Source organism: Myxocyprinus asiaticus, chromosome 28, assembly GCF_019703515.2.
Source record: "Myxocyprinus asiaticus isolate MX2 ecotype Aquarium Trade chromosome 28, UBuf_Myxa_2, whole genome shotgun sequence".
Taxonomy (NCBI): Eukaryota; Metazoa; Chordata; class Actinopteri; order Cypriniformes; family Catostomidae; genus Myxocyprinus; species Myxocyprinus asiaticus.
The window spans coordinates 9502820-9561585 of record NC_059371.1 but is presented as its reverse complement, the minus strand read 5'-3'; the positions used below and the strand labels follow the sequence as shown (position 1 = coordinate 9561585).

Sequence of the window (58766 nt, the reverse complement as noted above, 5' to 3'; positions counted from 1 at the left end):
TTTATGTTTCCTTTATGTATTCCTATATTTTTGGAGCTACAAAGGTCTGAACACTATTCACTTGTATTGTATGGACCTACAGAGCTGAGATATTCTTCTAAAAATCTTCATTTGTGTTCTGCTATAGAAAGAAAGTCAGACGCATCTGGGATGACATGAGGGTGAGTAAATGATGAGAGAATTGTCATTTTTGGGTTAACTATCCCTTTAATTTCTCTAACATCTCAGCATTGTTTTGTTTTTAGTGTCAAAATGGTCACAGTGGTCTTATAAGCATCTGAACAAATTATATTACAGTATTTTAGTATTTGTGTGCCAGCTATGCACAGTATTTAAATATCCAAGTTCCATGAAATATCACATTTTTATCAGACCTCTATACAGTTTTTGAGCCACTAATCTGTATGAGCTGCTTCTGAAACAAAAAATGCCCTGTATTAATTGTAAGCCAAAATCTGGCAATGAAGAGGGAAATTAATTGAGCAATTCTGCTTAATTTCCTAAAATAAATATAGAGCAAAATGACATTTAAAAAAACTTACTATAGAACATAATAATAATAAAAGAATATTATTATCATCATCATTGTTATTATAATTTGATTATTATAAAGAACAAATAAAATCATAATAATGGAAATACAATTAAATATTAATAGAATTATTGGTAACATAATATACACAAGAACTGTTTCTTCCTATGTTAAATCCCATGGTGGAATATGTGTTAATTATATTACTCAACAACACACCAGTGAGACAGAAATAAGTATAATTAAAAGGCCTTTATTTTTACCATTTGTTTCAGAACAGAGCTGGTAACACATATGATAAATCTGTAGAGCTATTTGGTTCCCTTTATGTCTTTACAAGGATTGCCGATGCTTATATACTGTCCACTAGGAAGTCGTGGGAAAAGAGCAACGTTTTGTCAAAGTGTCCCATCAAGGGCTAAAGCATGCGATTGATCCACACTAGGCACGACATTACGGACATGAACACACACACACACGCACACACAAGAACACTGGAAGGTACAAACAGGCCTGAGGGCCAAACCCTTGCAATCTTCCACTGACTAAAAGAACAGAACACCACAAATAGAAAATAAATAAATAAATACAATTCCATAAAAGCAGAGTGAAAAGTGCAAGAGAAAAGAAAGAATAGAAAATGAGATCCAGTGGCAAGCTTTTGTTAATTTCCCCCCCAAAGCACTTGCTTAGATATGTGACTATGCAAAAGCAGACATAAAGACATCAGCTCTTTTGCGGTAACACTTTATAAAAAGGTTCTGCATGTTAATATTAGTAAATACATTTGGTATCATGAACTACAATGAACAATTATTTGTATACAGCATTCATTAATATTGGTTATTGTTAATTTATAAAAGCACTATTGTGCATATTTGATGTTTGTTCATACAGTAATGCATTAACCAATGTTAATATACAACTTCAAATGTTGTTTTACATGTTTGAATGTAAATTTTAGTAGTAAATGTAGAAATTCACATTAACCAAGATTATTAAATGCTGTAAAATTCAGCTATTGTTCATGGTTAGTTTATGTTAACTATTGTGTTAACTAAAGTTAACGTATACAACCTTATTGCACAGTGCTACCTTTGGATGCTAGCCAACAAACAAAATAGCAAAAAAGAAATCAACAGAAATCACGAAAATGTCTCTGCTGTGGGTGTCAGAGCAGTCTTTCATTCAGTTGTACAACATAAAACACTCAAACTGACTGAGCACACTGAATTGAAACTTTTGCAACTCATTGCAACCCTTTTTTGTGTTGTTCTCAAATATCTTTGCTTGCAAGCAACAACTCTGTGGTTGACAAATAGGAATGTATTGTGCATTGTGCATGCTGCCATATAGGCAGAATGGCAGTGCTTGATTAAATAACAACAAATGATTATTTATTAAAGGGCCTATGCATTATTATTGAACACAGTTACACACACTCAAACCCCAAACATTTTCTGGTAATTCTGATTGAAATTACTTGATCACTACTTTATTGATTACTTAATTTCCATTCATTTGAAATAAATAAATAAATAAATAAATAAATAAATAAATATCCATTTGAAAGCATCTACATTTTTAAGTAACATTTTCCTATATCAATTATTTATTTTTATTGTTAAATTTCTTCTTATTGTATTATTACATTAATAATTAAAAAATAATTATAAAATTGTTAATAATATTTGCATTAAAAGGCTTAAAACATCTGGAACTTTGTACGTTAAATGTTTCCATGGTTACACAACCCTTTTAAACCACCCTTTTTAATTGTCCTTTGCCCATAAATGCATGTGTGTACATACATAGTGGAATAGCAACAACTACACCAACCAGTGTACAAACAAACTTCCCTAACACACTTTGTGTTAAATCAAGGCATTTACAAAACTGAATAAAGAAATACATAATACAAATAAAATAAAAAAAGTGTAATAAAAAAACATTGAAAAAGCATTATTTAGAGACTGACTATTGCAAGTTAAACTGCCAATAATGTTCAGATCAGCACACTTTTAGGAAACAGTGCAGCCCCAAAGCTTCACAGACTAAATGGAACGTGAGGAGACACACAGGCCTATGAAAGGAGGAGACATTTTTAGAATCATCTTAAGTACATCAATATAGCTGAGCTCCAAAGATTTAGCTCAAGTCTTATGGCTTTATCTTATCCACACTCTCTCTCTCACACACACACTTACTGTTTATTGGCTAGTTAAATGCTGTTATCATGTAACATTCCCATAAATAAAAGCTTTTAGAAAGCAATGGGGACTCCAAGTTTTCTATAACACGATTAATACAATTGTGCTAATGCAACTTTGTTGCCAAAGGTATAAATCAGTTGGTCTGAAAAAATCACGTAAGAATGACATAAAGTCAGATAAAATGGCAGTAAACGTGACTTCTCTTATTGGCACTGATTGTGAAAAAGACAAAAATGATAATAAAGTCTTAAATGAGAAAAGAAAACTTTATCTACTTCATAATAATTTTGTATGATCCAAAACTTTGCATCATTGTTCTTATAAGATGGGGGAAAATATTCAGACTTGGAGCCCCCTACGGAAGTTTTTACTTCCCAGAAACATATTTTAACAAAGATACTTACAAATATTATAAAATTAAGATAAATAATCATTTTGAATAAATCAAGTAATACATATGTTAATAAATTAATAAAAAATAAAAAACATCCGCTTTAACAACATTAGTAGACGGCAAGCATGCGGCTACGTTTTCATTCTATATTAGTCCACACAAAGCACTTAACATATTTGCTCATGATGTTCAGGCATGGATTGAATCTGAAAATGAAAATTTGTGTAGTATAGTTCATATTCTCTCCAGTACCCACTCACGGAAAATAAATACATATTTGATTTCATTAGAAAATATACACAATATCGTATCCCCCTCCTTTATGTTATTAAAATGACAAAGAACACCTACTTAGGTACACAACATATTTTTGCTTCATCTTTGAAACATGCGCATCTTTTTATTGTAACATGCAGTATCATAAAGTAGGAACTATGCATATATAGGTAAAACTACACTATGGTTTTGGGGAGAGGGTTATTAATTGTAAGATTGCGATTTCTTTGTGTACGCTTTTCGTAATATGGGACATTTGTGTTAGAGAGTAACCTCAAAAATAACTTACAATAACAGAGTAAACATAGACATTGATCCCTAAATGAAGTGTGTTTCAATATAACTAGAAAACCATGAAATTGTATAAACAAGTAATAAATGATAAATAAATGATAAATAACCACACATTCATTAGGCTTGCAAAGAGACATAAAAATATCAAACTGCACTTTGAATGTGAACGGAAGAACTTGCAATTTCACAATCAACAGAGCTATTGCAACCGAACATGGCCTGTCAGAAAAGCTGCTTCTTTGAATTCGAGTAACTGCATGGTAAGTACAATCAAATTCACTCTTGGCTCTCTAAATGTAGCATTTTGTCTGATTTAAAAGTCTATACGCACCAGTGGCATAGCCACGGGTGTGCCAAGGTGTGCAACTGCCACCCAAATTGTAAGCTTGCACACCTAAATCAAATGGCAGGGTTTTTTTGTTTTTTTTACACTTTACTGTTTGCATCATGTCAGACATGGTATTATCCTTTATTTATATTGGCTTAATAATTTACATAATAACAGTATATATATATATATATATATATATATATATATATATATATATATATATATATATATTATTATTATTATTATTATTATGAACCAAACCTCCCTATACTCCATAAATACAAAGAATGTCCAAAAAAGGTTTTGAATCTTCTTACAGTTGTGCATTCTTCTGTTCAACACAATGCATAACTGATTTATTTCTTATCCACAATTTTTAACCAATTAATTTAACTAAAACCTGGTGTATTTTTATCTTCCTCTTCTTTTTTTTTTTTCTGTACTGTGCACATTTTACCATCATTTATATTTGTATCTTTAGTATTTTTTGGAAAATAAGAATGAATCATTCCAAATTATTATTACTATTATTTTTGATGAATTATGAAGCCTCATATTTTTATATATTAACAGAGCTACTTACGCCACTGATTTTTTTCCAGTCATTTTAACTACACAGAGCTTTAAAAAATTATAACCAAAAAAAAAATTATAAAAATTGATGGAATGGTTGTTAATGTTCATTTTATTATATTTCACTTAATTGTGCTTTAGTTCTTGCACACCCAGTTTTCTCTTTGCACACCCGAAGTCTTATTTCTGGCTATGCCACTGATACGCACTAAATTATGCACTAAAAATAAATTTAGATCAGTTTCAGGCTTGCAATTTGCTAAATTTCCCAACTAGTTAACAACTTAAGAAGATATCATCATTGCCAAAGAGGTTCTCCAGGCAATACGAGGATCAAACGCCAGAAAATGAATCTATATCATTTAATCTTAGTTCGTCAGTGAAATCATATTCTGAGATTTGCATTGTCAAAACGATGAATCACCCACTGTAAGCACTAAAGCAACATTCAGATTATAGAAGTTCCTTGTTTTTTTAACAAATGCAAATTTGAAAACTCGCATCAAGAATGCACCATCACTAAAGTACAGATTGCAGTCGATAAAGCAACATACATGTAGTGTCAGTAGTGCAAATAATTTCAGCAGTTTGGTAAAATGTGCAGTAAATAAATACACATAAGTACACAACAATGCCCTCTGCCAAACTCTCACTCCTTGTAAGAACTTCAGGTTAAATCAAAATTAATAAACCATACAAACTAATTCTGGAATAAATTCTTAATGAGCGGGTCCAGAACATCAAAAACATGAATCAAAGCAACAAACTCCCAAATGCAGGTAAAAATACTGATAAAAACAAAGTTATCAACTAGAACAGAAACACACTTTCATTTAAAGTGCTCAGGCAGAATACATTTAATACAACAAATCAAAGTGAAGAAACAAATACACAAATGCTAACAGGGAGATGTCCCTGGCAGCTAAGAATTGCTTATTTTGTGATGTTTGAAGGCTTGTCTCCTTTTTGTCAGGGTTAGGACGTTGGGCAGTGGAAGAAGAATGGAAGAAGAGGTTGTTTGCAGGCAGTGTAATCGATGACACCTGAAAAATTCCTTCTTGTTGGGTCAGGAGCATCTAGTCCAACTATCTGTCCATTCCCCTTTATTATTATTATTTTTATTTTATTATTTTTTTCATTTTCATATTTATAAGCCATTTTTAATTGTCCTTTCAGACTCAACAAAAGTAACAGAACAGGATTTGATCTAGATGACCAGAGAATCTAGAAGGAATGTGTTAAAATTAGGCAGTGGAAGAGGCAGTGTGTTTCTATCCCTGGTCCCCGATGCAAAATTTTGGAATGCTGTGGATCTCTTGGACTTTTGGGTGAAAATGTCCATAACTCCAAGCTGTGCCAAAGAATACTCTTGAAAGGACATACTGACCTATGAGATCGGCTGGTCTTGACGAACCTGATCTCATTTTGTGTTGGGTTGTGCAGTCGATGAGACCCAGTCGTCTACTTTTGAAACCTCTAGTGTCTAGTCTGGTGGCCCATGGCTGTAATTCAGTGCTGATTGGTTGTTGAAGATGCTGTGCATGTTGAAAAGTGGAAGAAAGAAAGAAAGAAAGAAAGGAAGGAAGGTAGGGAAGTGGGGGAGGAAGTAGAAGGGAAGTGGCAGGATTACTTCTTGGCATTGAGGGCTGCTAGCGAAGCATCCACCTCCTCCTCAGGTTTGAGTGGATGCCACTGAGCGATGGGCCGCCGTGGATTTGCCAGCATGTCGGACCAGTGCCTCAGCTCAGTGCCCTGCGCTTTGCTGCCCACCCAGATCTTGCCGATGGCATCGTTCTTGCCAATCTTGTCGTAGTCCAGCACTGTGATCACAGCTTGGATTTTCTATAAAAATCAGATATTGTGATTAACTCTACAATTGGACAAACACACTGCAAGGTAAGCAATAATCTCTATATTTGATTGCCAATTCTCATTTTCAAAATAAGAAGACCCCATGAAATCAAAATTGAAATTGTGTGGCTTTATATTCTTGTTAGCTTTGACTATATGTAGTGTACTCATACACTGTAAAAATAAATAAATACATAAATACATAAATAAATAAAAATATTCTTTAAAAAAGATACATTTACATGAGAAGCAAAATTACATATTTTGCCTTGTTTTCAGAGAAATCTAACACAATTTTTGATTCAAAGTGAAAACAGGGTTGTTTTTCTTATGCCACTGGCAAATAGTTCTTGTTTTAGGCATAAACTCCACTAAATATTGTACAATTTTTTGTGAAACGAAGATTTAAACATATAGTTCACCTAAAAATGAAAATTCTCTCATCATTTGCTCACCCTCATGCCATCTCAAATGTGTATGACCTTTCTTCTGCAGAACAAAAATTAAGATTTTTAGAAGAATATTTCAGCTCTGTTGGTCCATACAATGCAAGTGAATGGGTGCCAAAATTGTGACTCAAAATGCATTCCAAATCCATTACTTCAGAAGTGATATGATAAGTGTGGGTGAGGAACAGAACAATATTTAAGTACTTTTTTCTTTAAATTCTTCTCCCTTCCCAAGTTGGGGGCGATATGCCTGTAAAATGTGAATCACTAAAAACGCAAGAAAAAGTATGTGAAAGTGATCTGTTTCTTACCCACACCTATCATATCACTTCTGAAGACATTGATTTAACCACTGGAATCATATGGATTACTTTTATGCTGACTTTATATGCCTTTTGGGACCAAAAGTGCTGAGAAATTCTTCTACACAATCTTCATTTGTGTTCAGCAGATTAAAGAAAGTCATACACATCTGGGATGGCATAAGGGTGAGTAAATGATGAGGGAATTTACATTTTTGGGTGAACTACTTCTTTAATATCCTGTGTCTTTCTGCTTTTCAAGTAATTTTTCTTGTTTTAAGAATCTTTTGATATTTTTACTGTAAAATATGACTTTTACAGTGTAAAGGTTGATAAAAAATATATTTTAGCAGATATAGTCTTTTTTTTCCCAGGAAAAATATTGATGACTTACCTTGAACTCAAGCGCATATACAGTTTTTAGTGAAATCAAATGTTCTCTAGAATGAGAATGTCTCTCCCCCTTAATAAAACCTGCCATTGACTAGCAAGTTGCAAATCATGCACACAAAAATTAATTTTCTTAATCAGTGCTTTTGTCACTTTCCAGTAAAAATATCTGATATTTGATTACGAAGCAAAATGTCAGTGAAATGTGATGTAAACTGAAGGCTATTTAAAGGGACAAGCCCTTCGATTTGTAAACAAAAGAAAGAAAACTTTACTCGACGAGCCATTTTCAGGGGTTCTTTAAGTAGGCTATATGGACGGCATTATATAGATTGAATGATTCTAGAATAAAAAAACACTGACAGGTGAGCATGGCTGAACACTAAGAAGGAAACCCTTTGTATTGAGTCCCGCAAACTCTACCTGCATTTGGTCCTGTGGAATCTCGAAACTGAAGGACTCGTTGTAGTACGGGTTCAGTGTGTTCTTCTTCACTGTTGTCTTCTTCTTTTTCAGTCTCTTTCCATTTTGTAGAAGATGAATCTTCACATAAGGATCTGTAGAGACAGAGCATGTTCAAACATACATTTATAAACATGTTTCACTTGGCAATCTGTTATGTATTTTGCTTACATTAATGCCAATGAAAGAATCGACACAGAAGCTTTAGTACCGTGTATTCCACAGAAAGACTCATAATTCGCAACTAAATCCAGTAACTCAAGCAAAGTTTTCCATGCAGAGATTAAGCACTTTTTCAGCCAGATCAATCAAATTGAATACATTTTCAAGCAAAATTCAAATATCCTGCTGAAAAACCAGCTAAAACCAGCCTAAGCTGGTTGGCTGCTCGGTGGTTGGTTTTAGAGGGGTTTGGGGCACTTTTAGCTGGTCAGGCTGGGGGACACCAGGCCAGTTAAACCATATATTTATTTTATAAGTAATACAAAATTAATTTTCCTAATCACTTCCCTATCTTCCATTGGTCGAAAAACAGCTGTCCCACACCAAACTCACACTTTTGGTTGAGTCCATGTTGTTATGTTTGGCTGGTCACTCAAAAAACAGGAATGTCTGATAGTGCCAAAGTGCCACAGTGTTACAGCTTTTGGGGAAATCAATCAACAAATGGCTTACTTCTATTTGTCTCTGCTGGGATATGAGAACATATTTTAACATCCACAATTTTACACACGTCAACTTAGTCTAAGTTGTCTAAGTACATTCCTAGACTAAGTACATTCCTTTGTGACTTTCATTTTCACTCAATACTTGAATGTTCAAACTTAAATCTTGAATGACTGTTTTGGACCCATGTTTGTTCTAATCCATGATTAGCCTATTTTGTCTGCAACGTGTTTTGTGCAGCTGCTGTTCTCAGAGCCGCCAGCAGAAAGCAGCAGTGAGGCCTGGCTGAGAGAGACGCATGGCACAGCGCGAGCAGAGGACTGCAGAGTCGGCACGTGAGCGCTATCTGTTCTGCGTGGCTAACGCTGATATTAAAGCACAGGCGTGACACAAATACACTCCGGCAGCACTGGAGCCTTCTGTGCATGTCTGCCAGAAACATGATGTATTTTTATCAAAACAAATAATGAGTTAAATATGCACATATACTGTATCTTTAGTGCAGTTCTTTTATTACAATTTAAAACAGAAATCTAAATATAATTGTAATGCATGCATATCCATGCTACTGCAGGGAGAAATAAGATGGAGTTCATTATCTCCACCCACTCTCTAGAGAGACATGCATTGTGTGTAAGTGTGTGTGTGTGTGTATGTGTGTGTACCTGAGAGTCCTCCAACATCCATCTTTTTCAGGTTCTTAGCCTCCAGGATACATATGGTGAGTTTTCCAGCTGTAGGTACGTAGCGCAGGGAGATGCAGATGTCACCAAGCTTTTCAGGCTGTGTGTGTTGGGAGAAAATAAAGTAGATTCTTAAAACATGTTTTTATTAGGGCTGTCAATTTAACAAGTCAGTTTAGTACAGTTAGTTATAAACCATTATGCAATAAAATATAGTTTTCCCTGAGCCACCAAACCATACTTGAGAGCAGGCAGTACAGAATGAGTAAGGATCTGTTCATTTAATCCTGTATTCAGAAACAGCAAAACAATAGAATGGAACAGAGTGCAGTGGTGTCGAGAAATGTTTGTTGTTGTTCTCCCAGACTTGACATCATGACGTTTGATCATGCAACACACATGAATCAATAAGGTTTGATGTTATCAAAGTCTCCACCATATTGGGTTCAGCCAATGACTGCCCGAGACGGAGCACTTGTCTTAAAATAAATGGGAGAAATCGGAACACTCGGTATGGCGGATGTAGAAAGAAAGTCCCACCATAAAGATAAAAGAGCCAATCACCTTTCAGATACAGACATCGATTGTCAATCAGTTTGCACATTTTGCACAAGCGCATTAGCTGAACCAGCTTGAAAAATAGCATTTTTTTTTTTTTTTGCAGGATCTCAGCTAAAGAATCACATTTATGAAACTATTGTTGTCAGATTTAACAGCTCATTTGAAATATGTTCTTTGATTGTAATCGACCAACCATTTTTGAGATTTCGATGTTTCCCCTTTCAGGTAGATAGTACTTGGAGCGTTACTTTCATGCCACTTGTATCCATAGAAAATTGTTGCCCAGAAGCATTCCAAAGATGGCCGCCAAGTGAACTGCCATGCCTTGAAAGGAACCTTTGGTTCAGCGCCGTTTACATTTATCAAACCAGTTTATCAGTGTTTTGATTTGATTTGAGAGTGAAAAACAGCTTATTAAGATCTGTTCATCATACAAAGTGATCTTATGTCTTCAGAAGATGTAGAATATGACACGAAGACTACTTTAATGACACTTTTGGGTGCTTTATTAAGTGTTAAAGTGAGTCCCAATGTACTGATGTTATACAGAATTTAGCCAACGGGACTGCATTAAATTATCATTAAATGATCTCCTTTGGTGTTTTTGCAGAGAAAATAGAGTCATATGGGTTTGGAACAACATGGGGGTGAGTAGATGATGACAGAATTGTCATTTTATTCTCGCAGTGATTTTGGGGTAAGAAAAAAATTACTGAATGAAAGAATGCATTTGGCAATTATGTGTACTATGTCTACTATTATGTAAAGTTTAATGATTTGGAAATAAAACAAACCAACTGGTTTTAAAAGCAACTTTTTGTAATGCCTATTCAATGATTTTCACATCGGACAATATAATGTGATGTCTTCATTTGGGGCTTTTCTTAGCAAGCATTAAAATATGTGATTATCTGCAATTAATTGATTAGAATATGTTATTAATTCACAAAAAAATTTAATCGATTGACAGCACTAGTTTTTATGATTATTACATCAATATTGTTTCACTTTACTATGGGAATCCTGTGAATTCTACCATGTACATATATTTAGATCAGTGGCATAGATTTGGCTTGAACATTGGGGGGGTTGCTGCGTCTATACCACGTGATACCGCCTGCCTGATGGTAGCAGTGAGAGCAGCCCATGGCTTGGATGGCTGGAGTCTCTGATGATCCTCCGAGCTTTTTTCACACACTGCCTGGTATATATGTCCTGGAGGGAGGGAAGCTCACATCCGATGATGTGTCTGGCAGTTCGCACCACACTTTGCAGTGCTTTGCAGTTGTGGGCAGTGCTATTGCCGTACCAGGCAGTGATGCAGCCAGTCAGGATGCTCTCTACAGTGCTGGTGTAGAACCGTGTGAGGATGTGGTGGTTCATTCCAAACTTCCTCAGCCATCTCAGGAAGAAGAGGTGCTGATGAGCCTTCTTCACAATGGCCTCAGTGTGGATGGACCATGTGAGTTCCTCAGTGATGTGGACACCGAGGAACTTGAAGCTGCTGACTCTCTCCACCGGTGCTCCATTGATGGTGATGAGGCTGTGTTCTCTATCTTTTCTCCTGAAGTCCACCACAAGCTCCTTTGTCTTGTTGACGTTGACGGAGAGGTTGTGCTCCTGACACCAGCGTGTCAGAGTGTGCACCTCCTCTCTGTAGGCTGTTTCATCATCGTCAGTGATCAGACCTACCACCATCGTATCATCAGCAAACTTAATGATGGCATTGGAGCTGTGTGTTGCCACACAGTCATGTGTGTACAGGGAATACAGGAGTGGGCTGAGAACACAGCCCTGCAGGGCTCCAGTGTTGAGGGTCAGTGATGAGGAGATGTTGCTGCCCAATCTAACCACCTGGTGTTTGCTTGACAGGAAGTCCAGGATCCAGCTGCACAGCAAGCTGTTTAAGCCCAGAGCCCGGAGTTTCACATCAAGCTTGGAGGGCACTATGGTGTTGAATGCTGAGCTGTAGACTACAAACAGCATTCTCACATAATTGTTCCTTTTTTCCAGGTGGGAGAGAGCAGTGTGTAGTGTAGATGCAATGGCATCATCAGTGGAGCGGTTGTTGCGGTAAGCAAACTGCAATGGGTCCAGTGAGGGAGGCAGCACAGAGCAGATGTAATCTCTGATTAGTCTCTCAAAGCATTTGCTGATGATGGGGGTCAGAGCAACAGGACGGCAGTCATTTAAGCAAGTGATTTTGGATTGCTTTGGTACAGGCACAATGGTGGACATTTTAAAGCATGTGGGGACCACAGACAAAGAGAGGGAAAGGTTGAAAATGTCCATAAAAACACCAGCCAGTTGGTTCACGCACACTCTGATGACGTGGCCTGGAATGCCGTCTGGACCCGCGGCTTTACGGATATTCACCCGTCGGAAGGATTGGGTTACATCCACTACAGAGACTGAGAGTGAACTAACCTCTGTAGCTTCGGCTGCAAGAACTCTCTCCACGAGGGCGGTGTTATTTCCCTCAAAACGAGCATAAAAAGTATTTAGCTCATCCGGGAGAGAGGCAGCGGTGTTCACGGCAGAGTTTTTATTCCCTTTAAAGTCTGTGATGATATTAATTCCCTGCCACATGCTTCTAGAGTTGGTGGTGTTAAACTGTCCTTCAATCTTGTCCCTGTACTGGCGTTTTGCTGCTCTGATAGTTTGCGGAGGGCATAACTGGCTTGTTTATGCTCTCCGCGTTCCCGGAATTAAAAGCGAAGGTCCGCGCATCAAGTGCCGCGCGAACATCGTTATTTATCCATGGCTTCTGGTTGGGGTAGATCCTTATTGTTTTGGTTGGAACAACATCCTCTACGCACTTTCTGATGAAACACGTTACGCTATCAGCATATACCTCGATGTCATCATCAGAGGCGGACCGGAACATCTCCCAGTCCGCGTGATCAAAACAGTCTTGTAGTGTAGAATCTGATTGGTCCGACCAGCACTGGATTGTTCTGAGGGTGGGTTCTTCCTGTTTCAGTTTCTGCCTGTAAGTGGGCAGAAGCAGATTGGAAGAGTGGTCCGATTTGCCAAATGGTGGGTGGGAGAGGGATTTGTAGCCATCCCGGAAGGGAGAGTAGCAATGGTCCAAAACTCGGTCCCCTCGTGTGTTGAAACTGATGTGTTGGTGGTATTTTGGTGCAATTGATTTGAAATTGGCTTTGTTAAAGTCCCCGGTCACAATGAACGCGGCCTCAGGGTGCACGGTTTCCTGTTCACTTATACTCCCATACAGTTCCTTGAGTGCCCGGTCTGTGTTGGCTTCTGGTGGGATGTACACAGCAGTGATAATGACTGCTGTGAATTCCCTCGGTAGCCAGAATGGTCGACACAGAAGCATGAGACATTCCAGATCAGGAGAGCAGAAAGACTTGATAGAATGTACGTTCCTCTGATCACACCAGGATTTGTTGATCATAAAACCTACACCACCACCTCTGCTTTTACCTGAGAGGTCTTTCGCTCTGTCCGCTCGTTGCACGGAGAACCCCGCGGGTTCATGGCTGAATCTGGAATCTCAGCAGACATCCAAGTTTCTGTAAGGCAGATAATGCAGCAGTCCCTCATCTCTCATTGGAAAGAGATCCACGCTCTCAGCTCGCAGAGCTTGTTGTCCAGAGACTGAACATTTGCCAGTAGAATACCGGGTAGCGGGGGTCGATTTGCGCGGTGTCTTACTCTGATGAGAATGCCGGCTCTCCTTCCCTTATTCCTTATGCGTTTCCGCGGCCAGGCTGCCCAGACAAATGGCTCTGCTGGCGTGTTTGTAAACAGTGGCTCGGCATTGAGGAATTTGAAGTCCGGTTTACGGTGTGCAATTGCAGAACCAATGTCCAAAAGTGTTTGTCTGTCATAGACAACAAGGCAGACAACATCCAAGACAAAAAACATAAGAATTGTAAACAAAACAAACAAAGAACTGCAATGTTGTGTCGGAGCTCGCAACGCAGCAGCCATATTCGCTGCCATCTTGAGTCGACACTTATATAACATTATGGCCATAAAAGCATGCTTGGCAGTGCCAGTTCATTAACTCTCATTATTTTTGTTGCTCAACAGCTGCTCACTCTAGATAACGTGCTGGAAGTGATGTGTGAAGTGAAGAGGTTTACCTCTTCTTTCTCTGCACTGTCCAGGTCTCTCCACTGCTCAATGGGCTGTGCCAGATCCAGGGTGTTCATGGGAATCTTCACCTCACCTATCACATCGTGCTTCGAGAAACGGTCGAAGTCGTACACAGACATGACCAGGGTCTTTCCTCCCATTTCAGTGAATGGAATCTACAAATAACATCAGGTTATAAGTATTGTTGTGAATAAAATTAGATGTAACTAGTAATCTAGGCATATTTTTAGACTAAGGTGATACAAGTTACTAATTACTGGTGGTATTTGGTATGGGATGCATCAAAATGATTATTGCTCAAATTTTCGTTTTGGAATTTAAACAAACTCCTAACATTAAGTGTTAAATGTAAGTCCATAATAAATGATCAAATCTTGCGGCTTGTTGAGGAGAGGTGTGCTATTACTTTTCTAAATGAAAAAATGTACAACTTTCGCCTGGTGGACGATACAAATTTTGACATGCATGAGTCAATGAAAAAGGTAGTGTACCTTAAAGTGGAAAGTCTCATTGAAGACAGGGTTTAGGGTTTTCTTATGCACCTTGGTGTCAAACTTCTTCTTCTTATCTGGGAGAATGAAAACTTTGACGTACGGGTCAGAGGTGCCACCACTGTCCATGGAGAGAAGATCTGCAGCTTGCAGGATGCCCACTGTCAGCTATATAATAAAAGATAAGCATGTCAATCTTTTAAGGATTTTAAAGGCCTTAAAAAATTCACTTTACATTGAAATTCTTCATAGACTTTATTGATTCAATGAATTGAATGAGTTTTTACATGGTAAGACTTCTGACTGGTGTATAAACTGTTATACAATAGTTCAATCATCCCATTTTGTATTTATTTTATTGCATTTTCTACAATGTCTTTTCGCTGGGGTCAAATTAACACCAAACAGAAGCAACATTACTATTGCAGATAACATCACAATTTAAAAAAAAAAAAAGAAAGAAAAAGAAAATTGGTAAAACAGAGAGATAAAGCTTAAATGGTAACACTTTACATTAATGTTCCTTTGTTAAGGCCTTATAAAGGGGTTCATTGATGATTAATAAGTCATTTACAAGTGCATTATAAATCACTGATGCAGTTATAGCAACATGAGTAAAAAGGACAAATTTCATGCAATACTTGCCAAATAGTGAACATTTTAACTTACATGTTATAAATGCTTAATAAATACACTTATTCATTAAACATAAAATGCCTTGATTCATAATTTACATTACAATGCAACACAAATAGACTGTTATAGTGAGATTAAAAGGAGGTGTTACATTATGTCATTTTGCTACAATCAGCTTTGTGTCCATTACTGTAATGTCTTGACTCACTTGTGTTGTCACTTTCCTTGTCACGTTAATGTCAAAATAATGGTGCTACTCCCGACTTAAATAGTCCTAGTTACCTAAAGACTAACTATCTAAAAAAACACCTTTCAGGTCTTCATGCTTATTCACAGCATATATCATATAATGACCACTAATCCAAACTGAACTTCATGTAAATAGGTTTCTAATGTTGGGAGCTCCTTTATTAATCTTTCGTAAGTGCCCACTTTACATCAAGGTGCATTTTCATAGGTTACTAATGTTCAATAAGTGTAATTTCGCATTTATAACATGAGGTAAAATGGCTTACTATTTGCCAGGTATTGTATGAAAGTCAACTTTTTATATATGTTGCTATAACCATATATCAATGATTTATAATGCATTTGTAAATGTATTAATAGTAATTAATGAACCCCTTTATAAACACTTAACAAAGAGAATATTAATGTAAAGTGTCATCACTTCAATAACATCAGCCTACTGGGTTTTGATTAGGTCAGAAAACATATTAAACAACTTTTTAATAGGGAAAAAGAATAGGTTAATTTTAGAAATACTTTCATTATTAAAACACATACAGTTCAACATTGTGGTCTCTGAGACCAAAAAGAATTCCAGAATGTAAAGTCGGTCTCAACAGAACAGAACAGAAGGCTTAAAATATTGGGAGAAAACAAACTGATCAACAGAAACAGAAAACTAAATTTTTTGCAGAATTTCCTCACTCAATGCGGATTTGTTTTAACGCAAGGGTAAGGTGAGTTTACCTTGTTGTCAGAGAAGTCGTAATCCAAGGAGAATTGTAGTTTTCCAAGCTTCTCCTTTTCTTTGGGTTCCTCCTCTTTCTCTTCAGTTATTCCCATGTCTATATCTTCTTCATCATCATCCTCTTCCTGTTTCTGGAGAGACAAAAGAACAGATAGGCATTAAAGGAGGAAGCAGAGCAAAGGTGATGAAAGTAAAAGTTCTCCAATCCTGGTTCATTGGGCCAGTTCTCATCTTACCTGAAATTTGCCAGGTGTTAAACCACCTGGGTGTTACTGTATGTAACTAGGTCAGCAATGACCTTGGTAGTAACCTGACTTGATTTCACTTTTCCTTTCAAGACACCATTTGCATCCAAAATTTTGTATATATATATATATATATATATATATATATATATATATATATATATATATATATATATATATATATAATTAAATAATTCGGAAGAAATGTTATTACTCACAGTAATGGAGCAGAACAAGTGTTAGACAGATCATAACTTTTCCACTTTCACCTTAGCACACAAAACACATAAGACAAAATTATCCTCCATGCTGCTATTCGAAATGACAATGGAATTAAAATAGAAATTAATGTTAATTAATTATTAATTATGTAATTGAATATAGTGATGTTATCTTACAAGGCTGTCTATTTTGTGTGTGAACTAAAACAGAACCCAACTTGTTGATGTCATTGTTATCATACACTATATTGCCAAAAGTATTCGCTCATCTGCCTTTAGACGCATATGAACTTAAGTGACATCCCATTCTTAATCCATAGGGTTTAATATGACGTAGGCCCACCCTTTGCAGCTATAACAGCTTCAACTCTTCTGGGAAGGCTTTCCACAAGGTTTAGGAGTGTGTTTATGGGAATTTTTGACCATTCTTCCAGAAGCGCATTTGTGAGGTCAGACACTGATGTTGGACGAGAAGGCCATCCCAAAGGTGCTCTATCAGGTTGAGGTCAGGACTCTGTGCAGGCCAGTCAAGTTCTTCCACACCAAACTTGCTCATCCATGTCTTTATGGACCTTGCTTTGTGCACTGGTGCGCATTCATGTTGGAACAGGAAGGGGCCATCCCCAAACTGTTCCCACAAAGTTGGGAGCATGGAATTGTCCAAAATCTCTTGGTATGCTGAAGCATTCAGAGTTCCTTTCACTGGAACTAAGGGGCCAAGCCCAGCTCCTGAAAAACAACCCCACACCATAATCCCCCCTCCACCAAACTTCACAGTTGGCACAATGCAGTCAGACAAGTACCATTCTCCTGGCAACCGCCAAACCCAGACTTGTCCATCAGATTGCCAGATGGAGAAGCGTGATTCGTCACTCCAGAGAATGCGTCTCCGCTGCTCTAGAGTCCAGTGGCGGCGTGCTTTACACCACTGCATCCGACGCTTTGCATTGCACTTGGTGATGTATGGCTTGGATGCAGCTGCTCGGCCATGGAAACCCATTCCATGAAGCTCTTTACGCACTGTTCTTGAGCTAATCTGAAGGCCACATGAACTTTGGAGGTCTGTAGCGTTTGACTCTGCAGAAAGTTGGCGACCTCTGCGCACTATGCGCCTCAGCATCCGCTGACACCGCTCTGTCATTTTACGTGGCCTACTACTTCGTGGCTGAGTTGCTGTCATTCCCAATCGCTTCCACTTTGTTATAATACCACTGACAGTTGACTGTGGAATATTTAGTAGCGAGGAAATTTCACGACTGGACTTGTTGCACAGGTGGCATCCTATCACAGTACCACACTCAAATTCACTGAGCTCCTGAGAGCGGCCCATTCTTTCACAAATGTTTGTAGAAGCAGTCTGCATGCCTAGGTGCTTCATTTTATACACCTGTGGCCATGGAAGTGATTGGAACACCTGAATTCAATTATTTGGATGGGTGAGCGAATACTTTTGGCAATATAGTGTATGTTATTTGCTGTTACAGTGGTCGGTTCTTCATCAGAAAAGCTGACCAGACTACATGCTGATAGTTAAAAGTCTGGCTTTGCAAAACTAGTTAAAGCTTGGTATCAGTGTGATCTAAAATACAAACTATTAGTGTTGTACATATTAAAGCTCCTGCAAACAGGCAGCGCTTTAGAGGCCAGCGGTGTGATCAAGCAGTAGTTAGTAGTTACACCTGGCAAGCTCATCCATGTGGGATGCCCAACTGCAGCACTACTAGAGCCCTACTGTGTCTGTTTCATGAAATCAAGGTCTTCTGAGATTTTTTATGTGCTTTGTAGAATTTATGCAGCTTCAAAAGCAAAGCTAGTGAAACAGCATGTATTAGCTTACATAGATGAAGCTGTCTGGTTCAGCTTTGAAAAAAAAAAAGCAAAATATATAAATACAAGAATACAAGAAGAATGGAATAGTTGAATCAGGATGACTCTAAATAGAGGAGGAGATTTGTGCTTTCTGGTCACTCACCTCTAAAAACACTCATGTAAGATTACTTATCTATTTAAATGAGGACATGCAATAGACTTCTTTTGATTTTACATACAGGCAATTATAATTACTATATACTAAACATAACCCAATCCTATGGTGCCTTGATCCTGCCACAAATATATATATATATATATATATATATATATATATATATATATATATATATATATATATATAGTTCTGAGATATAAAGTTAAAATTGCGAGATATACAGTAATATTGAGCTATAAAGATATAGGACTCTATTTTTGTGTGTGTGCAAAGCGGAGCACTACGTGCTACAACTGTAATTGGATAACGTCTTATCCAATTTTCATGACAGCATTAATTCGAAGTGCAATTTTCGTGCCAGCACAAAACCCAAGTGGGCATAGGTGGGAATGTTTGCGCAATCTGTAGGTGTACGCGTACAGTCTGTGGGTGTATTGTGTGGTAATGAAGTGGCACAAAGCTGAGAAATAGGCCTTTGCGCTAAGACGTTTCAAAACCACGTCTTTTCTCAGTGCAAATTTTAAACTTAGTTCCTGCATTTGCAGTTTGGAGATTCCACCAGCAGGTGATAAAGTTCATGTCCAAACTCTGAAAATATAATGGAACATGAAATGATGTCCCTGACAATCACTGTTGTAGCTATTTTATGAAACAAAAAATTATGAGATTTGTGTTAAACTATCGATAGGTCATAGTTTATTTTCAATTATGATTATTATTATGTTTATATTTACAATTGTATTTATGATCTAATTTATATTGCCCACTGCAGCCTCAGCCTTCTGTTCTTGGCTGACAGAAGTGGAATCCGACGTGGTCTTCTGCTGTTGTAGCCCATTCGCCTCAAGGTTTGACGTGTTGTGCATTCTGAGATGATATTCTGCTCACTACAATTGTACAGAGGGGTTGTCTTGAGTTACCGTAACCTTTCTGACAGATTGAACCAGTCTGGCCATTCTCCATTGACTTGTGTCATCAATAAGGTGCTGCCGCCTATTCTGAGTAAACTCTAGAGACTGCTGTGTGTGAAAGTCCCAGGAAATCAGCAGTTACAGAAAAAATTAAACCAGCCTGTCTGGCACCAACAATCATACCATGGTTGAAATCACTGAGATAAAAAAATGTTCCCCATTCTGATGGTTGATGTGAACACTAACTGAAGCTCCTGACCCGTATCTGCATGATTTTATCCATTGCACTGCTGCCACACGATTGGCTGATTAGGTAATTGTATCAATAATAGGTGTACAGGTGTTCCTAATAAAGTGCTTGTTGAGTATATAAAGTGGCTATTGCAAAATAGAAAGTCATAATTCTAAAATATAAAGTTGTACTTGTGAGATATAAAGTCACAGTTGTGAAATATAAATTTGCAGTTGTGAGATATAGTCAGAATTGTGAGATATAAAGTCACAACTGTCAGATATAAAGTCACAATTGTGTGATATAAAGTCGAGAAATAAAGAAATTAAGTTGAAATCGTGAGATAATGTCGCTATTGCGAGATATAAAGTCACAATTCTGCGATATAAAGTTGCAATTCTAAGATATAAAGTTGCGCAATTACAAGAAATACAAACTCACAATTATGACAAATTGTGTGAGACTAAAAGTCAGAATTACATATTTTATTTTGAGGTGGGATCCGGCTTCCACATAAACACAAATCCTGCCTTTTACGACGACATAAAAATTTAGTTAACTAAAATAAATAAAACCTTATTTATTTTATTTATTGAACTTTAAGACAATTTAAGACATCCCCAAAAAATCCTCAAAGCGAGGTTTCAATGGATTTAACTCACTTCTGGGAACATTTTGTCCCCAGATTATAATTTAAGTAAATCCACGCACACTCAACAACACACATACTGTACTCATTCCCTCTCTCTCACAGAGACAAAAAAGTATAATTTCTTATATTTTAACGGGCATGATAGAATGTGTTCATGCATGTCGAGCCACAAAATGCAACCTCTGAAAATATTCCTTACTGACTGTATAATTAATAGAGCCATACCAAAGAAAACCCTTAGAATTCTGGCATTATATGATTATGAAGATTAGTAATGTAACAGACTAATGCAATATTCCTAATATGAAAAGTGTGGTTGTCTTACATAACTAAAGAAGAGACTTTCATTGGACATTCAGAGGCAGTCATGCTAAGTTACAGTGCATTCATCTTAGTAAAGGTGGCAGATGGAATAAGAAATGGTGGAGAAATCAAACACCCAAAATACATTCTGTGTGTGTTTTTTTTTTTTTAGGTTACAAACTGGTAATTACAGGGGTATTATGCTATAAATGTGGTTTATAAGGACATTTCTAGTGTCCCCATAATTCAAATTGCTTAAAAAACATACTAAACTATGTTTTTTTTAAATTGTAAAAATGCAGAAAGTTTTTTGTGAGGGTTAGGTTTAGTGGTAGGGTTAGGGGATACAATCAATCAATCAATCAATCAATCAGTCTATCTATCTATCTATCTATCTATCTATCTATCTATCTATCTATCTATACTGTATATAAAGTATTAGAACCAACTGCAATTTGATCAAATCAGCATGTAATCACTAATGGTTTTCATCATATTATGATTTAAATTCATTATTAAAACTACTTATTTAGCCTAGCTTCTTTGGGTGCTCTTCACTACCACAAGAAAAAATACTGGCTTGTAAAATCTACAATATGTATGATGTGCCTTAGTTGTGAATAACCAGACAAATGCAGGCACATTAGCTGGAACTGTTAGTCTATTAATCACAAAGACATTTGGAAAAGGTTATTACTGTACATAATATACAGAAACCTTAGTGGAGAAAAAACAGCTTAACCAGCCTTGAAGCAGGTCCAATTCTCGGGGTAGCGAATATAAAGTATATTTCAAACTGAACCACATGAAACTTACACTCACACACACTATCAAGCACATACAAATAATAATAATAATAATTAAAAAAAACTCACTAAATGCACACAAACACACACACACCATTGCAATTTGGCTCTTGGTTTCTCTATTTTCTTCCATACCTACATAATTCCATGGCTCATCTCTACATTTTAAGAAAAAAAGGAAAAAAAATATTTGTTGTTTCTTTCATCACAATGGTTCGTCCAGGAAAGTTACTCTCAAGTCAAGTTGTGGTCATTCACTGGCGCCCTTATGAAGGGCATGCATTGAGCTTTGTCTCAAATGCTGCTTCACCTTATCTGGACATTTCTACTGGTTCCTTTTCCTGACAATAAACTGCTTTAAGAAAGATTTGAAATAATGTCCTCTACTAATACAAACAATATAGAACAAATTATCGTGGACTAAAATTAGGGAAAATACAGGTTTTACAGGTATATATAGGCTTGGATATGTTTAGATAGGTGGAGCAGCTTTTAGAAGACAAATCGCCAAAACCATACCCTTTCGACATGCATTTTAGAGGGGATTGGTGTTTTGGTTTCTCTCAGTAAGCTCAAATGAAGTTTAAGTTCATAACCAAATGCACATACATTCCTAAAGGGGCATCCCTTATGTTCATTTGGCTTTCAGTCGCCCATACTGCTTGTGTTTATGTGGCATGTCAAACCGGTGGAATGCGAGCCCTCCCCAACCCACCCCAAACTAGTTCCTCAAGCAACCTCAGCACCCCTGTAGCTTGCAAGACTCAAGTAGAAGCCATAAATGTCATTCCCAGCCAGTCGGGTCAGAGCCCAGGTGGTCAGAGAGAGGCGCTGCAAGCCATGTCACACCTACCGTAAGTAGACAGGTCCACCACAGTCAAGACACACGGAGCACATATCAGACACAAAGCGGGAAGGATAGAGAGATGAAGAGATGGAGAGAGAGAGGGAGAGATTGAACTCACAGAAGACAGAATCAAGTTGAGATAATCAAGTAAACACTTAATGGACATGTATCAAAAAATGACATTTTTTTTTTTTAATAAACATCTGTTATTCATCATTCTAATAACCATTACTTATTACACGTCTCTCTTGAATACTTGATTCTGTCATTGACAAAAAAAGGAGGTGATAAAAATTATAAATCTAGTTTAAAACACACATGTAAAAGTTCCTAAAAAATGAAATCTTTGTGCCCATGTTGGTTTCATAAATTTTTGAAAACATTTATAGCATTTTCTAAAAAAATAAAGAATAAATAAATAAAAAATAAAAATGATGGCTTTAAAAATGTCCAGTGGTGTAACCGTCAAATAAAAGGTGCTGAAATATTTTCCTTGCTCCTTCAATATACATAAGTGAACACAGCTTAATCAATAATTTAAACACAAAGTTTTCAAACATATTTTTGAAAGAGCATCATGTCATTGACCCATACATTAATTTTGTTGCAGTTTTAACCTTTTTTCTATGCTGTAATGCACTATTATTTCTTGGTGGAACATTTAAGATCATCTACAAGTAAGATAGTAAAATAATTTCAACTCAAGTATTTATGTATTTGGTAAGTAGCCGTGTAATAAGCTAGATGTACAGTCAGTCTGTATTTATTTCAAAATAAACCCCTTACTTCTACAACCAATTTTTTTAAAGTGCAGAAATAATAAGTCTATCTGGCTGGTGTTTATGCACAAAAAAGTTTTTGAGATATTTATACAGCATAGCAACTGATATATTGGGATGTGATAGGGTAGAAATTTATTGATTCCCAAGTAGAAATTAGCTTGTCACAATAACAAAAATACAGCACACAGCAGGGCACAACACAACACGGCAAACATAGCAAAACTCTTTAGCTTATATTTTATATTATATTTCCTACACAGAGATAAAAAAGATTTAGTGCCGCTGTGCATCTGCTGAAAAATGTGTCATTTTTACACAAAAGCACAAGAGATTAACAGCACACACATTCTATTGGAAACCAAATTATATGAACACAGCAAATGAAATGACAAGGTGGAAAATCTTTCATGTAGCTTTCCTGCTTTACAGGCTGCAAATATCGTACAACACTGAATATTTTATATTCCATGAATATTAAATTGGCAAAAAAAAAAAAAAAAAAAAAAAATCTTTCCAGAATACCAACCATCCATTTGCTTGACCTAGAAGCTATATTGGGGATATGTGAGGCAGTAACATGACCATTTTTAAAACAGAGGAGCTTATGTTTTAAGATTGCTGAGTTTATAAAATATATTGAATGAGCAAAAGCCTAGAGCATTAGCAAAAACAAATAAAAAAGATGGCACAGTATCCATCAATATTAAACTCATTAGTATTAGGCAGAAATTAGTTAATCTTTTTATCTCTTTTTTTCACTACCCTTGGCTGAAATTTTAAAGGGATGGTTCACCCTAAAATGAAAATGCTGTTCTTTATATACTCATCCTCATTTCATTCTGTCATTTATGATTTTCTTTCATGCATGAAAGGAGAAGATTAGCAGAATGTTGACACTGCTGTTTTCCTTTCAATAAAAGTGAATTATGACCATGGACTATCAAGCTCCAAAAAAAAAAAAAAAAAAAAAAAAAAAAACATAAGAGCCATAAAAGAAGGAAGCTGCTGTAGGGGAGAAGATAATCAGTGAATAACAACTTTTACTCTGGTCTTTTCCTCACACAAAGCTATTGTATGACTTTAGAAGACTTGGAATATAGTGCATTAGTCATATATGGACTGCTGTTATGGTGTTTCTGGAGCTTGACAGCCTCCACCATTCACTTACATTGTATGGAAAAGAGTAGTGTGAGCATTCTGCCTAACATCTCCTTTGGTTGTCTATAGACAAAGTCATGTGTGTTTGGAAAGACCCCAGGGTGAGTAAAAAGTGACAAAATTGTAATTTTCTGGTGAACCATCCCTTTAAGGCTGAAGAGCTGTGTGGGTGGTGTTAGGTGGTCGTACCTCTCCTCCCTTCATGCTCTTCATTCCCATGTCTTCCTTCCCTTTCTTTCCCTTCTTGCCTTTTTTCTTCTTAAGGCAGGTCTTTTTAACAATGCAAAAACAGCAAGTGAGTATGAGGACCACAGCTACGATAGCGATGGCAATGATGGCCCAGGGAGGCACTAAAAGTGAAAGACAGAGAAAGATGGAATAGGGGCTGGGTAAAAAACAGTGCTATTAACATAGCCAAGTGTTTCTTCACCATTACCCCTTGACGAATAAATAACAGGGCCATAACTTAAATGTCACCGCCTGTGGCGGAAAGAATATGCAATTGCAAAGCTGTAGCTTCTGGGATATTCAAGGATAACTTGAAAATAAAAATTTGCCTTACCTGAATGTTTACAGTAAAATAGTTTCAAAAGATAGATAGATAGACAGACAAGCAGGCAGACAGACAGACAGACAGACAGACAGATAGATAGATAGATAGATAGATAGATAGATAGATAGATAGATAGATAGATGACAGACAGACAGACAAACAGACAGACAGACAGACAGACAGATAGATAGACAGACAGATGATAGACAGACAGACAGACAGACATACAGTTAGATAGACTGACAGACAGATGATAGACAGACAGACAGACAGACAGACATACAGATAGATAGACAGACAGACAGATGATAGACAGACAGACAGATAGATGACAGACAGACAGACAGACAGACAGACAGATAGATAGACAGACATACAGATGATAGACAGACAGACAGACAGGTAGATGACAGACAGACAGACAGACAGACAGATAGATAGATAGATAGATAGATAGATAGACAGACAGATAGATAGACAGACAGACATACAGATAGATAGACAGACAGACAGATGATAGACAGACAGACAGATAGATGACAGACAGACAGATAGATAGATAGATAGATTGATAGATAGATAGATAGATAGATAGATAGATAGATAGATAGATAGATAGACAGACAGACAGACAGATAGATGACAGACAGACAGACATACAGATAGATAGACAGACAGACAGATGATAGACAGACAGACAGACAGATGACAGACAGACAGACATACAGATAGATAGATAGATAGATAGATAGATAGATAGATAGACAGACAGACAGACAGACAGACAGACAGACAGACAGACATACAGATAGATAGACAGAAAGACAGATGATAGACAGACAGACAGATAGATGACAGACAGACAGACAGACAGACAGATAGATAGATAGATAGATAGATAGATAGATAGATAGATAGATAGATAGATAGATAGATAGATAAGGCAGAAAACACTCACGTGGTAGCTTGTCCATCTCATTGAGGAACTTGTTCTTGATGTCACCAAAGACGTCATTCTTGCTGACTGGGCCCTGATGCTCAGTGGAGTTGTCTGCCGGTGTAGATACAGCAGGGGCCATCGTCAGGGCACTGGCATCAGTGGGCCCGGGGGCCACCATGGCCTCAGGGTTCTTCTTAAACAAATTCTCCTTCATGTTTGATGGCTACACCAACAGAAACCTTAATGGAGAAAAAAGATGTGTTAACATGGGTGTCATGAGATCATGCTAAATCACTGAAGGTTGCTAAATCATCGCCAAAAGAAAACTGAATGAAATGACCTATCTGCTCCATAAAACATGCAAATGTTGCCAGCATATAGTTACTGTAGGAGTGACTGTCAGCATTATGTGACACACTGTCTGATCTCTTGATTATCAAAACATGCCCAATAATGTGAACAACAATGTTAGCAAGTGGGATTTGGAATGGAAAATTAATCCAAATAGTAAGCATTCATATACTAACAAGTACAAATGTACTTCTCAAATACGATTTTACTGAATTGAAATATTTTTTTCTTAAAGGGGTTGAAGTCACATCGTACATTTTATTTAAGTCCGCTTGTAATGTTAAAAATAAAAATAAGAAGTAATACCTCTTGAAATTATCCTTTTAAATGCAAGACTGAGCATGAAATATAAGACAGTGGATGTTTTGATCTAAAGTGTTTACTTTAGCCCTTTTTCTTTTACATAGAAAATGTCAAATAGAGCCCTGCAGTTTTGCATTAATTACTGAAAATATAAAACTCTCACATCAAAGTTCTAAATGATTCAACTGAAGCAGGACCACCCGTGCTGAAAAGAATGATACACGTAATGAAAGGAGACTTACCCTCTGATTTCATTAAAAAAAACACTGGGATGTAGGCAAACAAAAAGGATTTCTCATTTCTCAAACGTCAATTTCCCGCTCCAATGTTGCAGAGTCTGTCTGTACCCATTGCCTTGCATAAATAATTTAATGAAGTTGACAATTCACGGGATAAGCCGTTTTATTATTCAAGGGCCCATTTCTTCACTGAGAATGTATGAAGGAATGCACTATGCTGCCGTTATGCAATCTGACATTGCACAAGTCAAGTGGCCCACAGACAGACTGCAGGAGCAGCTAACAAAAGAAAAGATGGAGAGATGGATACAATACAGACACAGAGAGGCAGAGTTGCACCCACCAGTCTCTCTTTTTGACACCAACCAGGTTGATTAATGACTCATCTACACCTGAAAATCTGACTGGAATCATCAGACAGTCTGACACTTTTTCACCCACAAACAGAAGTTCTTTTGTTCTTAATTTGTACAACAAAACAGAATCAGTATTAAAGTTAACATGAAACAGTTCACAACCCATTTTAATTCTGTAATCTGAAGTATCCGGATATTCAATTAGAAAAAATGTAGGACAGGACATGATTTTATCGACTCTGAAAATAAATAAATAAATAAAAATACATGCAAAATAAAACGTGTTTCCTTTAAATGATTATTATTATTATTATTATTATTATTATTATTATTATTATTATTTATTTATTTATTTTATTTTTTGCCCAATTGGCAAATAGTTCTTTTTTGTTTAAAGCATAAACCTTTCCGAAAATTATCTCAATATCTTATGTAATTTTGCTTCTCAATTAAATGTATCTTGTTTTAAGGACACAAATTTATGTTTAAAGGAAAATAAGAGAAAAATACTGAGTAAGAAAAATATTTTTTTTGCAGTGGATCGAATATTTATTGGATTGTGAAAACAAAGAATTACATACCAAAATGGGGCCAGAGGGGTGGAGGGGAGGGGGTTTGAAAGATTTCGTAATGTCATCCGAAAAGGAAAGCTGCTTCAGAGGCAGGCAAGTTCTTGCATTTAGATTTTTTTTTTATTTGTTATGATTATTATTTTTATAATGTGCAGTTTAGCATTGCCACAATAAGCCCAGGAATGGGCTTAAAAGTAAATTGGGTCGATGTCGATTTTATGTTCATGCCTCAAACACAACCACAACATCTCCAATATTCCTCCTTCAAAGTGCAAAATTTCAAGCCAGCCAGCCCACAACTCGATTAGTCTGGAGATTGTTACATTTAAAAGGAACAGGATGCACCAATTAATCGTTTTACAATAAGGCCAGGAATGTGCTTAAAGAAAGTAAAATGCATCATTTTTTATTTCATCTTGGCTTTAAAATATTTCAGTGTTCTTTTAACTTGTACACCCTTTTTCTAGTCAATTATTGAAAGCATATGGACTTTCTGTAATTCTAACTTTAAGTGGGATTGACTCTTGACTTTACCACCACAGATGGGACTATCGAATCTTTGATAAGGCAATTACAAGCAAATTAAATGCTTGGTTTCCTCTCTTCGTTTGCCTGAGTACCTGATGTCAGAACAAAAACTCCTCCTCTATTTTATTAAAGAAAACTTTGTAATGTATTATGCTCCTTTTTATAAGATACTACTTCTGACATATTTACAGGATGAGTCAGAGCTAGGATCAATTGCAAGAAAACAAATACTGACAAAAAAATGCACTTGTTTGAACAGCTTGTAACCAACCCACTGCTGTCCAATTATATGATATTACTTATTCATGGTGAAAACAAAGAGACCAGTGATCTAAGGAAATTGACTGATTAAACAATCCCAAGGTAATTTCAACTGGCTTACAAATGAATGTGTTAAATGACTGTAGAGCTCCAAATGGATTAATACCTGAGAGAAAATGAGAGATAAATTGTAGCTAATCTGCCAACAGACTGGAAGTTAATAAACAAAAGGCAGATTGTGATCTGTTGTCAACATTTGTAGATTTAGCTGTCCAAAAGCTTTAATTGCAAACATTATTTTATAAAACTGAAAGTGTAAATAAAAAGTCATAATGCCAAAACCACAAATGTGCTAATGCCTTCTAGAAAGTAAGAACAGAGATGCTATGGGGGGAGCGGGGCTACTTGTCACACGGGGAAGTTGTCACGAGGGCTATATGCAGAAACTATAAGCTTTTAATATCTGCCAACGACTAGCAACAGCAAGTAGCGACTCATGGTTCATGTCTGTGATGTAAACTAAAAGCTATTGGCTATTTTTTTTTTTTTTTTTTTTGTCTGTTTGCTTGTTTACTAAACCCAACCTATGATGGCTATTTTAAAAAAGGGACATACCTTTCAATATATCCCATCCCAAATTCTTGTTTCAATAGGAAATACGTCAACAAAGAAAACAAAACTGTCCATTTCATGGGGTCTTTTACCCTCATGTTACTGTATGTTCAGGTCATTTTTGACCCATTTAAGAGTTGAAAACAGTGAAAAACTAATCTTAATCTTTTATTTGGTCAAAATGCCTTGAATTGTCCACAACAATGAATAAATTAATAAGTAAAAGTGATTTATTACATTTGTGTGATACTTGTTTATCTTTATGCAATGTCAGGGTGTTTTGGATGGTTACAAGGGCAATGCTAGGTGGTTGCTAGATGGTTGCTTACTGGCCCAAGTAAAAAGATATTTAATCTAAGTCTCTATGATATCCTGATAGATACGTGCGGGGAACCAATGTACATTTGAGAACTGAACTGTAGGATGGGGCTTACGCCAAAGGGAACTAGTCTATCCTATCCATGATTATTCTCATTTATTCAGAGTCTTTCTGGTTTTAAAAATGACTTATTCAGCTCCTTTAACTGCATCATTAAAAAATAAATTCACCTGCAATTCGTCTTTAGAAAACTGCCCTCATATCAAATCAAAGGTCTCCCTCTCTTTGAAAGCTATAAAAAGGCAAAATTCATGACTGGTTGTGAGTCAACCATTACAAGTGCTGACCCGGCTTTTTCAGCGGATTTATCCTGCTGAGCCGCAGCGTCACCGGTCACTGTCTCTCATTTTTCACTTGACTGAGCCCGCATGCTCGTTGCAGAAGCACCACCTTGAATTAATCCCACCATAAAGCAGTCAAATGCTGTGAGATTATGTACAACCACTCCATAACTGTATTATTATGGTTAGTTTTGTGCGTTGGCCTGAGGTGGGGAGAATGTATTTTGGTAGTTTTCTCATGTCTGTGATAAAGTCCTGGCAAACAGCTGTGTAAAGGGAATTGGAGGCTAGTTTGAAGGCTAGAGTGGACAAAGGGTCTTGATCGTCTGGATGTGATGCTTTAAAGCTGCAGTTTATTAGTGAGACACACCCTAGGTTATGAAGCAGAAAGATGCTGACCAGCTTTAGATAAATTTGGAAAAAAGAATGAAAGAAATAATCACAGTGGGACAATAAAAAAGACCTATGTGTTCTAACATCAGCTGTTTATGATTTTTTTTTTTCTTACTTTGTTGTTTCTCTTTTTTGATCCAAATGTAGAAATTAATGGCTTGATAATACTATAAAAAGTTTTTTTGCTTGAAATGTTTTAACAATATTTCCACCCTAGATCAAATAGTGTATAATATTAAGGTAACACTTTACAATAAGGTTCTATTTGTTAACATTAGTTTATACATTAGGTATCATGAAAAAACAATTAATAATACATATTTTAATGTATTTATTATTGTTTGTTAATGTTAGTTAATAAAAATACACATAAATCAAAACCCATTGTACAACCAATGTAGTAGTGCACTATAAAAGATATATACTGTAGTTGATCTTCTATGGGTGATGGTGTCCTGAAAACAAATGAACTGCTTAATTTTACTGATAATAGTCATTAATAGTAAACTTTGAATAGATGAGAAATAAACAGTTTCCTTTCAACTGACCCTGCCAATCTTTGTCAAGCTTACACTTGATGTTAGTGATTGATGATGCCGCTCTGGCACACATACAAGCACTATTATGCTAAAATAATTGTAAGATTGAGCACTCAATTAAAAATCCCTGTAACATCGCATTGTCTAATGTCTAATCCAAGCTACAATATCAACATTTCTTCAAGTCCACTTTGGCTCTAGTGAAGTCATTTTTGTCCATGCAAGGGGGAAAAAAACAAAAACAAAAAGAACATCTTTTTTTTTTTTTTTTTTTTTTTTTTTGAGCAACACTACACACTGTGCCATAACTCTGAGCTCTGATTCTGTAGAGACCTCCCACTCTCTCTGGATAGATAGTTTCTATTCAGCCAAACATTTGTCAGGACGGGACCTGGAGCTTTTGTGTTTTATTATCAAGAACATTGTATACATCTTCTTTTTTGTGTAACACCACTTATGTAATGAAGGACTTTCAATGATCATTTTATTTGTTCATTTATTTGTACTATTCTGCAGTATCAACTCTTAATTTTAGTTTGTGTTTTCATGTGGTTGTACATTTTCTATACAAATGTGCAAAGTGATGGAAATAATATATGTTCATGTCACATTTCACACAATTTATTTCTTTATTTACTTATTTTATTTGGGGTTTTAAATAAGACTCAGACAGGTTTTGTGAGATTTATATATCAAACTAAATGTAATTCTGGACTATTAGCATCCTTGTTTAGTAATAACAGTTGTTGATGTGTGGATTGCATAAAGGAATTATGCCCACACTGAACAACAGAAGTTTGGCAGATGCCCTGAAGCAATTATAATTATGGGATGCAGCAATGATATCTAGTTGGATCTCCAAAGGTTTGATTTGAACTGCCAAATGAGCCAGGGCCATTTCTGCTCCTTCTGTTCCCGCATCACTTCTTATGATCCTGTTTATTTGTGCTTGATAAAACTTTATCTAAGTCAAATGTGTCACTACACCTAATGAGCTTAACTGCAGGACAGTTTTATTGTCAATGTGGGAAATCGAAGAAATATGCTCTCTGGTTCACTTATTATATTTTATTTGTTAATTTTTTCTTTCTTGCTTGCTTCTTATTTATTTATTTAGTTAGTTAGTTATTTTGCTTATGTAGCCAAGTGGAGAAATGTCATAAAATTTAACTCATCATAAATTGGACATCGCCCCTTTAAGAACTGTAGTTTTTCTACACCCGCTTTTCGGCACTCTCTTGTGTTAGAGATGTGAGAACCTATGTTGTGCAAGAGAGCTCGTTGGAGAATTATTTTAGTAGATATCTAATTTCACACAAGATGCTTATAAATTGCATTACATATACATTCAGAAGAGTCGTATTTTAAAATTGAGTGTTTGTTGTTGATCATTTTTGAAGGATGCATATCCTTTTGAAACTGAGAGGTGACTGTGCTTTTGCTGTAGCAGCACCCAAGCTTTGGAATAGCCTACCTATTTCTATTAGAACTGCCCTAACAGTACACGACTTTAAATCAAAGTTAAAAACTTGTCTCTTTTCTTTAGCTTTTAGTCAACCCTGATATACTGTGATGTTTTAATGTATTTTGTATTTTACTTTGTTTTTGAATATATATCTTTATATAGTATATCATTTAAATTTTTCTATTGTAATTGTTGTACAGCACATTGGCCAACTGTTGTTGTTTTTAATTGTGCTCTATAAATAAACTGATATTGACATTGACATTGGCATATGGATTGCATGTGTGGAGTTTGACCACGTTTTGTGCACATGCGAGGACTGGGTATGTAAATTTAGTATTAATCATATCTCATTTGAAGATTTATAGCCCAGAGTGTTTTCCAATTAACCGTTTTATGAGTAGGGTCTAAATTCCCCTTCAGTGCCCTCTGGAGTGAGTTATTTTTGCACATGACAATGCACAGCCGGTAGAGGGGGGCAGAGTGTAGACGAGTATTTTTAATTTTTTTAAATATTTGATTTCTTGTCATAAAAAAATAAATAATAATATACTGTATATAATACAGTAAACACGAACAAATGGGTTATGTATGCTGTACTATTTTATTTACTTTGTTTTTATAGCTGTAAAAAAACAAATGAAAAATTAAAATCAGCAGTCCGGTTTGCCTATATGCACTGTTTGACTTCTCAGACATTGTGTGTGTGTGTGTGTGTGTGTGTGTGTGTGTGTGTGTGTGTGGGTGGGTTTGGTGGTTTATGAGGAAATTTTTTTTAGGTTACAAACTGGTAATTACAAGGGTATTATGCTATAAATGTGGTTTATGAGGACATTTCTAGTATCCCCATAATTCAAATCAATTATAAAACATTTTAAACAATGTTTTTTTGAAAATGTAAAAATGCAGAAAGTTTTTTTGTGAGGGTTAGGTTTAGGGGTAAGGTTAGGGGGTAGAATCTATAGTAGTATAAAAAAATTATTTTGTCTATGGAGAGTCCTCATAAGGATAGCCGCACCAACATGTGTTTGTGTGTGTGTGTGTGTGAGTGTCTGTGTGTGTGAGAGAGAGAGAGACAAGCGCTAATGTAAACAGATTTGGCTGCGTGCATTGGATAATCGCGCACGATCTGCATGTTTTCACTGTGAGTTTTAAACTGTTATCATGCTGCTTTGTGATAGTTTTGCTATCTGTTTCAGAAAAAAATGTATTATATGCCTGAAAAGACTGTTTGAGTTGCTGTTTGTGTGAATGAAAACTGCATCTGCACCTAATAACAAGCAGACATGGCTGCATGCATGGGAAGATCGCATTTGGATATGATGGCTGTGCATATACAAACTGTTATCGTGGTACTTTGGTGACAATTGGGCTCTTTGTTACATAAAGTAAACATATTATGTGCTTGAAAAGACTCTTTGAGTAGCTGTTTGTTTGATGAATGACAACAGCTACTAATGAAACAAATGGCAGCACGCATCGGAGGAAGATAGCATTTGATGTATTGACTGTGCGTATAAGAACTGTAAACTTTTTATCGTGCTACTTTGTTGACGATTTTGATGTATGTGTATAAAATAAATGTATTCTGTGGTTTAAAAGACTGTATGAGTAACTGTTTGAATGAATATAAATTACAGACGCTTGACCAGTGCAGCCTGTGTCGTGCGTAAGACGATTTGAATCTGGCAGCTTGTAACGTAACTGGTTGTTTCAGAAACACATATGTGTGACACTACTCTGCGGGGATCACGTATGAAAGGGTTAAGTGAACATTCGTAATGAAAATTCTATTGTTTTAAACTGTTATACATGTCCTTAAGCATGTGGTAAATGCATAAAATGCTTTGAGTGATTGAAGCAAGTACTTAAATGCAGAAAATACTGTGAGTGTTTAAGCATGTATTAAGTATGTGTTGAAGTATATGGGTAAGCTAATGCCCAGTTTTTCCTTTGATTTGTACACTAGCCTCTACCGTATTTCACTACCTTTGTAGGATATTAGATACAGAAGAGTGAACAATTGCTGCAATATGGCTTGAATGTAGAAAACCCAACCTTTTAATCCTGGAATTCCTCAACGTCATAAATTAAAAGATTCTGTTTGACTAGGCGCCAAGTTGTCTAGCTGAAGCTCACATCTGGCCAATAAAACTAACAAAAGGGACTTGTCCAGATAGCACATGACTTGAGAACTTCATGCTTCTGAGGAAATACCCCCACATTTAATGGTTCTTGCCTGACACTGCAATCAAGACCATCTCCGCAAAGAGACCTTAAGGGCAGAGGTTATGGGCAATAAAATATAGAGAACACACTCCCTGGAAACCCCCGAGAAAGGCTTAAAACACACTCTGTTTTTGTCCTTCGATATAAACCAATTTGCTACACTTAAACTAGACTCATCAGATCACGAGACACCGTGATCATTATTCTGCAAACAGCAGCTAAATAGGAATCCATGAACATTTCACACAAAGTCACTGTACTTCACTGAGTTAACCCTCTAAAATGTACAGAATGCATATGGACCCAAAATGTACACAATACCTAGCCTTGCTAGATAATTCTGAAAATTATTTTGACTTGTGATTACTTTTATAACTGACAAATTAATGATTATAGCCTGATGTACCTTTTAAAATATGTGTAGTGATTTGTAATCACTTATAACTGACAAATCAATAAGTATAACCTTTAATCTCGTATTATTCATCTCATTCTACTAAGAATGATAACTATTCAAGGCTTAACCTAATAATATACCCATACAATCAGGTTTCTCATAATGTGTAATGTATTATCCATGTTGTAAAACCAATTAATTACCCAGTATGATTTGTAATCAGAGATTTTCACGTTTTGTTACTTACATGTTTAATATTCATGAAAGTATGTCATATTTAGTATATGACATACTTGCTTGTTTATGTTGAGAATGTTGATGGCAACGAATGTCATGTCTCTTGCACCGTTTTCAAGATATAAAAGTTCATGAATAAACATGCACTATTATGAGTGGGAAGTTTTTAAGAATCCTCCACACAAAGGATTGTAAATCAACTTTGAAAAGGACAGACCGGTTGACCACGTGACTCTGACCACTTAGGCTTAGGATACCTTTGGGGTGCGGCCAATTTCAGCTCAAAAGTTTCCTACCAAGGAAAGTGGTGGTGGTCTCCTCTCTTCTTCGGCTCTCTTGCGCTTCACTTCCTCTGAAGCTCCTCATCCTCCGTGCTCAGCCTCTGTGCCATGTAGAGTCCAAGGAAACTCGGGACCCGAAGTCCCGAGGAAGCCTCTCACTCTCTGCTCTACGGGTCACACACACATAACGGGAGTCACGAGTCCTCCTTGTGGAAGGCTAGTTATCGAGACAATAACTATCCACGATCATATCCAAGACATCGATGGAATGAACTTTCTACAAAATGGTAAATGGTCCGCACTTATGTAACACTTCTTTTTAACCTTAGCGGTTCCAAAGCACTTCACACTGTGACTCATTCACCCATTCACACACACACCAATGATGGCAGAGCTGCCATGCTAGGTCCTAGCCTGCAATTGGGAGCAACATGGGGTTCAGTGTCTTGCCCAAGGACACTTTGGCAAGTGGAGTTATGTGGGCTGGGAATTGAACCCTGCAATTAATGGCCAACCTGCTCTAACACCTGAGCCACAGCCACCCCAATTATTTTTTGTAAAAAGAGCCAAAGAATCAAGCCATACCAAGGAAAAGCAACGCAAGGAAATGCAACGACACGCAAGTACATCTCCAGACTTTTGCTGAAAGTGTTGGTGTATTATGTAAATACTTTGGGTAATCCGATTGCAAATCGATTTAGACTCAAAGAAGGATAAATGGTTCTTAAGGCATGTCAACAGACTCCATAAAGTTCATTTTCTCTGTATTGATCATTCTGTCACTTTACTCACCAGCCTGTTTCATGTTGTATGTGTTAGATTAGTTTTTGTTTAGAATAGCAATAAAGTTTGTTTGTATTCAAAGATAATTTGACTGTGGTATATTTTGATAAATAACCTCATCACATGATTTTAAAAGATCTGCTTCAAAGCTATACCTAAATTATGTGTGATATTATTTTCAATAAGCCTTGAGAATAATATTACTCTAATAAGTGAATTAATCATAATTACCTTAATAAAGCTAATTCCTTACAATAGAAATTGTGAGCGGATACAACGAGACGTTGTATTATGATTTTAATGGTGGAGAATTTTATTCAGACAAATAATCTAATTATATGTCATTTATCTTTCTTATAATGGTTGTCGAACACGACTAATTCCATTATAAATTTGCTTACATAATGTTGTAGAATAAGGACAGTTTAAATTAATTCCTAACACACATACTGTTCCTACACCGTGTTTCATTACCATATTTAATTTTTGTACTTAATTGTTGTATTTCTTTTCTTTTTTTTAATATACTTCCCCATCGACCGCTGTTTTTTCCCTGTGTTTAACAGCCATCAGAATAAAACCCTAAAATATATTTTTGTATCCTGTGGTGATTATTCTCAACCCACCGGCTTCACTTAGAATAGCACAAAACAACATAACTCTATACTATACATTGCCAGGGTTCTCATGGTCATGGAAAACCTGATCAGGTGATTTTAAAGTTTTGATTTCCAGGCCTGGAAATGTATTTATAAATTCTGGATAAGTCACAGAAAAGTCATAAAGATTTCATTTGATCAGCTTTAAAATTGTATCAGCGAGAAATTGCTCTTTAAAATTATTTTTAAAAAAAATTCTTATCATTCACAAATGACTGGAAAAGTAATTGAAAAGTCTTGAAACTTCATTGGTCAAAAGTTGTGGGTACCCATATACAACTGAACTGATAAATTGACTTAAACTTCACACTCAAAGAACACTGCCTTATCTGGGCTGCAGTTCTGTTGTATTTGTTTATTTGTTCTGTTGTATTTACAATATGTGTAGAGGCAAGAATAGATAAAACAGCAGGAGTATCTCAAATAGCTATAAAATCACTTGCGAATGGAGTGAAGATAATGGGTACCATAAAAAGCAATGTGTCTCTTGTCCTCTGAGTGCTATGCAGTCACCCCTAGAGCAAAGACATGGACACAACCCTCTCATTCACTTCAGCTCATCTCTCTCTCTCTCTCTCTCTCTCTCTCTCTCTCTCTCTCTCTCAATACAAACATTATGATAAATCTCAGTCTTGGCGAGTCCAGCGATCATATCACCATGTTAAACACACATAGTAGACACTCCAGAGAGAAGAAGAGGAGAGAGATGGCAAACATGTGCAAACATTCTATTTTAAGTAGGGTCCAGTTAAAACAATGAGGAAAGGAGGATCGTATGTCAGTGGGGAGAGTAAAATTAATATACAAAGAGAAAAGATCATCCAAGAACAAAACAAAAATAAAAGAGACCTTAATTGTTGTTCTTGCTACACAGCTTTATTAAAGCGAATGAATTCATTTTAGGGGAGACCGGGGCTAGATGTCACTATAATTATTTCTCAGGGAAGGCTAATTTCTGCATAGCCACATACCTTAAAGTCTTTGCTGATAAAAAAAATTAACACTGAACACAGAAAAAAGTTTCAGTTCATTGACCTCAGATTGACTTTTTGTGCAGGGCATTGTAACAAAAGTTGAGGTAGGGAAGATAAAGGAGGAAGCGGGAACCGGTTTCCACAGTTCACGTGAGTCCGTTTTATTCACAAATAACCAGCAATCGCTGTACAGCTTCACTCAAAACATAAGATGGCTTTTCAGCATTACTCAAATAAACAGTCCGCTTTTCAGCTTCACACAACACAAGACTCTCTCTCAGGGGTCAGACACGAAGACTCTGGTCTGTCTGTCTCTCTCCTCTCTCTATGAACTGGCCATCTTTTTTATCTCCCCCGAATCTCTCTGTGACACATAGAGATGGTAATTAGTCACAATTAATCTCAGGTTGATGTCCTTACCACTTTCTCTCTCCCCAGATGGGCACACGACCATGCCCTCACCTCCACATACCCCCACCGCCCGACTCAGGCTGGGGGAACCGTCTGGACTGCTCACTCCCACCTCTTTTCTGGAGAGGAAGTCCATGAAAGCCATCTGTGCCCCCAGTCTGTGGACCACCTCTATCTTAAATGGCTGGAGTGCCAGATACCAACAGGTGATCCAGGCGTTGGCATCCTTCATGCAGTGGAGCCATTGGAGCGTGGCATGATCCGAACAGAGGGTGAATGCTCATCCTAACAAATAGTAGCAGAGAGTGAGGACCACCCACTTGATGGCCAAACCCCCCTTCTCTATGGTGCTGTACTTCGTCACTCTCATAGAGAGCTTTCGACTAATGTACAGCACCGGGCGCTCCTCCCCCTCCACCTCTTGGGACAGAACAGCACCCAGCCCCTTGTCCAATGTGTCCATCTGTAAAACAAAAGGGAGAGAGAAATCAGGGGAATGCAGAAGCGGCCCGCCACAAAGTGCAGCTTTTACCTGCGTGAAAACTTGTTGGCATGACTCAGTCCACTGGACCGGGTCTGGGGCTCCCTTTTTAAGTGAGATCAGTCAGCGGGCTGGTGACGTCAGAAAAATAAGGCACAAACCTTCGATAGTAGCCAGCCAGCCCCAGAAACTGATTCACCTCCTTTTTGGTCTTGCCCGAGGCAGGTCGCAATCGCTGCAGTTTTATCAATTTGAGGTCGCACCTGCCCATAACCCAAGTGGAACCCATAGATACCATACCTCCACCTGTCCAACTTCGGGTTTGCTGTGAGCCCTGCTCATCGCAGCAACCTCAGAACCGCCCTCAGATGCTGCATATGCAGCTGCCAATCATTACTGTAAATAATGATATCATCCAAATAAGCTGTGGCATATACAGCGTCCGGTCTGAGGACTCAGTCCATAAGACTCTGAAATGTAGCCGGGCCCCAAATAAACCAAACGGAAGGGTTACAAATTGGTGTAATTTAAACAGTGTGGAGAAGGACGTTTTTTTCATGGGATATCAGCGTTAAGGGTATCTGCCAATATCCCTTTGTCAAATCCAGTGTCGAATAAAAGCGAGCCGAGCCATCAATACGAGGCATTGGGTACGTGTCAAATTTAGACACAGCATTGACCTTTCTATAATCCACAGAACCAAACAGAGCCATTGCTCTTAGGTACCAGAACCACCGGTCTGGCCCAATCACTGTGGGATTCTTCTATTGCACCCATATCGAGCATGGCCTTTAATTCTTCCCATACTTCTTGTTTCTTGTGTTCGGGTAAGCGGTAGGGATGACTACATTCCACTACCCCTGGGGTTGTTTCGATATGGTGTTTTATGAGATTAGTGTGGCCGGGGAGAGGCAAGAACATGTCAGAGAAATTATTTTGCAACCTGGCAACCTCCATACATTGTGACGGTGAGAGGTGATCTCCACAAGGGACCGGGGTGAACTGATTGGCTTTTAGACTCACCTCTGGGCCAAGCTCCTCCCTCTCCGGAACTACCATCGCTAAGGATACAGGGACCGCCTCTCTCCATGGCTTTAGTAGGTTTAGGTGGTAAATTTGACGAGCCCCGCCCCTATCTGTACGCACTGCCGTGTGACCTCAAAGGGCCCTTGCCACTTTGCGAGTAATTTAGAGCTTGATGTGGGCATTAATAAAAGTACTTTATCACCTTGTGCAAATTCCCGTAGCCGAACTCACCTGTTATACAGCCGGGACTGCCGTTCTTGTGCCTGTAGCAAATTATCCTGTGATAGATGCCCCAGTGTGTGGATTTTTGCTCTCAGGTCAAGAACGTATTGAATTTCATTTTTGCTTTGTGAAGGTCCCTCCTCTCAATTTTCCTTCATGATGTCTAACACGCCACGGGGCTTATGCCCATATAATAATTAAAATGGGGAAAACCCTGTGGAGACTTGCAGGACCTCTCGTACTGCAAATAACAGGGATTCGAGCCACCTATCCCAATTCCGAGCATCTTCGTGCACAAAGCGATGCCTGCGTGCTGACCATTCTAATGGCCCGACGAAGTCCATGCCAACTCTGTCAAAGGGAACCTCGATCAACGGAAGAGGGCACAATGGTACTTTTGGAGTGGCTGGCGGATTCACCAGCTGACATTCGTGGCATGTCGCACACCACCGGCTAACATCCCCGCGAATGCCCAGCCAATAGAAATGGGCAATGAGATGGTTTAGTGTCTTCCCCTTTCCCAAGTGACTTGCCATCGGACTATGATGGTACTAACAACTGGATTGTATCTTCTTTTGTCTGAGCGTCCTGCGTCACTCAATACAACCAATCATTTATAATTGAGAAATACGGATATGTGAGTGCAATGCGCGGCTGAAGGCGTTGACCATCAATTACTTTCACTTGGTCAAATGTGTGCTTAAGAGTCTCATCTGGCATCTGCTCCAGAGGGAAATCCCCAGCGGGAATTCCCCTAAGGACTGGGGAAGCTGAGGCTTCCCCCTCCCTTACGTCATCCTGACGCAGAGCTGACGTAGACAGCCCCGGCTCCACCTCCCCCATCAGCGCATTACACACCCCACACCATCCCACTGTATTACAGGACCCATCCATACCCAACCCCTTTAACAATTCGGGAAAAGAATGCCAATTAGTACCCAAAATTAGTGGATGGGTGAGGCGGGAACTAACCACAGCCTCAATGTTATGCTTTTGGCCCTGAAATAGAATAGTGATGGTCACTGCAGGATAATCGTAAATATCCCCATGCCCACACCTCACCTTCACCCGATTATTTGATTCCGATGCCCCATTTTGAACCAATCATTGATGAATAGAGGTTTGGTTACAACTTGAATACACCAAGGCTCACGGGTATTTGAAATGTCCTGTCTCGATTGGGGGCGTCCTGTTGAGTGTCGGGGATCACCTTCCCCACCTCCATCACCGGGCACTTTTTGCGGATGTGTTCTGGCTCCCCACAACTCCAACAGACCGGCCCAATCCTCACGCCCACACCAGTGGTGGCAGCTTTCCCCACCTGAGAGGAAGAATTGGTAGAGACGGGGCAGAGAGAGACAGGAGTGTTAGCACTGGAGTGTTCCCCCGGCCTTGGGGTATTGTTCCACCGTTACCGGGGGAACATGATAGGTCGGAAAGACACGGATCGATGACACCCCCAGCGTCACTAGGTTCCCCGGCCAGCACCCTCCGCCGGCAGGCATCGGGGAGTTGAACAAATGCAAATGGGTGGCCGACTTCGCTCAGCGTCAGGGTTCGGAATCACCAGCGATGCTCTTCGGGACTGCGGCCAACCCGCTGCAGGATGGCTTTCTTCAGCTTAGGGTACCTCACGAGGTTGTCAACTGGGAGTTGTTGGGCTGCGAGTTGGGCCTCCCCGGTCAAGCCCGTGGCCATTCCAGAGCTTGGGCCGTGCGCTCGAAGAGCTCCAGAAAGGCCTCTGGCTCATCTTGTGCCTCCATCTTCACCAGCGTCACATGGGGGTTCGCTGCTGTCAAGGTCGCAGCGTGCGCCCCCCCCGGGGTACCAAGCTCCGCAACGTCCGTCGGTCCTCCTCTTGGCCTCGAAGGAGTGCCTCGAAGCGCTGTTGCTGCTCTGCCCGCAGATCCATGAGGGCCTGGTGTTGCACCTGGTGGATGCTGGCGAGGGATCGAAACACGTCCTCCAGTGGCAAAGATGACTCCATAGCAGCATACCTTCCTCCTTATCCCGAGTTTCGGCACTAGTGTAACAAAGGTTCAGTTTGGGCAGATAAAGGAGGAAGCGGGAACCAGTTTCCACAGTTCACGTGAGTCTGTTTTATTCACAAATAACCAGCAATCGCTGTACAGCTTCACTCAAAACATAAGACGGCTTTTCAGCATCACTCAAATAAACAGTCCGCTTTTCAGCTTCACACAACACAAGACTCTCTCAGGGGTCAGACGCAAAGAATCTGGTCTGTCTGTCTCTCTCTTCTTTCTGTGAACTGGCAGTCTTTTTATCTCCCCCGACTATCACTGTGAACATAGAGATGGTAATTAGTCACAATTCATCTCAGGTGGATGTCCTTACCGCTTTCTCTCTCCCAAGACGGGCGCTTGACCACGCCCTCACTTTCACAGGCATGTTGTCACATTTTATGGAGTAATCATTAAATAGCCACATATAAACTATTTCAAGGACTATTCGTTGGTTTAAGGAAGTTATGTCTTTGTCCCTTGAAAATGTCCTGCTAGTTGTCGAACTCATTCAAAATATTCCAGATCTGTCCACTGAGGAAATAATTCTGAGCATCTAAACTATAATAAACACACTGGAGCCGATGCCTGATGCCCAAATGTCTGATGGGAGATGCCGTTTGTCAGTGAGTCAGCATACAGTAATGTGTCCGATCCTATGGTACCGGAACTCTCGGAAACAACATGCTGATTTCCCATGTGATCATGTTCTACTAGATCAAGTGATCAGCATTTTAATTAAAATTTACTTTTATTATATAGTTGACTCTTGTCTGAATGTATGGCAATGTGGTTTAATAGTGTTCACTTGTTAAATAAAGAGCAATTACAAAAAATATGAAATCAATATTTTGAAGGATTGAATTCACAAACAGTACTCTAATTTAAGAGGGTTTTGAACAATGTGATTGAAGCCAACATACACATCCTCTGTTACAGAAAGCTAGCATTTTTGTAACTTGTCTTTGACCTAAGGTAAGAGCAGATATAACGTTTTTAGCTATTTGGTGCTTACAGCAGCAGTGATTGGTGCATAAAAATAGACATCTGTATTTTATGTCTTACAGAAATCATATTTCACTTTGTGATTCTTTTGAAAATCTTTCGAACTGTGGTATTAGGGCAACAACAACCAAAAAAAAAAAAAAAAAAAAAACAACTGTACAGTCACATTCCTGAGAACGAGAGCTTTCATTTGAGATATGACTTGTCTATTTAAGTGCTATTTAAAAAAAATAATAATAATAAAAACTATATTCTTTATATAATATAATATTTCTACCACATTACCACTAGGTGGCGCTTATTTGTGACACATTTGTTTTCAGTCCTTATTTTGCTATTTTATGTAGCATAAATGCAGAAGTGATGGTTATCTATGAAAAGTTTATTTTCTAAGCTTTCAAACGATACCACATATGCCTGACTTATGTATGTAGGGCATGGGTGGCTCCAGAGCTGGTCTACTGGGGCTTAAGCCACGAATGTTTTCCGTAAAGCCCTGAATGTTTTGATCATCTTTTTGTAGTGACGTCATAAGTACCAGTGCTTGGGTATCAAGTTGATATGAAAACATATTATATTTTATTATTTTAACATTACATTTTAAGGTTTGGGTAATATACTGTATATAAATGAATGATTCCTGTCTTTCTATGGTATTGACAACACCAAATACAGACTCAATTCAGTACCCATGCACTGTCTTGTCAGCAGCTGGTTTCCAGCTCTCATGTGGCCTTTGTGTGCGCATTCAAGAAGAGAGTTTGTGACACGATTGCGGTTGTGTGTCTTGGAAACTGTGTTGAGTTGGTCCATCCAAATGCATTAAGTACCAAATATTTAGATATATAACCCTGAAACCAAGGAGTAATATATACAGATGTATTTGAGGAATTTGCTAACTTTAAAGTCAAGAGCCAGGACATTTGCATGTTTAGCAAAATTCTTATTTAAGACACGATGCAATAAACATAGCAAACTTTAGGTGATCAAGCTATTAAAGGGTGACCATACGTCCTCTTTTTCCCAGACATGTCCTCTTTTTCGGACCTTAAAAAAGCGTCCGGCCAGGATTTCTAAATTTGCGAAAATGTCCGGGATTCGGCTTTAGTTCCATTATGTTGTGCATCTGGTCTAATACTTCACTGTGTGTCCGCCCATATTTGCATTGCTTTAACCCCTCTTTGTAAGTCCGGCCTTCTCGCACACCAGTTGGTTGATTATAAGAAGCTTGCAGTAACTATTGGCCAAATTCCTGCCTGTCAATCTCTCCGCGAACGTGCGAAGTGCTGTTTGGCATCAAAAAGTTGCTTGACAGTAGCAGCAAATAACAGCTGAGTGGAAACAATGCTCAAACGAAAGTGCAAATTTACAGAAGATTTGCACAAAACATTCCTATGCTTTCGTCCAGGTCAAGATCCGTGGGAAGCAGAATGTATGACATGTAAAGCTGGCACTTATGTGTCAGTTGCTAATAAAGGTGCAAGTGATTTAGAAGCACACATTAGCTCTGCGAAGCATAAAGGGTCAGCAAAAGGTGAAAGTTCATCAGGTAAATTAACGGACTACTTTTTGCGACCAGGTAAAATTGTTATCACATTGCTTCATTTTCCATAGCCATTCAAAATAATAGTAATAGTAAATGAAGGTACGCTCATGGCATCAAATATTTTATTTTAGTACATGGACATTCAAAAGAATGTTGGAAATTTTTATTTATTTATATATATTTATGTTATGCTAATAGAGTGCCTTTTTCACTGTACTAAAGTTTTCATTCATAGTAATACTGTTTTAAACCCTATTATCCACCTCCCCCCAGTGAAAAAAAAGGTGTCCTCTTTTTGGAAAACCAGAATATGGTCACCCTAAGCTATTATTTTTCATCACTAGTACCAATTTAGCTTGTTTACAACCTGCTTTCTTGTAAATTAACTTAAGCACCGACAAATCAATGAAAACTGTATACAGCCGTACACAATGTATGTCAAACTAGGGAAAGCTGAATGGGACAAAATAGTGTTTTTTTAAATCGCGTTTTAAGTATAGATGTTAAAAGCATGCAATTTCTGATCTTCGAGCGTATCTGAGACAAAAGTTAGTGAGACTTTTTTAGTTTACTATATAAATGACACATCATAGATATATTCAGGTTTTTATTATAAAGTGTATTATGTTCTGATATTTCATCAAATGATGGCCCCATATCCACAGAGGTCTGGGCTAAGCGAATGTCCACTGACCCTAGTACCGCCCCTGATGTAGGGACTTTTTTTCATAATATCGTGCCCCTTTTTGGACAGAGTTGAAGAGGTTAGGCAGTTTTCTACTTTCTACTTTTCTACTTGTCTGTGAGCTTGCTTCGCTGAATAATCAAATGTTATATCTTAAATGTCCAGAACAAAATATGCAGTCCAGCAGGAAAAGCATGCTAAACAAATCATTGGAAATGTATGTTATCAACTTTTGATAATAAAATGTTTTATATAATTGCAAAGGGGAGGATCTCAGTTTTCGACACCTAGAAAGTTTTTTCACCTAGAAAGAATTTCTACATTGAGCATCTAGTTCACACAGAGGCCAACATATTCAATGAAACAATGGGGTGGTGCATGAACTGAAAATTAGACTGAATGTCTATGGACAAGCACACACATCTGTGAGGGCTAAAAGGCATTAGAGCGCCACGTACATTTCAGATCTGCATATTTTGATCTTTTTTCTAGGACTTGCAGCCATCTAGTGGAATTAAAAAAAATATATACTTTTTGGAGGGAGATAGAGCAAATAGAACCAGAATTACATGCTTACAAAATCAGGACAATAAACATAGTGGGGTTTTTTTTATTATTATTTGGGGGGTTTTCTGGAAAATGCACTATAAGTGAATGGTGATCTTTTACATTTGTGTGAGAAAAATTGCCGGCTACAGCCCAAAAATGCCCCAGAGTTGAAGAAGGAGTGCAAGATGAGTCATCAGTGTTTTGATTAATACTTTTGTTAATGCATATATCTTCTAAAAGTTAGTTTTGTCTATTTTGCAAAAGCAAAGGCCAGTTCTTCATTGTTAGTCATTTGAACATTTTCACCTCAGACACCAAACAAGGCCATTATAGGGTTACCTTGAATATTTAAATTAAAAGTTTCATTTAAAGTATCAAACACTGAAAACCAAAATTCTCTCAATATTGAACAGGACCAAAACACGTGGGCTAAATCTGCCTTACCTACATTGCAACGATCATACGCTTCATCCACATTTGGGTACATTTTAGCCAATTTGGTTTTACTGTAGTGAGTCCGATAAATAATTTTTAGCTGAACCAGGTTGAGTCTTGCACACGAAGAAGTTCCATTAACTCTGATAAGAGCTTTATCTCAGGTATCCTCAGAAATATCAGTTCCTAACTCTTCTACCCATTCTGCTTTTGTCCTTTCTATTGATATATTTTGGAGTTACATGATTAAGTTGTGTATTTTTGAGATGAGGCCCTTAAAGTGTAAAGGGACCTGTAGCTTCCATCAGTGATTCTGAAGGCAGCTGAGGGAATTCAGAGCTCTGAGCTTGGATGAAGTGATGAAATTGAAGGTTGCAATATCACCATAACTAGCAAAAAAAAATATTTATAAAATGTCTCTGCATTTAACCAACCCCAGATTTTGCCAATGCTTAAAGGTCAAATCTAGTTTAGCGGCTGGAAAGAGGTGGTTGTTACATATGGGGCTTTGCCAGGAAAAGTCAATGAGTTGAAATGCTTGTCTGAACTGAAGAGGGTTTAAAGACAGAAATGTGAAGCTTATAATTTTATAAAAGTACTTACATCAATTCTTCTGTTTTATTCAATTATTCAATTCTCATTGAATTCTACAGTGTTAAGTCGTTATGGTAACGAAGTTGTAAAATTGTATATAAATTTACAAAGAATAGGTTAGTAATCGATTTTATCACAATAAAATCATGTTAAGACACAATGACTTGTGTCTATACTTTTGAAAACGTGAGTATTTTAAAGTTTATTGGCCCCGTTCACTTTCATTGTAAGTGTCTCACTGAAACACAGGTTTTTGCTTTTTTTTTTTTTTTTTTTTTTTTTTTTAATGTTGAAATAATTTTTTTTTAATCTGGAGAGTCGAGCTTACTACTGGACTTGAAGTGAAGTGAAAAAAGGGTAATTTTGTTGTAATCAAAGCAGCAAGAGATGATGACTTACACGATTTAGCCTCACCACACACTAGTCCGTATCTAGAGCTTGGAACCAATATACAATTTTTTGCAAATTTGCTGCCCAGTAATAATTAATTTATTAAACTGGGAAGTGCCAATCCCCCATTTCTTCTTTGTCTCTCAAGAAGCGCTTTACATATCCTTGGCCTTTTACCCTCCCATAAAAAGGACATCAGCAACTTGTTAGTTGAACGGAAAAAGGATTTTACTCTGAAGATGTGATGGGATCTTTAACTGGACCACAGTAGATTCTATGCATTCACCTTAAAATGATTCTTTTTTTTTTTTTTTTTGCTTGTTATAAAAACCTAAAACAATCACTTTTACAAACCTACTTGTCTTGATATATGCCAGATTTATGAAAATGAGCTCTTTCTTGATTACACATGAAATGACAGTGATCTTTGTATGATGTTATGTGAACTTAAGTGAAGAAAAGATTACAATATTCCTACATTTGGCAACAAGAGACAGGTTTTGCTTAGAGCTGTTTTTGCTCACTTTCATATGATTTTCCAGATCATTTATCACAGTTGCATAATTATTGCATCACACACGGGGATTACAAGGTGCTATATCACACAGTAAAAAATCTTGAATCAGAATAAAGATTTTGATGTAGACAAACATGTGATTCAGAGCAGCAGATCTGAGCACCAGTCTGACCTGGGGCTTTTCCAGCCTCTACCGCACCAAGCCCCTCCTGTTTTTTTTTTGAAGAGCAGTAGTTCTCCTTAATTAAATATTTTAATTAAATTAACAAGCATCACAAGCCAGGCTCCAGCTGACCGACTTCAACCTCTGTCCCACTCATAATCCCCCCCCACCCCCATGACATTTATTCACCTTTACATACATCATGAGTAAAACAGCAGATTATCAGTTCATAAACATTAACTTTTCACTCTTTTCTACATGACATTAAAACACTTTTACTATGGTGCGTGAGTTGTCAGGCTACAGATTTGAACGTTTTCATTACATAACTAACTTAAACCAAAATTTAAGTTGCATTATATCACCAAAATGTATAAGGTTGTTCTGGTGCATTAAAATTGCAGTATAGCTCAACTGATAGAGCATTGTACTTGCAATGCAAAGGACCGAGTCAGAAGATGCGGAGGACCGAATACAGAACATGCAAGTCGTAATGTGAGCCGAAGTGTCATAGAAGCACAACCAAATAACATGGCTGCTTCAACAATTGCATTTTTCATTTCATATTTGCCTTTTCTGATTCTATCAATTAGGTTTAGGTTTCAGGTTAAGGGAAGGGATTACCGGAACCCGATTAAGAAATAACCTTACAGAATCTCATCTGTTTTGGAGACAACAGAACTCACCTTTAGTGCCACATAGTGGACATTTCATCCCGGAACTGTTGTGATACGTGTAAAGGACCATGTAATATCATTTTGTGAAAATGTTGGGTCAGTGTGACAATGATGAGTTATGTTTCCCAACATTCTAAATCCATCAGTCAACTTTAGAATGTCTGAAAAGTTGCCGTTTGTTGCGGCAGTGTGTGTTAGCTTTAACAAGAGCCTGCAAGACAACACATAGTATGAGCGGATGTAGGAACAGGACATTTTACTGTAAACATACAGTACTGTACATACACTGTCTAACGCAGTGAGCACTAAGACAGACACAAAACCCCCCACTTTTTGTGGATATGGATTGACTGAGCATTCTTCGCTCTCCATGTAAGAAACAGATCTTATCCTTGGGCATTTCATGATGGTTGAACATTTTCACTGGAAAGCCCACTGATTGAGCTCAGTGAGATGAGAAAGAGTGCTTCCCGCACATCCCTGCGGCCATTAGGCCACTCTATTTCTCACTAATGAGGGTTTTTATGGACCTTGGGTCAAACTGGACACAAAAACAAATGTGAAGGCTAGAAATTATTCGCAGACTCTTGAGAATGGTTCACAGTACATAGTCTGTGAATTCACATCTCAGATTTGTCGATTACTACAGAACTGTCAAGATCAATAAATCCAAATCCATTTATGACATCTATTTAAACTAATTTCTGTTGTGCTGTTGTACAACAAAAATCTTTACGTAACACTTTTAATATAGCTCTGGGTGGACTTTTTCCACATGTTTCACAGGCTTGTTTTAGCCTCAGTGTTTTTTCCTAAGGGTAAAGCTGCTCTGTCTCATTAATTGCGAGTTGTATCTTTTGGTTTATTGGGTGCCCCTATGGCTCTTTAATTAAGCTGCTGTTTTTAGAGAGCAATTAATCACTGCACCATGGCAGCGAGAAGCACAACCACACCCTCTTTTTAGTGGAACACTTATCCAAATTATTTAGTCTTTTTTTTTTTTTTTTTAAGATACTGTATTGGCAGATCTGGTGTGACAATTTTGGGTGCCCACATTAGCTGCACAAACATGAAATTCAACCTGACATGAGGTTTGAAATAAATATTAAAGTCAAGATTTTGAGTTAATATTGGTTTACATTATGGTTTGTTCTACATGCAAAGCTATAGTAATGCTTTAGAAGAATATAATGCACAAGTAATATGGACTAATTTTAGGGTAATTTATAGTATTTTTGTGTCTTTTTTGGAGCTTGACAGCCACTGGTCACTGTCATTGTATGGAAAAAAGAAGCTTGGACATTTTGTTACATAACTCATTTTGTGTTCTAGAAGAACATTTTTGGTTGTATTATTCTTGAAGAGATCAAAGATCAGAACTGAAATTTTTGGTTGAAATATTACAAACAATTTCTTGACAGTGTCTGATAGAGTTTGAGAAGTACTGACCTAGGGCCTTAAAGAGAACAGGAGTTCTTCATCATAAAGAGGGAAACAGGTGAATCCCATTATGTTATATTTTCAATTTTTTGGTCTGAATTGACCTCCCTTACAAAATCCCCAAAGGGCAAGTTCTAAATAATGTCCTCCTGCCAATAAATGCCATGATCCAGCGTAAAACTGACCATTACTTGTGTCTTATCGAATATAATTCATAACACACGACTGTGATCTGAGACCAGATGGGAACTATTGTCCATGATGATAAATGACACTAGCCATGATTAATAGTTTCTCTATAAAACTCATTGGTTGGCTGCTTACTGGACAGATATATATTGCACTGTACAGTAATCCCTGTATTGTGTGAGTGAAATGTATTTAAAAAAATATGGATGAAACAGATGAAATAAATAAACTTTAATTATTAATAATAAGAAACATATATATGTTATCTTTTAAAGAGATAGTTCAGCCAAAAATGACAATTTTCTCATCATTTACTCACCCTCATGCTATCCCAGATGTGTATGACTTTCTTCTGCTGAACACAAATGAAGATTTTTAGAAGAATATCTCAGCTCTGTAGGTCCATACAATGCAAGTGAATGGTGATGATCAGACCTTTGAAGCTCCAAAAATCACATAAAGGAAACATAGAAGTAATCCATATGACTCCAGTGGTTAAATCCATGCCTTCAGAAACAATATAATAGGTGTGGGTGAGAACAGATCAATATTTAAGTCCTTTTTTACTCTAAATCTCCACTTTCGCTTTTACACCTGAAAGTCACATGTGGTCCCTGTTTAGTTTCACATTCATATCTGAAAGTTAAAGTTAAAGTGGAGATTTAGAGTAAAAAAGGAGTTAAATATTGTTCTGTTTCTCTGGAGTTCTCTGTGGATTTAAACATTGAGTCATATGGATTACTTTTATGTTTCCTTTATGTGATTTTTGGAGCTACAAATGTCTGATCACCATTCACTTGCCTTGTATGGACCTACAGAGCTGAGATATTCTTCTACAAATCTTTATTTGTGTTCAGCAGAAGAAAGAAAGTCATACACATCTGGGATTATATAATCACCCCAAAATGAGATCTCTCTCATGTCTCATTAACAGCAATCGGAAAAAATGGAGAACCAATGGAGGCTTTGGCTTTAGACTCTTGCTTCTCATATTTTTCTCCTGAGAAAAAGACACCAGTAATGTGCTTAGATTTGCCAAGATACCACAGACTTACCATAGACAATCAAAAGTCAGATTTAAATATGAACTCAATGTGAAACATTTCTCATATTCTTCAAAGGCCACATTATCAGGGTTATCCATATTACATAGATTTGTATACGTACAGTATGTAAGTAATTGTCTCATTGTTTCCCTTTTTTTGACCCGAGTTGACAAAGTCTTCCAAACTGTGAAAGATCAACATCTAAGCACTACACATTGGTAACTGCTATGTAGATGTAATAGATGGTGGGTATGGACTTACAGAGCTTCACAAACCACAGTTCTTAAGAATCTACAGTAATTCTATGTCTCTCACACACATATAAGTGTACACACTTAACATAAGCAGACACACAAAGGAGCTTTCAAAGGAGACAACCCAACAGCTTCAGTGCTTGGTACGATTAGTTAATTAGGTTAATCCAGAGTGTTTGAAAGAAAAAAAAAAATAGACAAAATAAAAATAAAACAACAACAAAGCTCCAATAGCTTTAAAAGCAGCTTTAAATTCTCCATTGAATGTCTGTGCTCAATGCTACACTGTACTGTACTCCAGTTTATGTCTGAAGCCCTGATGACACAGCATTCTTCCTTGAGAATGTCCCTTCCTGCGATCCCCCAATCTACTGTAAGAGAATCCCAAGAGAGTGAGAGAAAAAAAAAAAAAAACACTTGCCACAGAGAAAGAGAGAGAGAGAGAGAGAGAGAATATTAAAACCACTGACAGGTGAAGTGAATAACATTTATTATTTTATTACAATTGCATCTGTCTTGGGGTGGGATATATTAGGCAGCAAGTGAACAGTCAGTTCTTGAATTTCATGTGTTGGAAGCAGGAAAAATGGGAGAGCTTAAGGATCTGAGCGACTTTGACAAGGGCCAAATTGTGATGGCTAGACGACTGGGTCAGAGCATCTCCAAAACGGCAGGTCTTGTGGGGTGTTCCCGGTATGCAGTTGTCAGTACCTATCAAAAGTGGTCCAAGGAAGGACAACCGGTGAACCAGCGACAGAGTCATGGGCGCCCAAGGCTCATTGATGCGCATGGGGAGGGTAGGATAGCCCGTCTGGTCTGATCCCACAGAAGAGCTACTGTAGCACAGATTGCTAAAAAACGTAATGCTGGCCATGAAAGAAAGGTGTCAGAACACACAGTGTATCGCAGCTTGCTGCGTATGGGGCTGCGTAGCCGAGACCGGTCAGAGTGCCCATGCTGACCCCTGTCCACCGCCAAAAGCGCATACAATGGACACGCGAGCATCAGAACTGGACCATGTAGCAATGGAAGAAGGTGACTTGGTCTGATGAATCACGTTTTCTTTTCGATCACATGGATGGCCAGGTGCATGTGCATTGTTTACCTGGGGAAGAGATGGCAGCAGGATGCACCATGGGAATTAAAGATTGCTGCAGATCACGTACACCCCTTCATGGCAATGGTATTCCCTGATGGCAGGATAATGTGCCCTGCCACACTGCAAAAATTGTCAAGGAATGGTTTGAGTAACATGACAAAGAGTTCAAGGTGTTGCCTTGGCCTCTAAATTCCCCAGATCTCAATCCGATTGAGCATCTATGGGATGTGCAGGACCAACAAGTCCGATCCATGGAGGCCCCACCTCACAACTTACAGGACTTGGTGTCAGATACCACAGGACACCTTCAGAGGTCTTGTGGAGTACATGCCTCAATGGGTCAGAGCTGTTTTGGTGGCACGAGGGGGACCTACACGATATTAGGCAGATGTTTTTAATGTTGTGGCTGATCGGTGTATATATATATATATATATATATATATATATATATATATATATATATATATATATATATATATATATACAGTATATAGTAGAGGATCCAAAGTAAGCGCAAAATCTATCAAACTAGATATACCTGAGGATATTTAATGTAAATAGACTGTAAAAATGTGCTTCATGAATCATGTGGGAACATCTACATTAACTGGTTTAATTCAAGTCAGAATTATTGCAGTAGGCCTCTTATGACTGAATCAGTCCAACTACATACCAACAAAGGACATTTTTAAGGTTCATATCAGGTAGAAAAACCCTTTAAGGGAACATACACGTTTCCACATTTTACAATGTAGATCTTGTGTGTGGATTATATGGGTAACACTTTACATTAATGTTCCCTTGCTTTAGTGTTTATAAATGTGTTCATTAATGACTACTAAGTCATTTACAAATGCATTATATATCACTGATATGCGGTTGTAACAACATGAATAAGAAGAGGGACTTTCTTGCAATATTTACCAAAAAGTGAGCATTTTAACTTACATGTTATTAAAAAAAAAAAAAAAAAAAAAAAAAATTATATATTTTAATAATAACATTTATTCATACTTATATTAATCAAAAACATAAAATGGCCTAATTCATGATTTGTCACAATGTAGCAAACAATAGAATATTATAGTGAGGTTAAAAAGAGGGATTGCCATTTTGCTACAGTCCACTTTGTTTATATTCATTCATTACTGTGATGTCTTGACTCACTTGTGTTGTCACTTTCCCTTTTTTTATTTTTATTTTTTTATAAATGAATACAATCAGTGCCCACTTTACATGAAGGTTAAAAAAGTGTTATTAAGCATTTATAACATGTGAGGTAAAATGGCTAAACATTTGGCAGGTAAGATAGTCACCCTTTTTATGCATGTTTTTATAACCATTGTTACAATCTCAGTGATTTTTAATGCATTTGTAAATGATGTATAAGTCATTAACGAACCCCAGTAATAAAGTGTGACCATTACATGGGATAACATGGAGTTTTTGGGGTGAACTGTAGAGTTTTTTAGATACACACCTAATTTGCAATATTAAGTATTTTTCAGGATAGTTAATTTGTGATCTAAATAAAATACCGTATGATATAGTCAAGTTTTATTTATAAAGTGTTCTTTACACAACGCGGGGTTAAAACCAATAGTAGCATGCATTTTAAAGCTGCTGGAAAAGCAGGCGTCCAGTTTCCCCCTCTTTTCGGTACCGCAGACCTCTTGTAATGCTCCCCATTGTCTGTGGTCTTTCCCTTTACGATCGGCTTTTACAGCAGCTGTACCAGAGAGGCAGCATATTGTCTTGCCACTGTTCAGCGGTGCAGAAGTCAGAGGTGTCGATCCCTTCACCCCCTCTGGGGAAATACAGCAGCTGTCAACGGGACCAACCTCTGGAAACTCTACAGGAAGCAAACTGCAACCATGCACGGACATAGTAAACACCCACCCATCAGCTCGTGCTTGACTTTGCTCTCGCACACTGCTCTGGGACCAGCTACCCATGACCGAACTGTAACTCCAGCCTCTAATAGGTGTGAAAGAGGGCTGACCCTACATCAGCGAGTAACGTCAAGTTCTTTTCAAATAGAGTACTCCCCTGTAAAACTGATTAGAACATTGTAAAACATCACTAGCTCTCACCAACTACACTTTACAGACACTTTTTAACTGAACACAAAAAGCTACTTAAAGGTGCTTCAGAAGAGTTACACAAGACAAAAGCAGTCCTAGGCATACACTATGAATTAAACTGCAGTACTTTATATTCCAAGAGGCCACTCTATACTGGGCTTGCCTCTGCATGATTAAGTCATAACCATCTAGTGAACACTCTTCTCATCACCAAGCGCAGCTCTGCTCCACTTCCTGCATCCAGATCACCCCATTTTGCACCACTTAAAAAAAAAAAAAAAAAAAAAACAAGTTCAAAAGCTACACACCTGACTGCAGTGTTCTCCTCTGTCCTAATCCTCAATGAATGTCTGGGCCATACACCACCGAGGCACTTAGGGGTTAACGTTTTAACGGCGTGCAAACATGTCCTGCTCGCTCTCTTCCATCAGCCCGAGAAAATGCAGTCATCCCCCCTCGCCACTCGTTACTGCAGCAGTACACACACACACACGCACACACACACTTTCCCCTCCCCTCCTTATGTGCTCTCTCTCTCTGTCACTTTCTCTCTCTCCAACAGTGAAATCCCCCCTCCAAATACACACACCCTTTCCCTCTCTCTTTTCCTTCCCCCACCCTTCCCATTCCATCCTCTTCCAAAGCTGCCTGATTGGAGATGCTGCTCACACAGCTCTGCATACATCCCGGTTCCCTTTTCTTTTTTTTTATATCCGTGTCGGCTCTTGCGCTGTGGGGTAATCAACTCGAGTCAATATGCAATACTTCCTCTGCCTTCCCCATCCAACTCTGTGACCTTAAAACAACTTGTTGTTTTTGCAGAAATGCACCTCATGAGACTGTAAAATACAGTACTGAATAGGTTTCTGGACAGAAAAAAGGGAAAATGGAGTGGTTGGATGATTTTTTAAAAAGAGGGGCTGTAGAGCATTGAGGGTTTTGCTGCTCACAATATGTTGCAACAGAAAGAGAGAGAATGGGAGACAAAGAGGAAAATCACAAGGAGAGGGAGGTATAACAGATATGTAAGGCATAATGTATAGTCAGCTGGTCATTATCAAAAAAATAAACCCTGACAGGGTGATCAGGACCCAAGGGCGTAGCAACACGTCCCCCGCACTCTTTAAAAAGGTGATTTTGGTCCCCCGCCCTATTTCAAGCTGAACCCATACCAAGTCCAAATGGTGGATGTGTATACAGTATTCTTTGCGTTTTACTATTTGGGCTGATTGAGAGACCATCCAGTTAATCACAGGCCGTCAGTCAGACAGTCTAATCAACATGGCTCCCTTCATTTCTACAAAGTTGCTTTTAACAGTGCTTATTTATCCATGTTTTTTTATCGACATGGATGTTGATCTAAATGAATAATCTAGAGATTAGGAACACAAATGAGAGATATTTATTGGCATATCATTCTTTATTGGCAGCATTACTTGAAATGCACTGCAGAAAAACATAAACAAAGGACAATCCTTCTTTTAAGCACACATTGTAAGTGGAGTTTATATCAGCGCATGAGTCTTCATTAAGTTATGCTTTTTACATTATGTTTGTGAGGTAATAGTTTGATCGGTAGTTTTTGCCAATTTACGCAGATTACTAGATCTGTGTTAAATATGTAAAGCTATTTTTAATATAAGCTCCTGTTTTTTACCTCTATTTTGGTGTGCAGTCGACAAACTGTAGGAAAAATTATGGATCTGCTGTGTTGTTAGAACACTTGGACATTTTACTGTAATGAATAGATATGATGACTAGGCTGAAACGATTAGTCAACGTTATCGACAAAAATTTTCATAGCCGAATAGTCGTTTAATCTCGTTTAACGTAACATGAGATCACATTAAACTCTAGTGATGACGAGCGAGAGCAGCACTGCAGTTCGCGCCTGACTGAGGAGAAGAAGAATTACACAGCTCACAGTCCAGATGCACTCTAAACTTTCCAAACAGATTCAGGTGATGTAGATCGCAAAGTATGAGGGAATTATAATGCAAAAATACAAAATAAGTAAATACAGAAGCACTCTCGTTGTGGAATAAGTGGAGCTGGAGCAAAATTTGCGTGTCGAGCATCTTTAAAGGAAACACCCCAGCGCTACATCTTAAATGCAGTTATATTTAATGCATTATAGCTTTATTAAAGTTCAAATAATACGGCAGCAGATCATGTAAATACCTACAAACTCCGAAACTGGCATTTCTCTGTGCGGTCAGTGCCTCTTCTATGAGTTGCGTGAATGTTAACAAGGAGAGACTGAAACTGCACCTGGCTGATGCACACTCTGTCATGGGGACGCTCATCCCTCGAGCACGCACGCTTAATGCAGCTAGATTATAACTGTCACAGTTATTCACCGTTCTGTTCTGTGGACTCTTATTTTGATATGGTTTTTTGTTTCATCACTGCCATCTGTTCCCAATCCTCCTCACCTGTTCTCTGTTCCCACATCAGCACCTTTGTGTATAAATACCTTCCAGTTTTGTTCATTCCTTGTCAGTTCTTGTATTGTCTCATTGTATTATGTTGTGATGTTAGCATTATATTGTGTTCCTCTCCAGCGTTTGTTCCACTCCAGCATTTTTTCCACTCCAGTGAGTTTCCTTGACTGATTCTATGTATTTGTTCCACTCCAGCATCTACTATTAAAAGATTGAAACATTTCTCCTGCATCTCCTCTCTTCCATTCCTAGAACCAACGTTACAATAACATGATGGCTCGTGACTTATTGAATCATAATATATGTGTCACTGTGTATTTCTTATCGTGAAGAAAATTGGCAATACGCAGCTTTATTAATACGAGAGAGTTTGTTTTTTTGTGAGTTAAAGATGGATTGAAGTGAATAGAAAGGTGAGAGAGGGTAGTCTTCGCCCCATCATACACTGCAACAAAATATGTTTTTGATTTATTTTTGTTTTGGCTTGTTTTCCAATATAAATATCTAAAACTCCTTTAAAACAACGTACATTTTCTTTAGCAGCTATAATAAAGAAGAAAAAAAATGTTATCTGAGAATGCTGAATATAATATTAAAAAAAATAAAATATTTTAAAATATCTAAAAATCCTTTAAAAAAAGATGCATTCACCTGAGAAGCAGCTTAGAGAATATATCTTGAATAAAAGTATATTTTGTCTTTACTGCACTCGCAGAAGTATAACATATATAATATAAAAGTGAAAAAAAAAAAAAATACACTTACAGTATATACCAAATACACCTGTATATTTAAGATACATTCTGTTAAAGCAAGTCTAAATATCTTATATGTTGCTTCTCAAGTAAATGTATCTTGTTTTAAGGATTTTTAGACCATTTTAAATGGAAAACAAGACAAAAACACTTGATAACAATAGGATTTTTTGCAGTGAATTTCTTTATATATATATATATATATATATATATATATATATATATTATTTATTTTATTTTTTTTAATAGCCAATGCTGATACTGATATCTACAGTGGAGGGTGGCTGATGGCCGATATAATGCAGATAGTTTATAAATAATCCAGTTTAATGATGGTACATAAGATACAATTTCTTAAATTAAATGTGCACTTTTTTACACAATATTTACTCAAAATTCACAAAATGCTCACCAGCTAGTAGTCTAGCAGCTAGAAACCAACTACCATGTTCCAAAAACCAGCCTGACCATTTTTTATTTTTTATTTTTTTTTCAGCAGAGGACCAAGATGATCTACAAGCACAGCCAGGTCCCCACCAGCTGATATTCCAATTGGTCAACCACCGATTTCAGCTTGGACCAGCTTGAAACCAACTACCATGTTGCAAAAACAAGCTTGTCAAACTTAAGGTGGTATGGCCAGGTTTTTCTGGCAGAAGTCATTGACAAAGATGGCCTACCAGCTCAGCCAGGCCCCCACTAGCTGGTTTTCCAATTGGTCAACCACCTATTCCAGCTTGAACCAGTTAAGGACCTGCTTGGACCATCCAGAAACCAGCTACAGTATCATGTTTCAAAACCCAGATTGCCAACCTCAAGCTGTCATGACCTGTTTATTTCCTGCAGAAGTACTTGACCAAGATGGTCTACCAGCACAACCAGGTCCCCACCAGCTTGTATTCCAATTGGTCAACCACCTATTTCAGCTTGGACCAGCTAAAGACCTACTTGGTCCAGCTTTAAACAAGCTACCATGTACTAAGGACCATCTTATGTATGGTTATGTACAAGTACCATGTACTTGTTTTTTTGTTTTTGTTTTTTTTTTT

General features: G+C 37.6%; 1 protein-coding gene across 2 annotated transcripts; it reads right to left on the bottom strand.

Annotated features, from left to right (window-relative positions):
* Positions 1–765: 765 nt before the first annotated feature.
* Positions 766–54972, bottom strand: LOC127419285 (synaptotagmin-2-like). 2 transcript variants are annotated; one of them, XM_051660575.1, is made up of 9 exons: positions 54827–54972; positions 25864–26084; positions 24542–24702; positions 16208–16339; positions 14597–14764; positions 14093–14260; positions 9399–9516; positions 8029–8162; positions 766–6455 (listed from the first exon to the last, which is right to left on the bottom strand). In XM_051660575.1, the coding sequence occupies exons 2-9, from the start codon at positions 26057–26059 to the stop codon at positions 6240–6242; spliced, it is 1293 nt and encodes a 430-aa protein (XP_051516535.1). In that variant the 5' UTR covers positions 26060–26084; positions 54827–54972; the 3' UTR covers positions 766–6239. The 2 variants fall into 2 exon arrangements, with proteins under 2 accessions (XP_051516535.1, XP_051516536.1); XM_051660576.1 differs by having other exon boundaries at positions 16208–16333.
* Between the last annotated feature and the right edge of the window lie 3794 nt (positions 54973–58766).

Bases quoted from the DNA above. Each gene is read 5' to 3' on its own strand.
- LOC127419285 (XM_051660575.1), bottom strand. From the start codon at position 26,059: ATGAAGGAGAATTTGTTTAAGAAGAACCCTGAGGCCATGGTGGCCCCC. The intron at 14,261-14,596 runs GTACACTACCTT...TGTTATTTGTAG, and splicing joins ATGAGACTTTCCACTTTAAG to ATTCCATTCACTGAAATGGG. The intron at 6,456-8,028 runs GTAGAGTTTGCG...TGATTTTTATAG, and splicing joins TTCCACAGGACCAAATGCAG to AAAATCCAAGCTGTGATCAC.